Source organism: Sardina pilchardus, chromosome 1, assembly GCF_963854185.1.
Source record: "Sardina pilchardus chromosome 1, fSarPil1.1, whole genome shotgun sequence".
In the NCBI taxonomy this organism is placed as follows: domain Eukaryota; kingdom Metazoa; phylum Chordata; class Actinopteri; order Clupeiformes; family Clupeidae; genus Sardina; species Sardina pilchardus.
Window position 1 is genome coordinate 21,868,378 of NC_084994.1, and position 52,933 is coordinate 21,921,310.

The following is a 52,933-nucleotide window of genomic DNA, read 5'->3' on the forward strand; positions in this document are numbered from 1 at the left end:
ACCATACATGCTAGGTCAAATTGTAGATCCTATTCTTCAGTGGTTCCGTGTTGGTGGAATGAGTTGCCCAGTGCTCTCCGTTCCAGCAACAGCTTTGGATCTTTTAAGAGGGGTCTTAAGGCATATTTATTTAATATGCACTTAGTCCTTTGAGTTTGTGATGTGTTATGGTTTGTATAATAGTATTGTTTTGTTATAATTTGTCTATTGATAGAATTTGAAATTTATTTTGCTATTGTCCTTAAATTTGGCCATACCATGCTTTAGTTATTATTATTATATATAATTAACTGAGTGACTTATTTGATTGCTATTCTCATTTCACTGTTTTATTTCTCATTAGGTTAGTGCTTAAAATTATTGTTTTACTGATAATGTTACTATTCTCCCTAGTTTGTAATTGTTCACTGTTAATTTAATTTGTATTGTTATTTATTTGTATGTCGCTTTGGACAAAGGCGTCTGCTAAATAATCATAGCCAAATAGCCAAAAAGCTCTAACTGCACGGGCCTGATTCTACATCATCACCAATCTAACATGATCTACCTGCATCAATGTCATTGGGTAGCATGTTTCTTGGAAAACAATGTTTGCACGGGCACTGCCCTAGTCAATTTAAATTATATGAAATATACAGTGTAGTTCTCCTCGAGCTAAGTGAGGAAGACAAACCTTTATTGGAATCATACAATAGAATAAACAACCCCACAAACACAGTTAATAATAGTAATAATAATAATAATGACTTAAATTTCTACAGCGCCTTTCAGGACACCGAAGGCCGCTTGATAAAAATAAACTTGGCATAGCACTACCATTATTGCCCTTTTGTATTCCAAGAAGGTCTATGTCCATGTGAATGTTCGTATTTTCAAGATGCGAGTTGCCTTTCACAGTAGTGTCCTTTCCAATGCTGAATGTTTTTAACTCTAGTTGGAATACATAAAATCACAGTGAGAGTGGAATACCAGTACATATTTATTCAATACAGATATAACAAGTAAATGCTTAAAACCATAATCAAGGGTCATAGTGTAACTAGCTAAGTTACAGTATATACCTCAAGCAGGATGTCCACAAATCCTGAAATACTGTATGGTATATTGGTATTGAGATTTAAGTTTTTGTGGTCACAAACAGCATGTGAAGCAATTATTATTCCAGTCATGAGCATGAATAACTTCATCATATGAATTAACAATATTATTTTGTACTTGCTCATTTTGTGCTTCACCACTAACTGACTGTACTGCACTGTACGTGTCCTTCAAGTGTACTAGATGTCTAACATCTTAGAACAAAGATATCACTGATAATGGAGCACCTGTTTTGTTGCCAGTGAGGTTGTTGACATGCTCAGTAAATGTGTGTTTGACCAGAGCCGACGCCAAGCTTTCTACTGAAGAGAGCATGTTATTTGCATCAGCCACTGGGTCTGCATTGACCTTGGATACCGCATCCAATGTATCTGCAAGGGCCTCGAACAAGAACAGCACAACCTAGTGGAGAGTCATTCATCAGGAAATTGGTAGACTGACTGACTCGATAACCTGCCTGACTAACTGAAAGATTGGTAGATTGACTATAATGAATTGATTCGTATCGAATCGTCATTGGTGAATTGACTGATTCAGTGATTAGCGATTAATTCACATTGCCGGCTTGCTCGAACATAAGAGTTGAATATTTGGCCTGTATGGTATGGAAATTAACAAGATTTAATTAAAACCTTATTATTTTATCAACAACATAATGTAGGCCTATGTATAATATTATATTATATCATATTATATCATACTATATCACATTATAAATTACATATATTATAAATATTTTTAATATTCAGACAGAAATCCAATTGGTTGAATGTTTGAATCCCCCCCCCCCCCCCCCCCCCGTTTGATACCCCCCATCAACCATCAATCCATCAAGCATCCATCAATTCAAATATGCCATGCATGACACATACATACACTTACAGAAGGCTGCAGGATGATGTCCTCTCCTAGACTCTGGGCCAGTCTGTTTATTTTGTCCATTTGACAGACACTGACCTCTTGGTCCTAAGATACAGAGTCCATTTTTGGTTAAGATGAGAAGGTCTAACAAGGTGTTTTCTTGTAGTTTAGAATGTTTAGAATGTTCTCAAAATACATGATTGGAAAATGATTAACTCACTTTTATTATGCCGTTCACTCACTCACTCACCCATACATACAGTGCATACATACATGTACATACATACATACATACCTTACAGTCTTCTTTAGTTACACCTGGAAATGAAAACAGATATTTAAAGGCAGAAGAGAGTAACTAAAGTTGAACCTTCAGGTGGAAACTAGAAAAGTGGGCTTGCAAAAATGCTAACTATGCTAACAATACTAACTAGGCTAACAATGCTAACCAGGTTGATGAGCAAACTTAGCTGATGATTTCTAGCATTTATGCTAAAAATGCTAACTTTGCTAACCATGCTAACCAGGTTGATTAGCTAACTTAGCTGATGATTTCTAACATTTATGCTAAAAATACTAACTATGCTAACCATGCTAACAATGCCAACCTAGCTAATGACTTCTATTATGTCAACAATGCTTTTAAAAACACAGGCTGCAAAAAAAATACCAAAAAAAATATTTCCCCATTCATTTCAATGGGACCGAAAACCCGGCGAAAAACGGGAATACCGGAAAAACGTCAACCGGAAGCCATCCGACATTAACAAGCACACTACACCGGATCGGGCCTGATTTTTTAGTGTTGGTACTACGTGGATAGCTCAAATGCTCTAGGAGAAGAGGCGTCTTAAAAGAAAGTGGGTGGAATAACTAGAAATGTGCATCTCCCCGGAGGATCTTTCCGGGTCCAACGGCTTTCAAATTTACATGTTATTCTCCATAGACAGTGAAATAAACTATTGTTTTCTGCTATTCTGACTAGACTTTAAGAAAATTGTCATCTTATACGGACTTGTTGCCTCAACCTAATCAAATCTATGTTTTTCGTTGATCACGCAGTACCGAGCTAGCACGGGTAAGAGCTCCAGCCCAAAATAGCAAACAGTGAGTTAGCATAGGGCCTACAGCCATACGCTTTCAAATTCGCATTTTTAAGCCACTAACATTGCTCAAAACAGCGCCAAACCTCGTCAGCAACTTGCTCTAGGTGTCTACACATAAAATATAGCACCAATCAGTCTGTAAACGTTGGAATAGTTTGTATACAGTTAGAATTAGTTCGAGACAGCAACCCTATCTGAAGCACAGAAACGTCACGCAAGATCTCACACGGAAGCACGGGAACTATTGTCGGAAGGGACGGGTAGACAAAATCACATTTTTAAACCACTAACATTGCTCAAAACAGCGTCAAACCTCGTCAGCAACTTGCTCTAGGTGTCTACGCATAAAACGAAGCACCAACAACTTCGTTCACGAATCCAACGTTTAGAAAAGAAGACTGTTATGGACACTTACCCCTTCCAGCTCCTCATGAAGGAAAGTCCGTGATTATCACGCAATGCTCCCGTGTGAGATCTCGCAATGTCTCGAACTAATTCTAACTGTCTAATTATCTTTATTGCCAATCATTTGGCCTTATTTGGGAAACTGCATTAAAAATCCCATCTTCAAACTTACTCCTTGAATCCTTCTGAGTGTGAACACCTTGCTCAACACGCATCACCACATCTACCCTTAACATGCAATAATAAAAAAAAGGAAAAGAATGATCTAGTGAGTGCAGTTCTTTTTGCACATTATAATTGGATACTTTTAACTCACACCCGAAGAAGCAAAGAGATCTTTTGGAGTTTGAGCCGTCTCTCTGCAATATTATGATGATAACTTTAACAAAATATTGTTCTCGTTAATATGAATGACGACGTTCACACATAAACTATAATGATAACGACATTAAGAACGATATTGGATCACTTTCAAAGCAATTTTCAGAACAATATAAACAATGAAACAATAAAAAGCTACCAGCCAATCAGACCCCTAAATAGAAAAGACAATTCTACAGGACAACTGTTTTTTACTTAACCCAGTAAAAATACTTATGTCTTACCAAAACAGATTTCCCAAGGGCCAGGTAAGTATACTTTTCCACACCATGGAATGTTATGGTAATCAATGGTGGTGCATTCCATGTACTCAACATGTTTATACATAAAAGGAAATACACATTCAGCACCTACAGCATTTCTCCAAATGGTAGAGTTGCCTGTAAAAAAAAAACAGATTAAAGTCAAAGTCAATTCAGCTTTATTGCTAATTACTCCATGCAGTATGTAACAGCAAAATGACGTTAATTGGTGGGGTTTTGAGCAAGACTGTTTATTCATTATCACTGAATGGGCTTACCATTATTATTACATATTATATTATATTATATTATACTGTATGTTATATGTGATGTGTGATGTGTTATATGTATGAGACTGTGATATTAACTTGAAATTATATGATATGATTAACTTGATGAATTTGATATATCAAATGCTGCTGTCTTTTATGGAATGGAATGACATGTGTGAAGAAGAATATCCTTTACAGGACAATAAAGACTCTATCCATCTACAATGAATGTTAAGGGGGCAAGGTCTAACTAACAATGTTTGGTGATATCACTAACAATGCTAAATATATAAAACACACTTCTGTGGAAGGTGTGGTGAAAGTTTCTACAGATAAACCAAAGTATTGTAAACTTGTCCAGAGAGATTATAACAAGACCTGTATCTGCAGGGAGAAAATTCCCTGCCTTCCTGGTCCGGTATCGTCCAATCAGCATGTGTGTTCTTGCAGCGCTGAGCAGATCTGGCTAAATGTAAGGCATGTCTGTTTGAAAGATTCAGCCATATCTGCATAACACTGCAAGATCAAACGCACCTGCTGATTTGACGATATATGATTTACAGTCGTTTACCAGTCTGATTGTAGCTAGTATTCAACAGTACACAATAAAAAAGCAATCACACTGTAGCTCATATAGGGGACTTCAGGTAGCCTAATTCTAATATGGAATATAAAATGTACCTAGTTGATGCTTGGATTTTATTTACTTACCAAAGAGGAAAATGGCCAAAAAGCAACTCAAATTCACTATACAAAAAGAAAATACAGTATAGCATCAGTAAGCACCCACATTATGTGGAGTATGATTATTACATTTTGTTTACAAGTATGTTACACTATTGCATTTTAGGGTCCACACTCTCAAATAAAGCATCAAATTCCATTCAGCCAATGCCAGAATGCTCTGTGAATGCCAGCCTTGTAATAAATACAGTGATTAATGTTTCAACAACACATTGTTTTCCCATGTTTAACTATTGCAATTTCCTACTACTCATCTGGGAATGATGGTTTAATCATTCCCAGATCAATCAAATTCAGGCTTATTGGCCATGTATACTTGCGTACACAAGGAATTTGGTCTCTGCATTTATTCCAATTTGTGAATTAGTGAACACACAGTGAAGTGAAGCACACACTAACACCAGAGCAGTGAGCTGCCTGCCCAACAGCGGCGCTCGGGGAGTAGTGAGGGGTTAGGTGCCTTGCTCAAGGGCACTTCAGCCATGGACTGGTTGGGGAACCGGCAACCCTCTGATTACAAGCCCGAAGCCCTAACCAGTAGGCTACAGCTGCCTGTTTAAACAAACCTGTAATGTCCTATAGCCTAGTCAAGTCAAGTCAAGTTTATTTATATAGCGCATTTCATACACAGAGGTCATTCAATGTGCTTTACATAAACAAAAACCAAACAGTAATAGCAGATAAAAGCATAGATGAGCAAAGAGGAATAATAATAATAATAATAGTAATAATGATAAAATAAAAAAATAAAAAGAAAGCAATAAAGAATAATTAACATAAAAGACATAAGGTGGAATAACAAGAAGACAGGTCTGTTTTTAACAGATAGACTTTGCCAGAGTCTAATTTAGCAAACCAGTGATAGTGATCCTTCTCAAACACCCAGAGCTGTTGCCACTCTTTGGAGATTCGTTGACGTAGGCCCATCTGTGTGCGCACACAATATTTCCTTTCTTACTGGGGAGACCTTAATGTCCAGGGCCGATAGCTCAGCCGTCCCTGACGCTGACTACCACCCAACAAAAACTATCCCCAAACGGGGGCCCTACTCACCTGAATCTCCCTTTGCCCAACCAGGGGCAGAACGTAGTACTTAAAAGGAACAAACCAGTACTACTCACCATGAGTGCAATTCTCCGGCATGTTGAGGGATCACACACATCAGGTTTCAATTTCCAAAACAAAATAAAAACTTTTAAGGAAAGCATAACATCATTTAAAAATAAAGATTCATAAAGAAAGCATAAAAGACTCAAGGTGAAATAATTAAGACATTTAGCAGAAAGCATCTGAGAACAATTTTGTCTTAAGTCTAGATTTAAAACTGGCTGCAGTTGGGGCCTTTTTAATGTCATCTGGAAGTTGGTTCCAAAGCTGAGCTGCATAGCAGCTAAAAGCTGCTTCACCATGTTTAGTTCTAACAGCGGGTTTTACTAACAGGTTTTTCTCCTGAGACCTGAGAGGACGAGAAGGTGTGTACTGCTGAAACATGTCTGATAGGTATTTAGGTCCTGCTCCATTTACTGATTTATAAACAAGCAGTAGTGCTTTAAAGTCAATTCTGTGACTTACTGGAAGCCAGTGCAGAGATTTAAGAATTGGAGTAATGTGCTCAGTTCTTTTTGTTTTTGTGAAAACCCTAGCTGCTGCATTTTGAATCACCTGAAGCTGTTTGATAGTCTTTTTAGGAAGGCCTGTGAACAGTCCATTGCAGTAATCAACCCTGCTAGAGATAAATGCAAGAATGAGTTTTTCTAAATCATGTTTTGACATTAGCCCTCTCAGTTTGGCAATATTTTTGAGGTGATAAAAAGCTGATTTAGTTATCATTTTCATGTGGCTGTTGAAATTTAGATCACTGTCGATTAATACACCAAGATTTTTAACAGTATCCTTTGCTTTCAATCCTTTTGTGTCAAGGAGAGTGGCAACCTTAAGTCTTTCCTCCTTTTTACCAAATACAATGACTTCAGTTTTTTCTTTGTTCAGCTGAAGAAAATGTTGAGACATCCAAGTGTTGATTTGTTCTATACACTGACACAGAGAATCAAGGGGACCATAGTCGTTAGGAGACAGAGCTAAGTAGATTTGTGTGTCATCTGCATAGCTATGATATGAAATCAAATTATTTTGGATGATTTGTCCAAGTGGGAGCATATAGAGGTTGAATAATAGTGGCCCCAAGATCGACCCCTGGGGAACACCACAGGTCAAGGACGTTGGTGTTGAGGTACAGTTGCCGATGGCAACAAAGAAGCTCCTCTGTTGTAGATATGATTTGAGCCAGTTGGTAACTATGCCTGTAAATCCAACCCAGTGTTCTAGTCTGTGTAGTAAAATATTGTGGTCAACAGTGTCAAATGCTGCACTAAGGTCCAATAGCACTAGGACTGATGTTTTACCAGAATCTGTGTTGAGACGTATGTCATTGAAAACCTTAATGAGAGCTGTTTCAGTGCTGTGATTTGCCCGAAAACCAGACTGAAAGTAATCAAAATACCCATTTGACGTTAAGAAGGTTGTTAGTTGATTAAAGACTACTTTTTCAATAATTTTGCCAATAAAAGGTAGATTTGATATGGGCCTGTAATTGTTTAGCTTGGAGGCATCTAGGTTATTCTTCTTGAGCAGTGGCTTTACAACAGCTGTTTTTAGGGACTTAGGAAAAGTGCCAGACAGCAGTGATGCATTTACAATGTGAAGGACATCTGCGGCTATAAGGTGAAAAACAGTTTTGAAGAAATTTGTAGGCAGGGTGTCTAAGACACACGTGGAGGAGCTGAGAATCTGTACTGTTTTTTCAAGTGTTTCGTAGTCTATTAAATTGAACTCTGACATCAAGTTAAGTTTCCCTCTATTTGTAGCTGGAAGTTCCGGGTGTTGAATGAGTAATTTAGCAGATATATTGAGTCTGATTTTGTCAATCTTACCTTTAAAAAAAGATGAAAACTCATTGCATTTATTAGTTGAGAGAAGTTCGGGTGCTAATTGTGAGGGAGGATTAGTTAACTTATCTACAGTGGAAAATAAAACACGAGTGTTATTTGAACTTCTACTGATGATGTTAGAAAAGAATGATTGTCTTGCTTTGCATATTTCGGAGTTATATGTGCGGAGCATGTCTTTATGGATTTCATAGTGGATCTGAAGTTTGCATTTACGCCATTTTCTTTCAGTCTTCCTACACTCTCTTTTTAGGAGTTTAACCGCAGGAATCTGCTTCCATGGTGCTTTCTGTTTCTCCTTAACTTTCTTGACTTTTAATGGAGCAATGTCATCCATAATACTTGCCATTTTTGCATTAAAATCCAGTGATCCAGTAAGTCTTCTACAGAGTCTGACAGATTACTTGACGCCTGTGAGAGTGCTTGCTCAAAAAGAACACTTGTCTGTTCATTTATGACTCTCCTTTTTACCAACATAGATCTGTTCTGACTGTGTGGAGACATAGACACATCAAAAAACACGCAGAAATGATCGGATAACGCCAGGTCTTTAACAGCTGTAGAAACATTGAGACCCTTTGTGATAACGAGGTCGAGTGTATGGCCTTGAGAGTGTGTTGGCTCCTGTATATGCTGTGTTAGGGAGAAAGTATCGATTAGTGCAATGAATTCCTTGGCATAATTGTTTTCAGGATTATCCACATGCAGGTTTAGATCCCCTGATATGATAAGACAGTCAAACTCTATGCAAATGACTGATAGCAGTTCACCTAGCTCTTCAAGAAAGACTTTAGCTGAATGTCTTGGAGGCCTGTAAATAGTCAGTAGTAAAATCTGAGGAGAAGACTTAATGCTTGCACATAGATATTCAAATGAAGTAAATTCACCAAATGATGACTGATTGCACTGAAAGGATGCCTTGAAAATTGTCGCTATCCCCCCTCCTCTTTCATTTGCTCTGGTAGCACTCAAAAAACTGAAATTTGGGGGAGCTGATTCAATGAGGGTAGCAGCACTGTTTGCTTGGTCTAACCATGTCTCAGTTAAAAGTAAAAAATCAAGTTTGTGTGTGCAAATAAGATCATTAATTAAGAATGATTTGTTTGAAAGAGATCTGATATTTAGGAGCGCTAGTTTTGCTGTAAGGATTGGGGAGCTGTGATCCACTGGGGAAATCTGAGGCTGTAGTGGTACGGATAGGAGATTTGACTGGTTTACCCTGTAGTCTCGATGTACTTGTCTTCTATTTCTTGTCAAAACAGGAATAGAGAATGACATAGGCTTACTGGGTCCCGGCATCTTCTCAAAAGTACTATCACTACCATCTCTATTGCAGGGACCCTCAGAACATCACACAAAACTCTCATATTCATCATATAATTGTCCAGTGCAGCTGCCATCAGTATTTACCAGCTGAGAATATGAACTACGGTGTGGAGGTGCAGTGCGCTTCAGTGCTAAAGATCTCGGGGTGCTAAAAATCAGCCTGGCTATTGGTAGGAGTCTCTCCATTTTTGCCGGGAACATCATGTGCTTGGATGGGGATGGTGATGGGTATGAAGGGGATCCTGAGGAGTTAGTGGTGGGGTGGTTAATGGGTGTGAGTAGTGATGTGAAATCTGGTCCAGAGTCTCCATCTGCCTGCGGAGGTCCTGGGATGTTGTTGTCCTTCTGAGGTCCTGAGGGGGTTGTTTCTTTGCTTTCAGCAAGTGTTCCAGTGTATTCCATGTTGTTGTGGCTTTGTGGTGGCAAGGAGTCAGAGGTGGGGAGAGGCACTGGTACATGACCCTTCCTTTCTGATAGCCCCCCAGCAGCTTTGATAGGTGCTATCTCCTCCTGCCCATTACATCCATTTGTTTGCTGAGATTGCGCAGAGTTTGACGCCAGTGATTGACTGTGAATCATTTCAGCAGTACCCGCCTTATCAGGTCGAGTCGACATGGCTGGGCATTGCTGTTCTGGTTGTTTATGTTTCTCCAAGGTCTGCATGTTGATGTCCTCAGTGTGTTCCGTCTGTGTGGCTACTGAGCGCTTATCAGAGGCTTGGCTCAAGGTTGGCAGAGAAAATGTTGGGTGCGAGAGAGAGAGGTGATAGTTTTGGGTTAAGATCTTGGCCCCAGTCCAACTCAGCTCTGTGCTCTTTGGTCTGAAATATTCCCTGTGATTCCAGAAAAGGTTGAAATTGTCAATAAAATTCATCCCAATTGAAAAACATGTCTTTGCGAGCCAGGTGTTCAAACTGAATAGTCTGGTAAAAACAAAGCTTCCCTCTGCTGGGAGTGGGCCACTGATGAAAGTTTGTAATCCAAGCCCAAATAGGGCAGTGAAAAGTTCCCTGAAATCTTCTTGGACATACAGTTGTTCTTTGTAAATGTCATTTGCACCAACATGCACAATAATGCGCTTGATAGTTGCATATTTTGACACCAGTTCTGTCAGTTTGTTTTTTGCGTCAGACACTGAAACATTTGGGAAACAACATACAACCATCCTATCCCCATTTAAAAGTCTCACAGCTGAGTCGCCTAGAACGAGGGTTGTGGGATGAACAGGTGCCGATTGTTGCTTCTTGTCTGTGCCCATCTTTCTATTGTTGTGGTTTGATCGCTGCCTGCTTTGAGTTTTTTCCCTGGGAAATTCCTCTCTCTCTCCTCTCTCCTGGAGGCATTCAAATCTGTTCCATAGTTTTAGGGGCTCTGGGTCTCCCCTAGGGCCACAGGCCCTATTGCAGTTTGCTGGCCTGGAGTTAACATCTGAGTTTACTGGTGTAGAGGTACGTACAGTTCTTGTATTACGTTTTTTGCTTTTTGGCCTGTGCCAAGGCTCGGAACTCTCATTTTCCTTTGTGAGGTCGATGCATTCAATGCTATTGGACTGTTGAGTTACATTCACTGCATTTCCAGTTGTCGCTGTACTCACTTCATGAGATGTCTTTCGTAGTTCATCCGTCTTTGATGAAAGGGCATCAATCTTTGATTCCAAAGCAGAAATCCTCTGTTCTAGCTCAGTACATTTTCTACATGATCTCCTGCGTCTCGGGCCGGAGGAGTGCATGTTGTTCAATCCAACATCAAGGTGACTTGCCGTTTAAAGTAAAAATTAACTACTAAAGTTTCACTGTCTTTACTAACCTAGTTTGTAAATGAAATAAAAGAAAGAAAAAGAATAGAAATTGCTAAAGGGATAGGTGAAGCAGGAGCAGCGAGAAATGCGTCCTACTCGCTTGAGTAGGAGGAGGTGTGCAAAAGGTGCACAAAAGGCTCATAGGAGGTGTGCCTAGGTGCACAAAAGGCTCATACTGTACACACATTTATTTCCGGTGGAAATTAAACTGTTGTAACGGCATCTTCTGTTACATTATGCTCGTTAAATCTTCCACTCTGACACTGAATATCTTGTTCAACTAATAATAACAATTTCAACACATACAGTATAAATCTTTCTTTGTCGTAACGTGCTGATTCCCAGGTGCAGCATCCAACCGGGTCCGTGTAGACACTAAGGGCCAGATGTACTAACACAGCGCTAACAGCGAGCTTTAGTATACGCAGAATGCGACCGCTGTGCTTTGCTATATTGCGTGGAATTTACTAAGCTGTCACTTCATTACGTTAACTGCGGTCATCCCCGCCCGTTCCCGCCCCCTCTACAACGCTAGTTGCATGTGCAGAGCTCAAAACACAAGCGCAGTTGAATATTGCAATATTAAAAAGAATCAAAGTTTAGCAATCATAAATGATACAAAGAGATGTCAATGAGCAGCGACAGACAGAGTGGGCCTAGAAGTTCTACTTATCCACTTAAAAAAATACTTGTGAACTATTTATTGCAGATAGACTTACAGTAGCCTACTGCCTGTCTAACAGATTGGGAAGTGTAGGCTATGTCATGAAAGAGAAAATACGATTTTAGAGAGGCAAACAAATGTTAAGGTTGCTTTTGACATAGTATAATGAAGAAAACTGATGCTCTGAATATTGATTCAGCTGACTCTAAACGTTTTTCTAATAGACGCATTTAACCGCAATTGGATTACACCTGCTTTCAGAAGGCGGAAGTTTTTCAACGCAAAATAGAGGTGCGCTGTTTTCATACATATGGCGGAATACTTAATCAATCGCTATTAGCACCTCTCCTCCCCTGTACTTGCGCGTTACACCCATTTTCAGCTGATCCGCCCAGGAATTAATATGCATGACACGGAAAAGCGCAAATAGCCATTCTAAGCTCCCACGGCAGGCAGTCTGTGCGTTTCCCTCATTGCGGCTTGTTTGTACATATCCTCCCCATGTTTATACACGCACGTTACGCCTGAAATGGGCGCAAAACGTTAGTACATCTGGCCCTTAATTGCATTACCAATAGCGGTATGCGCAAACACACCTGGCTCCATCAGAAACACACGAGCGTACAGAGAGCCTTTCCTGCATGTAGCCTATTGTTAATATTATTAATTATTAATCTTTCCTGTGTGTGTGTCATCATACACCTTCTGTGTGCGCATGTGGGGAATCCTGTGCCAGTTGACATTGGCCGGGTTTCCCAGATTCGTTAAGAAGCTCTTAAGTATTAAAAACGTAAGAGCGCTCCTAAGAAGTGCTTAGCACTTTAGAGCTTCTTAACGGATCTGGGAAACCCGGCCATTTGTGTGTCAGTGTCTCAGGGTGAGACACTAAAGGTCAAAGAGCCAAACAGGACTTCAGTCAAGGGGCATTTCATTTTTGTCTCCCTGAAATTGTTCAATTGCTTTTGAAGACATTGTGTAAAATCATTGATTTTCCTGTTGTCAGCAACAACCCAGCACAGCTCTGTGTTCTTGAGAGTGCCTGAGAACTTAAAGCCCCATGAACAAAGAATAAACACTTTACATTACAGATCGGTAATAAGTGGGTAATGTTATGGTAATATGTATGCAATTTAATGGTAATAATGTTTTTAAACCACATATTACAAATAATTAATGTGTGATTTCTAGACAATTACTGTGCAATTACCATACAACAACAATGCAAATAACTTGGATTTAAGGGTAAAATAAAATGGTGATAACTGCAGTAAATATGTACTTACTGAAGCAACACATGTTTAGGATTTACTTATTGTGACATAATATGTGACCTGTTATTTGTTGTAATGATGAAATAAATGAGGTAATTTCACAATAACTACATGGTATCAGGGCTGTAAAATACTGTTTTGTCTTTTCGAAAGGTTTTCTGTAAGGTGGGGAGTTGTTGAAATCCTTTCGAAAAAACAAAACATTATTTTACATAACAGCTAAAATGTCACATTTTACCATCAAACTAACTACTACATAAACTTTGACCACTGTGTAATTGTGCCATGCACTTACTATATGTAATTTAGTCCTTCATAGAACCATCATGTTGGTATTATTACAGAAATATATGTCACAATAAGTAAATCCTAAATATGTATTGCTTCAGTAAGTACATATTTACAGCAGGTACGCATTATGATCTGAGGGGGCAAGATTTTTTTGGAATGTTTTTCCTGCTTAGAAATAGTCACTTTGACATAATTAGTGAAAATTTGTAAAAATATTTTTAAAATGTTGCCTTTTTATACAAAAAAAATAAGGAATATTTGTTAAGAACATATTTTTATATAGCCAGAGACATAGAACGCAGAATTATGTAAGTTTTTAACACCATAATGTTATCTATTTTTTGCAAAAAAGTATCATATAATTTTCACCCGTTGCCCTCAGGCAACATTGTACCACGGTGGAACACTATCATAATCAAACCAAAATATGTTCAAATCATCATGAATATTATTTTAAATGACTATTTATTGAAAATAAAAGTGGAAAAAAGTGTTACAATGAGTAAAAAACACCCTCCAACCCCTCAATTATATAAAGTATGGCCTACTGTGATTCCATTACGGTACAATGTTGCCTGAGAGTCCCTGAGCCACACCCTAGGCTACTGAGTCTGTCTCTCAGTAAAGGTATCAATTCTACAGGTAGTTGCCAAATTTCAAGAGTTTTAGAGCATGCCAAGTTGGTGAAAAAGGGACCAACATTTCCAGTATGAGGATTCCACTATAATGGTAATCTGAGCAAAAACAATATGGCCTTGCACCTACAGTGCAGCCACTTCAGTGGCCGCACCTCGGTGCTCGGGCCCTAATAATGATAATAATCTGAGCAAAAACAATAGGGCCTTGCACCTACGGTGCAGCCGCTGCTTCAGCGGCCGCACCTCGGTGCTCGGGCCCTAATAATAGTAAAAATAATAATAATAGATACTTACAAAGACGGTGGCACATCATCACCCTCATTGTAGTGCGACACAAGTTGTCTGCAGGTACTTGTTGGTACACAATGACAGTATCACCCTCAGGGAAGAGCAGTGACAGAGGTCTTATCAGACCATCTGATGTAAAGCATGGAGTGATCTGGAGCACCCAACACACACACACACACACACACACACACGTCTTTGTTTTATGCTCCATCAGATACCCTTAGATACAGTGGACCACAACAAACACAGCACAGGAAATGCAGATCTGTATCTTTGCTTGAACAGATCATATGCAAACTACTCACGCTCCAGGCTTGTCCCCTGAGCACCAGCCTTTCAGTGACTTCCTTTTCCTTTTTTATTTTTTTATTTATCTACTTTTTATTCAATCATGAACTGGACATTCCACGGATGAGGGCATCACATATGACATTCAGAGATAATCAGTCCCTTATCTACTACATCCTGGTTTTCTCATTACATATTTTCTCTGTAATTATAATTGAAGCTAAATAATACATCATTATAAAAAGATAAAATACAATTAAATATTGTTAGCGGACAATACTGGTATTTATTTGTTACAGTTCTTGCCTGTGTGTTTAGCAGATGTTATGGAGTGGCAAACACAACTGTTGATATCATCGAAATTCCTGGTTGACTGAGTAACTGTATCCATTACAGACAGCAGTGTCAATTGTATATTTTTTATTTTGATTCATATAAATACATCAGAATGTGACTGAACTGAACTGCAAATGAAAGGAAAGACACACACACACACACACACACACACACACACACACACACACACACAGGATAATGGACTCGGACAAGGAGAGGGTGTGGCTGTGATCTACAGTTGACCCGCAGCATCAATTCCGGGCTTGGCCTCCTAACTCCTCCTCAGGTTCTCATACATGTCCTCAGCACTGTCCCAGGCTTCCTCATCCGTGACCTTTACAGCCTAGGGGAAGACAGACTGGCATGGTTCTGACACTAGCACACACACATACACACACACACACACACACACACACACACACACAGGAATACATACAGCACACACACACACACACACACACACACACACACACACACACACACACACACACACACACACACACACACACACACACACACACACACACACACACACATGCCCACTTGACAGCGGGAGTGATGGAACTAATGACTGGCCTTTGGCCATACAGTATAGCAACCATCCATTTAGAGCTAGTAATGGCAGCTTGTCCTTCAAGTTGGGAAATGAGTTGATATGTGGCCAGGAACACGTAGTTCTTCAAACAGGACAGTTTCAGCGACTAACTACAGTATAACAGCAAACTATAACAGCAAATGAACACAATGCAGGTGGCAACAGTGGTATGAGTGGGATAATGGACTCCACGGTTTTCGGTTCACAGAAAGAACTGCACTTACGAGGTGTGATGGCTCTCCCCGCTTGTGCGTCGGTACCATTTTACCATCTTAAACGTCCCATTTCTTTCTGTGAACCAAACACTGTCCATGGTTTACACACACAGACACACACACACACACACACACACACACACACACTAGAGATGCACGGATGGACTATTATTCTATCCGCAACCGCATCATACAACTCATCATCCGTCCGCCATCCATCCGCACTTACGTTTTTTATGTTTTTTTAGAACCGCAACCGCCCTCCATCCGCTATTTGTTTAAAGCAAAGATCTCTGTTTAAAGGTCTATGGGTGATCCAAGACGCGAGAAAGCTCTTGTTCTAGAAAGATGCAGCTATTTAGTCTAATTAATGGCAATTACACTTTATTCTTTATACAAAAAGAAAGTCCGAATAGAATAACAACAAGCCATTCGCATTACAGGCCAATTAACTCTATGCAGCTTGTCAGGGTGACGACTAGGACAAGCCTGTTCTGAAGACTCCCGTTAATTTTGATTGCACGAGTGCACGTCTTTTCCAGGCAGACAGTGCAATCCATATCAGCAGGCCTTACATACAAGTTATAAACTTCTTCTTTCTTATTGCACATTGCAGACGAAAACATAGGCTACATAGGCAACTTAATTTAAACTTGTTGTTACCTTTGAGTTTGTCACGCACATTCACTGGCGGCGTTGCCATCTCTGATAGTAAACAAAGCAGCATGCACTGCATAGACACAACTAGATCAAATTACTGCCTGATGAGAAAAGTGTGCATGTTTTTATCGGATGTTAGTAACAGTATTTAACAATGTAGCTTATATATATTTTTTCCATTTGATCGGTTCAACCGCCACCCGCCCGAATCTAATTAAAATATTATTTTTTGTAAGGTCATCCGCCCGATCCGTGGTTTAACCGCGGAGTCCGCGGCTGTAACCGCCATCCGCGCATCTCTAACACACACACACACACACACACACACACACACACACAGACACATACCTGTGTGACCCGCATTTCCGTTGAGTCTGACAAGGCATCTGTACCTACCCTGATGTAAAGACAATAGAGAAACACAATCAAATGGACTCAGAATGAAGCTTTGTTGGTAACAATAGAAAAGTTGGAGAATTGGAGACAATAGAGAGTGAGTCACAACAGCCTTTCAGCCAATCAACTCTCAGAATATGTAAGAACATGAAGCTGGGGTGGAGGATGGAGTAAGAAGTTGCTGTCTGAGGTTTCGGAGTGAATTTGCAACACAAATTAGTCTCTATGAAAATGAAGTACCTTAAGTTCCCATACGTTGGTTCACACACATCATCAGTGTATTCGTTGTGTTTGGCTCTGGGCAATGTCTGTGGTGGAAGAGCAGGAGAGGATTTTTTCAGCAGGAACATGCAGGCACGTAGTCCACATACACACACACACACACACACACACACACACACACACACACACACACACACACACACACACACACACACACACACACACACATACAGTATTCTTACACTCAGACATACCACACTCACAGTTTCACCCACATTTTGTTTTTCTTTTTCATGTACACACACACACACACACACACAAATACACAATAATGATAAAGACAAATGTAATAATATACGCTGTGGCTACTGACTTCATAATCGGAGCCCATTGATTTCATCTGAAGGGCTACGTAGGTGTCTGTGTTCAGGTCTATCTGATCAACATGTGTCTTACACAGAACAAAGAAGAATAGATTAATCAAATAATACATTTCTTAAATCACAATGAATCACATAGAATGCATTTGTATTGTTAACTGTGACTAATCACACATTTTAATCACAATTTTCTATTATTGTTTTGCCTTTCATCGTCAGAAATATAGCTGAATACACTGAAATAAATGCCACAGCAGAAGTATGCAAAAAATGTACACACCTTATAAAGGGCATATAAAACCAAACAAATATTAATGCATTCATTAATCTTTGAGTTCAGTTGAAAATAAGGAACTTTTCATATTGAGAAATATGCACAAGTGCATACAGTATGTGCAAAATGTAGCTTAGGCCTACAGCACATTTCAATGAAGTTCATGACAAACATAAATAGTCTATTAATCTCCATTATTCAGAACAAGAATCAGAATCAGATTTATTGGCCAGGTTTGCATAAACAAACAAGGAATTTGACTCACGTTAATCTTTACACTCAAGCACAACACTCAACAATAACATGAAAAAAAAACCCAGTTACAGTAGATTCCGGTGATATTTTCCTCATTTCTCAAGGTTGGTACAAACATTCTCTTTTTCTCTCACACATGCACGCGCACAAACACACACTTACACACACTCTCTCACATTCTCTCTCTCCCCCACTCTTTCTTTTTCTGGATAGGCACAGGCTTATTCAGTGACCCAAAGTCAACGTTGTCATCATTTGATTACCTGTTGATTGTTCTGACTGGCTGTACTTCTCCTGCAGAGACAGAGAAAGGAAGAATATAATAGGTTAATTAAGTAAAATGTATGTAGGCCTACAACATAGCCTGGCTAATGTTGTGGTTATGAATTATGAAGTTACGCAAAATAGGCCAGCACATATTGTAAATGACCAGAGAGGCATAATACTGTAGGTTAATTGTGCAAACTCTGCGTAGAATTGATATCATGCTTTACTATTAATGTTACACTCGCAGAACAGAATTTTCAGAAATCCGATCAGAAATGCTCTGTGCATTTGACCTACCTTTTAATAGTGCAAACCAAAGCAATTGCAATGCACAGAGAGAATATACCGGCAATGGCCAAAGCCAACGTCACCCAAAAACTGAACTTCCCTAAAAATAGACAAAAGTTTCGGCACTGCATTAGAGTACTGTCATAGCAACATAGGTACAGTAGTGTATTAGAAACAATGAGCCTTGACTTTGAACCCAGATTTTATGCAAAACAGTTTACTGAACATATTTATTTATTGAAAACAAGAGAATAACTAAGCAATAACAAAGAAATAAATGAAAAACCGCCCACATAAACACTCACTTCTTCCAGCAATGTACAGAGAAACACTGTTCTGCGTTCCTAATTTATTCCAGGCCACGCAGTAGAACCATCCACTCTCCCCTGCGCTGTAGTTCTGTCCTGATCCTACAGGGGGCTCTGCATTCGCCTTGAACCACGTGTAGTTCTCCACCTTGGGGTTGCCATCGCTGCTGCACTGCACAGACACAAATCCTACCTCCAGGTCTTCAGCGGCAGGATGGACAAATATTGAGGTGTGTCGAGGTGGATCTACAAAAACAAACAAACAAATAAACAAACAAAAAAAAACAGAAGACAATATATATAGAAAAAAAAAACAGAGAAAAAAAGTAAAAGTATAATTAGATTAAATAATTTAAGACACTGGAGTTATGATGTTGATTTTGCATGAAAACTTAACAATGTTTTTTAAAGGTACACTATGCAAGATTTTCACCTTAATTTAACCTTTTCAAAGCCAATTTGATGTCCAAACAAACTTGTAAACGGCAAATTATTCACCTAGCATAGCTATATAGCATAGATGTAGCAAGTCGCTACCGAGAAAATCAACCATGCAACTCCAAGAACGGTGGACACAAACTATCTTGCGCAACGCGACAGTCGCGCAGTCGCTTACAATTAGGACACGATGTTAGGTTGTAAGAAGTTTGCTATTTACAGCAGAGTAAAATATGTGACTTGAGGGAGCTGTACAGTCGGTAAAAATACTTAAACCTGCATAGTGTACCTTTAAGGGTATTATTCATGTGAAGGACGAAATGAGTGTTTTTTGTTTGCTTGTTTTATTCATAATGATTGTGAAAATGTTCTGTTACAAATATAGAATGTTAAATTAAATTCATCTTGGATGATGGACACTTACAGCGAATGTCTAAATATCCAGATGTTGAATTCTGTCCCCCATGTTTATTGGTTGACATACACAAATACTGTCCACTCTCGTTTTTGCTGACATTCTTGAAGGTGTAGTTTTGTCCTTGTCCTATCTGAGACACGTTCGGTCCGGTCTTCTTGTACCAGGTGTAGGTCTCCACAGAGGGCCGACCATCACTGCTGCAGGTAAGAGTCACTGGAACTCCCTCAACAATATCACCGGATGGGGTTACAGAGATGGTTGTTTTCTTAGGGGGATCTTATGTGGGATTAAACAAGCACATACAATGGGCAGTGATGATGATGATGATGATGATGATGATGATGATGATGACGACGACAAAGACAATATTAATAATGGGAAATGTAGTGATAAAATTGATGATGATACATGAGCTATATTATGACTCCCATAAACAGACCGATTAATCTGAACTTTAAATTATGCTCAACTCATATTACTCACAATGGATGTCCAGAGAGCTAGTTGTTGAATTTTGTCCCCCATGCTTGTTGGTTGACAAACAGAAATATTGCCCACTGTCGCTTGTACTGATGTTCTTGAAGGTGTAGATTTGTGCTTGTCCTATCTGAGACACGTTCGGTCCAGTCTTCTTGTACCAGGTGTAGGTTTTCACAGAGGGCCGACCATCACTGCTGCAGGTAAGAGTCACTGGAACTCCCTCAACAATATCACCAGATGGGGTTACAGAGATGGACGTTTTCTTTGGCGGATCTTAATGTGGAATTAACAAATACAATGGATATTGTTGGTGATGGTGGTGACGAAGACAATGTCAATAATCGGAAATGTGGTGAAAAAAGTGATGGTGAGAAAAAAGGAGTTATAAAACACACAGATTTGACTGAACTTTAAATTATGCTCAATTCAAATGACTCACAATGGATGAAAAGAGATCTAGTCGTTGAATTTTGTCCCCCATGCTTGTTGGTTGACAAACAGAAATATTGCCCACTGTCGCTTGTACTGATGTTCTTGAAGGTGTAGTTTTGTCCTCGTCCTATCTGAGACACGTTCGGTCCGGTCTTCTTGTACCAGGTGTAGGTGTTCACAGAGGGCCGACCATCACTGCTGCAGGTAAGAGTCACTGGAACTCCCTCCACAATCTCACCGGATGGGGTTACAGAGATAGACGTTTTCTTTGGAGGATCTAAATGTGGAATGAAAGACATGAATGGCTGAATGAATGGATAGATGAACGGATGGATGAAATAATGAATGAATGAATGAATCATTCACAACATGGAAAAAACGGATAATCGTAGAGGTGACAAAAATGGTAAAAGGGATGAAGTGACACAGTAGCCACATAGAGAGATGTCTTCTGATCAACACTCACATTCTACAGAGAGCATCATGGCGGGTGAAGAGATGACCTTGTCGCCCAGAGCACAAGCGTATTCGCCTTCGTCACTTACGGCAATCTGACTCAGGTTTAGTTTGTCTTTGTCAGGGGAGGTGGTCAACAATAGCTTATTATTCTTCATCCACCTGTATGGCATCTTGGCTTGTGGCTGGCAGGTGGTGGAGCACTCAAGCACAACTCCTTCCCCAACGAGTGCCGTTTTAGGGCCCGAAACTCGGAGACCTGTGTGATCATAAAAGTGGTGGTGAAAACTGCTCAACACAACACCGGTTCAACACCGGACGCATTGCACTTAAAACCTTTATTTCCTATGTATTGAAATATATTTCATGTCAAAATATCACAACTTACCTGTCGCAGATAACTGAACCCCTGGCTGTCCTGTCCAACTCTCGTATGTGACATTTGTTGTCATTCTGAACCAATAGACCCCAGTGTCGGCTGTGGACAAGGCGGACAATTCCAAGGTGCAGTTGCGGACCTTGTCCCCCAAATATTGCACTCGATTGCGGTAGCGCTTCTCCTTAGAAATATCAGAACCAGTTCTATCATTGTTGATCCAGAAGGTTTGTTTGACCTGGAGGCCTTTTGGGTGGGAGAACTCACACGGCAGGACGACTGAAGCCCCATGAAATACGCAAACGTTCCGCAGTCCGTATCGGACACTCCACGTCTGGCCCAAGGATCCTAAGAATGATACCATATGCAGTATGTAGAGTGAGCAAACATGCAAAGACATATGTATCAGTGCAATTTCTCATCGGTATAGGGAGGCTTGTCATGCATGTTTCTGTATTTGTTGATATGACTATCTCTGTTACTGTCTCAGTTTTTGGGTCATTCCGTGTCAAATCAGGACACTTTCGGACCTCATCGAAACGGATTTTAACGAAACTTGGTATGCTGATTCAGTTATATGAGAGACCCTCAGAAATGAATTTGCACGTTTCTTGCATCAATATTAAGGGAGATTCAGACTAAGAAAGTTTGCATAAATTGGGGCGGGGACTATACCTTTGACTTATTGTATTCTTGAGTCCTCTATCTATCATTTCACTGTCTTTCTCTCTCTCTTTCTCTTTCTCTCTCTCGCTCTTTCTCTTTCTCTTGCCATCTGTATAATTGCCCTCACATTCACGACTGCTCTCTTTCTGCAAACCATCTGAGCTAAACTTTGACTCGTGTAGAAGGTTAATACCACTTCCTCTACCATTGTGTTTGCATTTATATTCTATGAGGGTGCATTTGCCTGGATTGGACGCAATTAGCCACATGTGTAAATTTTTTAAGTCATGTTTTGGTTTCTGAAACATGCAAAGACATACAGTATGTAGCAATGTCATTTATTGTTGGTAGGGAGGTCTGTTATTCAATCAATTGCCATGATGTATCTGTATTTGGTGATATGACATCTCTCGATCTCACGCTTTGTGTCTCGTTTTTTCTCGAGTTATCTACTCCTCAGTATCTCTCTCTCTCTCGTCATCTATAACTGCTCTCACATTCACCTCTGTTCTCTTTTTGCATCTGAGCTAAACTTAGATTTGTGCACTGGTGGTTTACCAGTAAATGCCGCTACCTCTACCAATGTGGTTGCACATCCTTTCTGTGACAATTGCACTTGCATGGACGTACACAGTTGTGAGTGTTGTAGCGTTATAACTGGGTGTGTGCTGCAGGTGTGAAACGTTAGGTGATGTTGGCTGAAGATATTAAAGGGGACATATTATGCAAAACTCATTTTTTTGCGGGCCTTTGTGTTCATATTTAGGCCTCTACTGTTCTTTTAAACACTCCAAGCGTGAAAAAAAAACCATCCATCCATTTTCTGTAGATCAGTAGAAAGACTTTGGTGTCAAGAATAGTATGCTGCTGTGAGCCATTTGGATTGCTCCCTTATTCTGATGTAATACTAAGGGAATTTTGCATAGACCAACCCTGGCACCAGGGTCTAACATATGTTGTTGGATGCCGGCTCTGTTTGTAGTCATTTTCACCTGTGAAACAAGCAGTGCAATCAATACACGCAGCCAGAGGTGTGGCCAGCCCAGAAACGGCTCAATTTGGGAGAGACCAATTCTAACCTCGTTTAAAAAGAGGTATAATATGTCCCCTTTAATATTTTGCCTTGCTGTGGCCTCTTGAAGTGAGCTATGCTGCTTGACTGGTGTGGATTCCTCCTTTTGTAGAGTTTACTGAACTTGTGCAAGTGAGTGCACAGCATAGGATAGAGCTGAACACGTTAGAAACAGTGGCTAAACTATATTGTAGTCCGTAGCTTGGGCACAGAACAGTGTATTGACACTGATATGATGACCTGTAAGCCATCTATCAATTGAAACTTTACCCACTGAGCAAAAACTGGTCCAAAATATGTCCAGAAGACGTGGTCGCCGAACTCCCGAAGACGTCTTCAGACTAGCCAGAATGAAAGTTTTTAAGACGTATTTCCTGGACGTTGAATAGATGTGTTGTTCTGGGTGTGATATAGGCGTCGCTTGAAGACGTCTGAAAGACTTAATTAGACATCCAGAAGACGTCCTCAGAGTAGCCAGAATGGCAGAACGTCTATTTGCAACTACTTTTGGCGGTCTATAGACGTCCCGAATGGGGTCAGGCTGGACTATTGTCCCAATGTCCCAATGTCATTTAACTGATTGGCTGTCAAATAGACGTCCAGATAATGACCTCACAGAACGATTATTTGCAACTAATGTTGGTTGTCTATAGACGTCCTGAACCGGGTCAGGCTGGACTATTGTCCCAGTGTCATTTATCAACTCATTTTGACTGTAAAATAGACGTCCAGATCACAGCCTGCATGGACAGACCACTGTTTTTTGGACGTCCATAGACGTTGCTTGCTCAGTGGGTACAATGTCCCTATGTGCATGACTGTCTCATGTTCGTGTGTGCTGTGTCCAATCAGCCTGGTACATTAAACATAAGCAACACATTTCGAAGAGAGAGGGCAAGAGGGCAAACGTATGTGAACTGTCTTATAATGTATAGCGCAGTTAATAGACATTGGTAGGTCTACTTCAAAGTGTCTCTCTAACACACACCTACTCTCCCGTATTCACTTCTCATAGGCCAGGGCTCTTCAATTAGCGGCCCGCGGGCCGGATCCGGCCCCCGAGATACTTTGTAGTGGCCCTTGAAGTGTTGGCTGATGTTATATATTAGCAAATCCTTATGATCGGTAGAGACGTAAATAGCTGGTGGAAAACACGATAATGAAGGTGCAGTGATAGGCTACACTGCGAGTAGCGCCTATAAATAATGTTCTGTGTGGTGCGTTGCCGTTGTAGGCTACTTTGTTACTGGATATTATACAAAGAGGTGCCTTGCTTCTGCTTCGTTTTTATGCAGCGTCACCAACATGTTGACGTGCGCCAAATCCAAGCTGTTTTCCTCAAAGCACAAAGCATTTTTGGTGCTTGAAATCTCACCGGTAGTGTGCCTCTCCACTCCAAGCAGATCCTCGCGAAAACATTCGCCACTCGTAATGTAGCTATTGGAGCAAATAGGAGTCGGTTTAAAAGTTTTACTTTGGTGGCATCAGTTCTGTTGCATGCTCTCACTCGCTCTGAAGTCCTACAGCCACTGCACCTCAGCCAATTGCGCGTAACGTTTTGACCGAGTTGAACATAGTTCCATCTTAGCTTAGTTTCATCGTAAATTGCCACTATGTTGGAGTATTATAAGCTACTAACATTTTAACGGGTTGCACCACGCAAATGGTTTCAGTGTGAAACTTATACACATCCATCGCCTTGATGTCAAGTCCACTGTAAGTAACATTGATTTGTGAACACGTTCATCCAATTTAAATGGTGGGAATGTTAAATGTACGTTGAGAAGAGTTACATATGTTTGAAACCTGTTTGTGCCCATTGGAAATTGTATGGACCTAGCAGTTACTGAGCAAAGCTCAGATTCCATTGCTGTTAATGTTATCACAGATTTCATAATAGCCATAGCAATGCAGATCCAGTCACCTTCCCAATACTTTGCATGATACAGCAACCACGTCACAGCACTTTACTTCCTGTTTCGTCATCAAAGTGCGCTGTGCCATGCCGCCATCTAGTGGTTAAGGAATATTTCACACCCATTATTATGATATTAAAAGCTGCGCCGTTGAAAATTGACACAAAGTCGTTTGGGTGATCCATGTGATGAATTGTGTTTTTCTTTTCACACTTCGTTACTTTATGAATGGTGTTGTATTATTAAGGTACCATTTTGAATGTCATTACTCTGACATTCAAGAAATAACGGCTGCCATTTTTCGCGACCGAGGGTCAATGGGGAATTGCATTGAACATGGGTCGCGGATGTAATGTTTTTGTTCTCCCTTAAGTTTCTCCACGTTGCGTCGATAAAATTTCGCAATTCTTGCTGTATTATGTCGGACAAATATGTAGGTTATTATCAAAGTGAAATGGTTACTATCATATGTCAGCGGCGTTTGTTTCAGCACATAATTGACGTTTCCTTCGAAATGGTCAGTCAGAATCAATGGGAGTCAATGGGGAACCGTAATACCTATGACAGCAGTGTACCAAGGAAGCTTGTGCCGGATGACATGACGGCGGTCTGATAGGAGGCTGCTATTCCATCTGTGCTGTGGATTACCAGTGTGCTAGTGTTTATGATTTCTGGGGAATTACTACTTTAGTTTATAGTTTGTTTGTTTGTTTGTTTGTTTGTATGTTGCACTGGCAGGAGGCCATTTGTCCAGCTGCGGAGAGCCCGTGTCTTAACTATTGTGACTATTATTTGTGTTTGGTTAAATGTGGCTCCCACTAATTGTCCTCCCCCTGTCCTGTGTCTTTTCTAGGAGCTGAGGCCTACAGTGGAGGGGCTACTGTCTTCCTGGTGGTGTCCCCTTTTTGGTGTGCTACTATTATACCTCACGGGTGTTGCTGATTTGACCTTTGCTGTGTGTGTGTGTGTGGGTGCGAATACGTGGACACTCTTGCAGTGGTGTGACCTCTCCTGGGACGCCTCTCTCCTTAGTTAGCCAGTCCCCTCGCTGGTAAGCCTCAGTTCCTGCTGTCTGTCTCCCCTTGGTGTGTCTGATGTGCTTGAGACAATGTGAGTGTAATTTTAGATTTTGTTAATAAATTATTGTCATTGTACTGGAATGAAACCACGTCTCTCTCAGTTAATGAACCTGGGTGCCTTTTTGAGCAAACTTAGTACATGCATTTCCCTGGGTGAAACTCCCAGGGTGGCGTAGTCGGATAACCTACAAGTTAGTATCTAACACTTTACTACCACTTGCCACACTATCACAAGTCACTTCTCACATGCATCATCTCGTGTTGTGACTTCCTTCCTGTGATGGACGGTATAAGTTCCACCACTCTACCACTCTCTTTCTTGTTTGAGTGTTGTAGTGTGTGTTGCAGTTTACTACATAAGTGTAAGGTTTCACCTCTACAGCTATGTGTATGTGCTGCAGGTTTGAGAATGTGGCTGTTTTTTTTTATTTTATTTTTTTTTAAAGGCCAGATGTGGTCAGTTGCCATGACGATCATGAGATATCGATCTCTCTCTCTCTAATCTGTACATTCATCAATATGCTTGTATGTTAGTTTCTTACTTGCACATATTGTATACATATTCAAAGATAGATTCAAAGTAAGTTTAGACAAGCTCTACGAATGAGAGTGTTGCTTTAAGAAACATTAGCAACAACAAATGGTGTGCCACTTCACTTGAGGACAAGGCGATTGTGGCTTGAGTCAGTGGTTAATGTTGCTGTGGTTACCAACTCTCTCTCTCTCTCTCTCTCTCTCTCTCTCTCTCTCTCTCTCTGTGAAACTGTGGTTAGGTGTTGTTGGTAAAAGTTATTAGAGTGCATGAAAATGTTATCCCAGTTCGTATTCAACATAAGCAACACATTTTGAAAGGAGAGGGAGAGAGGCAATTGTATGTGAATTGTCTTAAAATATAGCGTAGCTAGATATTGGTACTTCAAAGTGTCTCTTGAAGGCCCAATTCTCACCGAAGATTCCCGACGCGATGAGACTGAGTTGCAGCGGTGTGAATTAGATGTTGCATGTAGTTGCTAGCCGTTGCAAAGCATTCAACGTGTTCAGTCGCAGTTGCAAGATTTTAGAACGTCGCGGCTCGTCTCGTAGGGAATCTTTGGTCTGAACCCTACTAAACACACTCTCTCTCTCACACACACACACACACACACACACACACTCCTACTCTCCTGTATTCAATGATCATAGGCTATAGTGTGTTACATAGTAGTATCCATATGATCATTTGTTTGCTATTTTTTTTTATTTGAGACATTCGAGACAAATTTTACATTCGAGTCGGATGAAAATTGGTTTTATGTCTAGCACATACCACACACCTTAAAATGCAACATCTGGCCCCAGCAGTGGCTTGACTGGCTGGGGCACCTCCTCCGCACGTTTGACTCCCGCCCCGTGGTCCTTTCCGGATCCCACCCCAACGCTCTCTCCCATTCACTTCCTGTCTCTCTTCACTATGCTATCATTAAAGGCATAAAAGCCCCCCCCCCCCCCCCCCAAAAAAAAGAAAAATGCAACATCTATATTACCAGATAACCCTGATGGAATGAAAAGAGTGCTTTCATGAATATACAGCCCCAGTGAACAATAGGTGCCTCTCATGCAGCGTTTATACGTCCTCCCTCGCTCCTCGGGCCTCAATCCTCACTGATCTACATAAAGAATGATGGGGGGGACCAATGGGATAGGCTATCCAGTGTTAGTTATAGATCAGTGGGAACGCCCCTCGAGGATCGAGCATTGAGGATCGAGGAGGCATGTTGAGAGGCACCCAATGACTAGCATTCTGATTTAACTCATCAGATGTTACGATGACCCTAAGACCCTAGACAATGACCCTAAGATGACCCTATATAAACTCACGGGCCATATTGTCCAGCTTGTAGTTTAGTCTAACATCACAAGTCACTTCTTACATGCATCATCTCACGTTAGGTTGGGAAAAAAAGAAAAATGCCTTTACCTTGCTGCGATATTAGGAGTGCCATGCAACACAGACTCCACATCTGTAATAGGAAGCTGGGCATCTTCAACATTATCACACTGGTGGAGCTCGGGATCCTACTCAAGACTGATGTAGCGTTAATTGTAGAGCCACGGCGAGCTAAGACCACAGTAGAGAGCTGTAGGACTTCCTTCCTGTGATGGACGGTAGGTAAGTCCCACCACACTCTCTCTCTCTCTCTCTCTCTCTCTCTCTCTCTCTCTCTCTCTCTCTCTTTCTTTCTTTCTTTCTTTCTTTCTCTCTCTCTCTCTCTCTCTTGTTTGAGTGTTGTAGTGTGTGTTGTAGTTTAGTACATGAAGTGTAAGGTGTAATGTTTCCCCTCTACAGCTGTGTGTACTGCAGGTTTGACAATGTGTTTTATTTTGATTTTTTTTTTATGGCCAGATGTGGTCAGTTGTCATGCGATCATAAGATCTCTATCTTTCTTTCTCTCTCTCTCTCTTGCTGTGAAACTGTGGTTAGGTGTTTTTGGTATGTTTCCAAGAAACCTGTTGCCCAATTACGTTGATGCAGGTAGATCATGTTAGATTGGCGATGATGTAGAATCAGGCCCGTGCAGTTAGTAGAGCTTTTTACTCACTTTGCAAAGTAAAAAAGTGAAGGGAAAGGCATATGAGTTGCAGCTAATGGCAATATTAGACACATTACATACCTGTGTGCATTTTTGCTGTTGTTGGGAAATGATAAAGCTAACCGCATGACCATGGCCATGCCAGTGCTATGAACTCGGAAGTGACGTTTGAATGAATGTTATGCCCATAGCTGATGTCCAGATAGAGTCAAGAGAGGCTGTTTTAAATTTTAAAAGAATGCTACCGACGTGTGTGTGTCGGCATATTGTTGCAAGATCAGCAACCTGAGCTGGCAACAGAACCGCAAGGACGGTAGGCAACCGCGGTTGTTGATGTAGAGTAGATGCAACATTACGTTAACAGCCTGCTTACCAACATGGGTGCATGTGTGTCGGACTCAGCACATTTATCCAAGATCAAAGATCTTGAAACGGTCCATTGTTTAAGTGGGACATCGTAAATTCCATGAATGGCAACATATGAATTTATCAGCGAAATGGGCATTTTTTTCCCTATGCTGGAGTGAGAGTGAGAAGGGGAGTGGTTAGAGTTAGAGTGGCTAGAGAGAGGTAGAATTGTATTTTGCTTAATTTAACGATATATTGGTCATTTTTTGTCCAAAAACGACCAACCTTTGCACTGCACTCACGCATGCCATTAGCAAGACTTGTGGCACATTTTAAGTCAGTCGGATGAGTGGTTCAAGAGTTAGGCGTGGAAAACACAGACAGACAGACAGACAGAGTGACACACAGACAGACGTTCCTTGCATTAATAGATAGATAGATAGATAGATACAGTAGATAGATAGATAGATAGATATGGTGTGGGGAGATTTAGGACGGGCACCTCTTCAGCAGTGCAGATAGGACATATTTTTTTAACTCAGGCCTATTAAAGCAACACTAAAGCACAAAAAACGATGTCCACGGACAAGGTAGAGCAGGTTGCATGATTTTATGAAAGTATACTGTATGATGTATTGCAACATCGAAGCAAGTCAGATTTGTAGTTTCTTATGTCTCATTCCTTCGAACTACAGATCCGCTACCCGATCTGGTAAACGTACACAGTGCGATTCTAGCCGAGAGAGGGCCGTGAAGCGAATGCAGAAGTGCCAATCAAGTTGTTACAAGTTGATGAAGCACTGACATGATTTTGGAAACATTATTTTAAGGTACAAAAAACTCGAGGCATCACTGTTGCCCATTGGTGGGGTGGGGTGCGGTATTTAGATAGATAGATAGATAGATAGATAGATATTTTATTGATCCAAAGGGGAAATTCAAGGTCCCAGCAGCTAAAGACACCACACAAAACATACACTACAATGTAAACAGGATAATACAAAATTTAATTCTATGGGGGATGTCTCACTCACAAATCAAATTTTTTGCCTGCACAGGATAATGAAAAATCGAAAAAGTATTTAAGATGAAGAGAGATGAGTAAACTATGTGGAGTATGACGAAAAATCCTAGGGGTGGGGTGGTGCATTTGTGGATATATTTACTATGAGGGGTATGAGGACATATCCTGTGGGTGGGGTGGTGTATTTGTGGATGTATTGATAAATGTTTCTCTCGCATGACATCATAGGCCTACATAACATACAAAATCCATACATAAACTCTGACCTAGCCAAGAACAGATCTATGAACGAGGCACTGTAGCCTTTTTGAGAAAGACGTGAGTTTCCATTAAAGGTGTGAAAACACTGAAGTCAGTGTAGGCTTGTCAGAAGGGAAGAGGCCACACTGGGGTGGTGTCAAGATCTCTCTCTCTCTCTCTCTCTCTCTCTCTCTCTCTCTCTCTCTCTCTCTCTCTCTCTCTCTCACACACACTCATATACTGTACTGTAGGCATGCATGCGTGTGTGCACACTCAAACGCAACCCTTCACATTTCTTTCCTCAGCTCTCTGCAGTGAACTTGTGCAAAGTTGTCCAAAATCTCTTTTTAGTACATAACAAGGATCTCAATGCTCGAGGTTCATGTATAAAGACATTGCGTCAAGCATTGTTAATGTTTTAAAAATAGTATAAATTTTAATGTGATCATACTACTATAGTATGTACTAGTACTATAAAAATAGTAGTGCCCCAAGGCACTCTCATTCAAAAGCCCATTTGACTTAAAACGACAACACATTAAATATTAGTAGCGAGAGTTACACTTTAAGTATTTGTATAGCAAGGTAATTGTTGTGTCCATACTCCTGAGTTTTAAGATGTGTGACTTCTGTTAAGGGTGAGAAGGCTGTAACTTCGGTCAGAGGTGTCCATGGTTACCCAGCAATTGGGTCAGAGGTTTCCATGGTTACCCAGCAATTGGGTCAGAGGTTTCCATGGTTACAAGCCATGGCAATTTCTCACTCTGCCCAGTGTGGCCTCCTGCCTTCTGTAACGTCTGGATACACACTTCCTCTTTTTACCATGGCTTACTCATTCTACTTGTATTCCTCTTTTCTCTTTCTTTCTCTCTATCTCTCTCTCTCTCTCAAAACGGGAAGGAAGTGCATCTCAAACAAGTTCACAAGTGGCTTCAAACTGCCTGTTGACCTTTTCTGTGAAATTGTGTTTATTCTTTACCAACATATGGCATCATCCCTTCGCCTGTGTTTGGTTGATAACTTTCTCTTTGGTTGATAACTTTCTCCCCCCCCCCTCTCTCTTTCATTTTTTAAAGCCCACATTGATCATTTGGAACAATGTGAATCAACTAACCTCATATCTAACCACAGATCAGAGCAGCATGATAGGACTGCCACATGACAATGTGAAAGAGAGGGCAGACTGAAACACACACACACACACACACACACACACACACACACACACACACACACACACACAGGCTTCTTTAATCTGACCATCTTGAATTTCCCCTTGGGGATCAATAAAGTATCTATCTATCTATCTATCTATCTATCTATCATCAAGAGCTCATCCGGTGTGGTTGACATCTGTGATGAGCATACAGTAGAAGCACAAGCATAGAGCTTGAATTCCACACGCGCACACACACACACACATTTTATACAATTTATTTGATTCCACATTACAAGTAAAGTTATATTAGGAATCGAATATTCCGAATGACCCAGTAGATTAAAGCAGTTCAGCAATCTACTGTATCATGAGTTTTTACAGGTTCAAGGGTATAGGAAGCATTGTGTCTTCCAAATTAATGTGCTTCTTGTCTTGTTGATATGGAACAATACTTTACTAGCTGCTTGATACTTTACTAGCTGCTTGGCCTTAGTTTTACAACAATGCAAAGTCCACGGAGCACAGAGGATTTGGTCTTTAACCTGACCATCAAGAACTCTGGTATTGATGACATATGTGAGTACAGACACACACACACACACACACACACACACACACACACACACACACATTCGTCATACAGTCCAAATATATTGTCCAAATATATTTTTAAACAGTTGCAAAATGAGGCACGAGGAACACTGTACTTCACAATCAGTAAAAAAAAAAGGAAGCCACCACTAAAAAACACCCCTGAAAAGCTGAAAACCACTGCCGGGTTTCTTGTCACAGCCAGACAGATACTGTAGCGATCAGAGAGTTGGTGTGCACAAGGCGGACATCATTCACTCAAGCACTCCTACTGCACTCACTTAACTGCTGTATCATCAATGTAATGTGAAGACAACACCGTTTCAGAAAAATGGAATTGTACTGACTTTGATCACCGGAGAATGAAGATCCTGGTTATTGTGATCCTCCACCTCCTTAAAGGTACTGTAGCCCTCTATTTTTCTTTGCTCAAATTGTGTGGATGTCACAGTCCAGTCCACTTACAGCTCAGTGTTAGTTTATGTTCCTCTCTCTCTTTCTTTACATCGAGGGATATATATATCTTTCTATCAAATGATACACTTGATCAACAACTCATCTCTAGGCCTATCTGTCCTATGTGCCTTCTCCTGGTCCACATTTTCTGGGGTCTGGGGGCTTGTGGCTGCTCCTCATCTTATACAGTAACGTAGCCTATGGAAAATTGTCATTCCAAGGCTAAAATATGAGTCTGATTAATAAATCAATTCGCCTACACAGTGTCATCTTTATGTCATCTTTATCACAGTGCATAGTCTCTGTCTCACCTGCTGGTTGGCTTTTTCGTAGCCAACCCTGCATTGATGTGCTGCCCTTTGCTGCCTACTTGAGTTGTCTCTCCCTCTCCTGAATTTTTTCAGTGGTCAATTTTACTTCAATAGCCTACCCCAAATAGTGATAGGATTTAGGCATTTAACCATTTTGAATGAAATAATGAATGTGATGCATTAGGCTATTTCCATCATTCATTCTTCTCGCTAAAAAGAAATGTGAGAAACAAACTATTATGCCTACCAAAAAAATAGTAACCTGCTATGGGACAACGGGCTGCTTGTCTGCTTGCAAGCTATCTGTCTGATTATTTAGGCTAAACTTAGCAAATTCAGCCTGGATTTATGGAGATTGTAATTAATATCATACAACTTCATGATGATTGTTCGTTTGTTATACATCACAAACTAACCTTTTCCGACAACTTTGAGGAGGCAGAGGGTCTCACCAGACAACCACAACAATATCTTTCGTCTAGGGCCGCGATAGACTGTCATGCAGGCCCAACTCAGGTGCCGGTTGCGTGCAGCGCTGCAGCTACAGTACGTAAACAGAATTTGCCCTCCTTCTGACTTTCGCTCTCGGTGCCCCAATGGAAGTGAATGAGGCTACTTTTACTTTGCATTTTTTAAAAAAATCTAGGCCCACGAGAAATTCTGCATCCATTGTAGCCTACGATTTTTTTTTTTTCTACCCTCGGAAGGGCAACATGAGTCGAGAAGGGCATATGGGCAGTTGCCCGAGCAACCCCCCTGTGCACGTCCCTGCTTCTAGATCTACCTGACTTTACATTCAATCTGACTCTCTTCCCCCCAACTCTCTTCTTCTATCGACATACACTTGATCTCTCACCCTACCCCCTTCTAAGCATCTTAAAAGTGTTTCTTAATTACCTCCGCCAAGGAGGTTATGTTTTCATCGGGGTTTGTTTGTTTGTTTGTTTGTCTGTTGGTTTATCTGTCTGTCTGTTAGCAAGATAAAGTAATGGATGGATTTAGCTGAAAATGTGCGTATCACTGTCGGGATTCCGGAGCTGTTTATGTGTTTCACTTAGCTGTGTAATGGCATGGTATGGCCATGTGGTGGCGATCTGAATAGTTTAGGTTCAATTGTATGACAACTTAGGAAGAACAATGCAGGCGGAGGGAGGTCTGCGCTCTCTGAGTGCTTTTCTAGTTCAATATGAATATATTGCTATATGCTATGTCGTCAACTTTCAGTATCTGTCTTAATAAGAGACAGACTACAGCTCTCAATAGTATGAGGCAGGTAATCATTCAAACCGTCACACATGCACAATGGACATGGCAAACGTATGAGAGGGTAAAAAAAAACATGTTCTGTGCTTTCCCTTGGCAGGTGGGATTTGGGGATTAAATGTGACCGGATATGCAGGCCGATCCATCGTTATCAAATGTAACTACACTGCACATGTGAGTAAAGCAAAATATTTCTGCAAAGAAGGACGGAACTCATCCTGTGATGAACAAATTAGGAGGAATGTCACATCAAAATGGTGGCAAAGCAAAGGACGATTCTCTCTGTATGACAACACTACCAAAGCCTTCTTTAAAGTGTCCATGAGAAACTTGACTAAGAGTGACAGCGGCCTCTACTGGTGTGGAGCTAGTGGCAGTGGAGTGGGAGACGGACAGATTAAAGGCACTGAGGTGTATTTGGACGTTAAAGAGGGTGAGTAAAGGGATTGATGTTTTACTTTGTGTGATTGTTGTTGTGTTGAGTCTTATATTTCCTTCCCCTGATAACCAGATGGTAATATTGCTATCAGGTTTGTCTTTCTGTCCATCTCTTTCTTTCTTTCTTTCTTTCTTTCTTTCTTTCTTTCTCTCTCTCTCTCTGTGTCTAATCTACTGGTTTGACTTATTTCAAATTTGCATAAATGTGTGTATTGTTTCACTGTCTTCAGCATTTCATCGGCTTTTGTTTGATTGATGTTTATGTTATGTTTGTTTATGATTATGTTTAACACTGCTCGAGAGTTATCATTGCTTGTGTTATTTTATTGTTGTTTTGAGTTTAATGGAGTTTCAGTTTCATATTTAACAGAGGAACTGTCAATTTTTTTTTATTAATGTCTAGTAAGCAACTCATTGCATTTGGTAAAACTTTAATTTGGATCAAAATAACCTTATTCAAATCATTTGCCATTTGTCTACCAATTAAACATAGAAAATAACTCTCCCACAAATAGGCCTAACCCTTTTTTCCTGAATTGATTTGATAAGAAATTAATTTGATACTTAGTTTGGCCTTTTGCTTAATTTACAGTTAAAACAGAATCCAGGAAACCTCCTGTATATGAGGGATATACAGGAAAAAATATCTCTATTAAGTGCCATTATGACCTGAGGAAGTACAGAAATGACACAAAGTACATGTGTAAAAATGAAGCAGTTGCATGTACGGATAGAATACGAAGAGGGATAAAAGACACATGGGTCAATGCTGATAATTCCAAAGGTAAAGATAGGTTCTCTCTCTATGACAACACAACTGGAGGATTCTTCATGGTCAACATCACCAACCTCACCACAGAGGATGCTGGGACATACTGGTGTGGTGTCCACGTCTCTTTTCAGCTGAACTCTCCTCTCTCAGTGGACAACCTCACTGAACTAATCCTCAACGTGAATAATGGTATTTTTTAGAGTTTGGAATTCATATTGAAAAATGTGTACAGTGTTTGCAACAGTATTCCATTATCGTAAGTGATGTTCAATTAATTGCCAGTGAAGTAAGCAATTTATTAAATAATTTATTAAAAATATTTCTGCAACTTGAAGATGGATATAATGAATTATAATAATTTGATGATTTTTAGGTCCCCACAAAGACGATTCAAAAGTTCCTTCACTTGGTAAGTTTGGTGTTTGTATCTGTGCATGTTAATGTGTGTGTTTCCCATAGTCTCTACGGTAAATGTCACAATGCTTTGAACTGTGGGTAATTCCCTTTGGTGAATGCAGGCTCACAGAAACGGGCTTGGTAAGTGCATACTCCAACCCTCACGCTCTTTGAAATGTGAGAAGCCCTTGCAATTTTCACAAGAATGCGCAGCAAAGTCCACGAGTCTATGAGTCCGGACATTGGGATTGGGCCACTCATCCATGATTAAACTATCTGTCTATCAACATCCATTAAACGGATAGATAGATAGATATTTTATTGATCCCCAAGGGGAAATTCAAGACTGTCTACCTATACCAGGGATGGGCAACTTTCATGACTAAGAGGGCCACATTTTTTAATCATCACCATCAGAGGGCCAAATGTGGCCGCGCACTTCCGCACATCTGATGCTGCAAAATAATTCTGAATAAGAACGAAATGTGTCAATTTTCATGCTCAAATGCATTTTTCACATAGACTCCCTAACAACAAATAAAAATATTTTACAGCCAGTGATAAGTATTATTTTCAGTGCAAAGGGCTCACATAAATCACCGTTCAATGATGGCACAGAACTGAAAAACAATGGCCCATCATGAAGTGCAACACGCCTCATATTCAATGCATTTATGCTCCCCCTTATTTTTAAGAATTTATAGACATTTCCTAACGTCCATAATGAGAGTACAGATGTAACATGTAACATCCATCACATCTGTACTCATCCAACGCCAAAAAGTAAGCTACAGTAGGCCTACTTGCAGTCATGCATGATTTGTCTCAGCTCCCCCCCTCGACATTATCAGAATGTCAACAATTATGCGCGTCACCGTGCGTCGGGACAAATATACCGTTTCGAAGTTTTTACCTCCACTACGCACCCAAACAATTTCGCCATCTGATATAGCTTCTTTGCTTTGGCAAGCTCAAGCGAAACAGCAAAAGACGGATTCCTGTGTAGCCTAGTTATGGCAATTAGTCGCTATTGTTAGTGTAGGCTACCCTACATTTGATTTGAGGTCGTCTACGACAGCGGCCGAGAAGCTCCGTGTGTGTAGGGCAGGCTACTTCTGATAACTTTTCGCAAGGTGTTGTAGTGTAGTGGCGACTTAAATTTAAATCTTTCATGGCTGATATAGTTTCTAGCAAAACTTGACATGGGTTTGCCTTACCATTCCATGAACAGACACTGCTTCCGATTTTGACTGAAAGGTTGCCTACGGTTTTCTAAATGAGTTTTCTACTTTTCTTCCATGTGTGCACTGTTTTTCCTCAGCGATGGGAAAGGTCCGAGGGCCCGACATGGATTGCATAGGAGGCGCTATCTATCGGCGAACAGTATAATTACAATGACGGTGCGGTAAAAAAAAAAAAAAAAAAAAACACGCATTTTTAATCACAGTAAAAATGATCATCCGCGGGCCGCACTGAGTGAGGAGGCGGGCCGCATGCGGCCCGCGGGCCGCCAGTTGCCCATCCCTGACCTATACACATCCTTTAAAGTATTTGTATATCAACATTCTTTAAACTATCTGTCTATCAACATTTGTTAAACCGTGTCAACCTAGCAACCACCATGACAACCAAAATTATCACAAACATAGCAACCACCATATGAGTCTTAGCAACGCCTTAGGAACAATCTCAATTTTCCTAGGAACAACCTAGCGACCACCACTATGTCAACCTAGGAACCATTATTACCCTGTCTCCATCCATCACACTTTCTCTCCATCCATTTACTTCAAACTAGCAACATCCATTAAACATCCATCTTTATCTGTGTCTAATTCAATTACTACTTCCAACCTTCAGCATGTAACTCCAACATGTTTTTTTTTTTTTTTTTGCATTAACTTTTTAAACTATAAATAATATTTAGCATTTAATTTCATTTTAATATACTGGTATTTCCTTGGAACTGCATTTCTAGTTCCTTCTGTCATTCCAGTCTTTGCATTTCTGGGCGTGGTGGTGTTGATATTCGGAGTCACACTCTTAATTTGTTGGCAATGCAGAAGGGACAACAGAAAAGGTAGGTGTCAATAGGCATGTTACTTATACATTTGTATTGGATGAAGTAGAATTAATTATTATTAATCCTTAATACTTTTGTCGACAAAAAAATATGAGATTTGAGAAAGTATAGTCAGTATGTTGTGAAAGAGTCACTTACAAACTCTAGTCAATGTAAATATAAAATTGAACTTGTATGTGCTTAATCTCTCTCTCTCTCTCTCTCTCTCTCTCTCTCTGTGTGCTTGTGTTTTTCCACAGGTCTTGCAACTGATTCTAACCTTGAAGATCACAAGGCAACATAAATACATTGCGAGGTCTATACTTGGCAAAAAATGCCTGGACCTGCATAGTAAACCTTAAAGGGATATTCCGCCATTTTTGGAAATACGCTCATTTTCCACCTCCCCTCGAGCAAAACAATCGATATTTACCTTGTTCCCGTTCATCCAGCCATTCTGTGAGTCTGGCGATACAACTTTTAGCTTCAGCCTAGCATAGATCACTGAATCGGATTAGACCATTAGCTTCTCGCCTGCTAGCTTCATGTTTAAAAGTGACTAAGATTTCTGATAATTTTCCCATTTAAAACGTGTCTCCTCTCAAGTTAGAAAGTGCAATAAGACCAACTGAAAATGAAACCTGGCGTTTTTCTAGGCTGATTTGACATGGAACTACACTCTCATCTGGCGTAATAATCAAGGCAACTTGCAAACATACCATAGGCGCAGTGATATCGTACGCAGCATCTGAAAATAGTCCCCATAGACATCAAGCAGTAGTAGTGCCAGTAGCTGCAAGTTGCCTTGATTATTACGCCAGATGAGAATGTAGTTCCATGTCAAATCAGCCTAGAAAAACGGCAGGGTTCATTTTCAGTTGGTCTTATTGCACTTTCTAACTTGAGAGGACACACGTTTTAAATGGGAAAATTACCAGAAATATTAGTCACTTTTAAACATGAAGCTAGCAGGCGAGAAGCTAATGGTCTAATCCGATTCAATGATCTATGCTAGGCTGAAGCTAAAAGTTGTATCGCCAGACTCACAGAATGGCTGGATGAACGGGAACAAGGTAAATATCGATTGTTTTGCTCGAGGGAAGGTGGAAAATGAGCGTAATTCCACAAATGGCGGAATATCCCTTTAAACAGTCTACTTGCTTGTTTGTTTGTTCATCTTTCTCTCTCCGTCTCTCTTTCTCTCTCTCTCTCAGCCCGGCCGCATATATTGTGAGTATGAGGAGATACAGGAACCAACCCACCCTCTCAACAGAGCTACAACTGAAGACAACACTGTTTATGTCAACGCTCACTTACCCACAAACCTTTCTGACAACCTCACATACTCTACTATTGACTTGCCCACGATGCAGTCTGATGATGTAACATACTCTACTGCTCAATTACCCAAGATGCGGTCATGTGAACCCACATACTCAACTCTTCAATTACCCAACAACCCTGGTGGTGACTCCACTGTTACCTTACCCAGAGACCCTTCAAACAGCGTCACATATAGCACTGTCCGATAACTCATAATGCATTATTTCTGACATTATCCATAAATACATTATACTGAGCTGGATGTACCGATTCTAGGGACACATGACAGACAGTGATTTCAATTTTGGTTTTCAAAAAAAGAGAATGTCAAGAAAACATTTTATCTCTGTAATAGTAACTATAATTGTTCAAAAGAATCAACTTTGTACATGTTAATGCCATCTTACGGAGACAAAAACGGTGGAGTTCCATCTTTGCACATGTTTGTGATTATTGGCTATATGTTGTCTAAATGTCGAACCTCTGATAAACATTTCTCTCGATGGATATTAGACAGTCCCCTCTGAATATTTGAATTGCTTTGCCACATTTTTTTTATCTGTTGCTAACTTTATTTGTAATTATTTGTGTTGTTCCGGAGCCCTGTGTATTATACTTTGTGTATCATATTTTCTGTATAACATTTTGTGTAGATATTTTAGACACATTCATAAACATATTTCTAATCAGTCAAGCCATTCTGCTCATTTTTTCAAGCCAATCATAGCCAATTTTTGGTTACCCCACGAATGAGGACAAAGTACTTTTATCTTAGTCACCAGCAGAGGGCACACTCAAGGAGGAAAGGCAAAGTAGGAAGGCTTGCAAGCCAAGGAAAGAGGAGTGAATGGTGAAAACCGCTGGGGACAGAAGTCAAACTAAAATCAAAGATACTCTGATATTGTGTACAAGTTATGTTTTTGGCAGGGGCAGACTACACACCCATCATCTCGATCTCTCACAGAAACAGACAGTGTAGATGGGAGGAGGGAGAAAAAGAGGGGGGGTATCTGTTATTTATTCTACTTCATTATCTACTCGACAGAAAGGTCAACTTGGTGAATTTACAAGTCACAGTGCCTTCTCTTTTCCATCAAGAACTCGTAGCTGACTGGAGTCAGGCCATGTAGTTCCCTTTGCTGCCAGTAGAGGTCAGTGTAAAGCAGTTAATACCAGACAAGCCATGACAACTATGACATCCCTATAGGCTTATTCAAGCTGCAGCTGACTTAGGCTGGCTTCATATGTCAACGTGAGCTTGAGAGTCTTACCAGGAGGGGCGAAAGTTAGACGCAGCTGCAGTTTGCCTGACGCGACTCGTGGGAGATATCGCATAATTTTTAAGTGTGGATGTCACAGTCCAGTCCAGTCCTCTCTCTCCTTCTAGATCTACCTGTTTTCTATTCTACACTCTAAGAAAAGAAAGTACAGGATTGTACTGTACTTTTAGAGGTACAACGGCTTGTCGCTGGGGCAGTACCCTCAAGGGTACACAAATTGTACCTTTTAACTGGATACATGTGTGGTGACAGTTTTATTGTATGACAATCCTGCTCAAGGATATAATGGCACTGGCCCATGCTTGTAGTTTTCTTCCATGCTGATCTTGTCATGTGAACACCATGTCCCTTCTCCACTCTCTATCTTCCCATTTAATCTGCTCACCTGCTCCTCTGCCTCCCTTGCACTGAGATGCAGTGTACAAACAGATGCTATCACCTTGTATGACCACCAGAGGCCACTATTTCACAGTCTCATTTCAATATGGATTTAGTGCACAATGTGAGTCATCACCCATTTAAGTGTCGGTTCTGGGTACATCCAACACCTGGGGCCTGTACTACGAAGGGAGCTCAACCTACCCAGATGTAACCCAGGGTTACTTTGCTAAACCGGGGTTGACAAAACCTGGTTATCTTCATTGGTGTTAATCGGTACTACGATGCTGAGTAAGAAGTTGATTTGTTGAACTGGGGTTAACCTCATCGGAGTTGGTGCGCGTTCACGTAAAATGGGAGGGTTGCAGCGCAAATCATCACTTTTAATGATGACGCGATCACGTTATTTTACGGATAAGCAATGCGCGATGATTATAAAAAGTTGCGAGGAATTAAAACCCACTTTACGAGACATCAAATACGTCGGCAGCAAACAAAGCAAGACAAGGCTGTTGGCAACGTAGGCTATTGCAGATCGGATATGAAAGTAAAGTTTTATTTCATGTTCATAGCCTATGTGTTACGGAAGATTAATAGCTTGCGGAATGTCTGAAATGTGTTGAAATTAATACATTTTGAGTTCATAAGAGTCCTACAGATGCAACACAATTCATGCCATGTATACTAATAAATATTAATAAAGGATAATTGAATGTTTAGCCCCATTGACTGATTTAGTGTATGCCTATCCTGTGAACATTTTAGATGCAACGGCAGTGCCGCTGGCAGCAGGTGAAAATGAAACTCAAAAACATTCAGAAGGTTTATAGGCCTATAGCTTGCATTAATATTTCTTAATTATGAAAATATGTTATATTGCCAATGCTTATAGCCTCCACTTTGCCTCGATCAGCTGACAAATGCAACGAATTCCCTCGGCTGAGAATGTATGGCTATCTTTCATAGAGAATATTATATGGAGAAAGACTCTGGCGGTCTTTAAAAACCCTCGCCTTGTGAAGAGAGGCGCTTACAATTTGCGCTCCAATAATGTATCTTCCAAGTAGCCTACGTCGACATTGTGGGGTGTGGTTAACCGCAAACCTCGGGTTAACCAAGATCATAACCTGCTAGGAGTAGGTTTGAGATGCAGCGTAAATTGCCATGGCAGCATACCTCGGTTAAAACCTATCCACCTTTAGTAGTACGGGTTAACCGGGAAGTTACGCCACACGTGATCAACTTACTCTCGAAGTTACCCAGCTAAGCCAGTAACCCCGCTTCGTAGTACAGGCCCCAGGATGACCAACACTGTTGATATCACAGTAACGGGATGACAACATGAGGACACCAGGTGTTAAGGATTTAAATCCTTAAGCAGAAAGGCATTTTTAGCATAATACAGTACACTGTAGATGAAATCCCTTAAGCATTACTTATCATGTAGTCTTACCATTATATCAGAATACACTACCCAATAATCATTTTTTTTCCAATAATTTGTTAAGCATTTGTGTGTCACTGCCTGATGTGAGCTGGGCGTAAACATGAGTCAGGCACGTTCAAACATAAGCGGTTACGGTAAACGTCATGCTGTTATCTTTCAGAAACCAGAGAACAGTCTTTATAGTGGGCACATTTCATTGTAAGGCCACTCATCTTTATTTTTTTGTTGTTCATTGGAAAAATGAAACTGCTAGTATAAGTGCTGGGCTGGTGCAATGATGCATCTGTGACTCATACTGTATCTTTGTTCGACTCATGCAGCGACAGCACAGACTTGGAACAGCCGGGAGGAGTGTTGAAGCTGTCTGTTTTTACCCTCCTATCTTCAACCATCTCTGTTTATGTTCCATATTTGGCACTTTTTATTTCCACACTTTGCTCTCAGTGACTGGTGACTCATGAGAGCAGAGGGAAGTTGTGGTTTTGGTGAATTTTCTTCAGTATTTTGAGTCATGACAAAATGGACATGAAAAGAAGGAACCATCTTAGGAGTTGATCTCTAAAATGTATTTAGGGTGCATGTATGACTTTGATCTGACATGAATATTTTAGGGAAAATGGATTTGACTTGTACAGAGGACAGGAGGTTAAAAGTCCTGTGCTACTGGTTAGAGAGACGTCCAGAGTGCTTTAATCGGACATGGGTTGACTTGGAACAGGGGAGGAGTGTTGAAGTTGTCTGTTTTTACCTTCCTTCTATCTTCAACCATCTCTGTTTATGCTTGCAGAGATGCGTGAGAGAAGAGGGAAGCTGTGGTTTTGGGAGTTTTCTTCAGTATGACAAAATGACGCTGAAAATAAAACAATCTTACGAATTAACCTCTAAAACTATAGCTTTTTTATCTTCTCATTTTTTTCAAAATAAAGAATAAGAGATGGTACCATGTTCCGAATAAACTTTTAAAACCTGTCCAGGAACATTTGACTCTTGACCTGACATAAATATTTTTGGGGGAAATTGATTTCACAAATGCTGAGGACAGGATGTTGAAAGTCGTGCTTATTGGTTAGAGAGACTTTCATAAATCCCGTCTCCAAATGCCTGAAATAACACAATTAAACTAGAATAGATTAAGTACAGTAATTTCCCGCATATAAGCCGCATTGTGTATAAGCCGCAGGACAGTGTTTTATGCAAGTTAAAAGAAACAAAAACATATGTAACACCATATTAAATGCCCCCTGTATTAACCTCATAGCTGAAGAAATTTAGCAAAATCAATGTATAGGCCGCGGCTAATAGTCAGGAAATTAAGGGTATGTTGCCATTTTGCCTATGCAATTCTATTTCATCTTTTAGCTGAAGTTATTCCAATACCACTCTACTGCATTTGCACATCCCTGCCTGCTGCATGTCTGGAGTTGTTTCTCACATCACGCTCACAGAGGAAACGAAAGACATTGATCATGACTCACACACCAGTAGCAGCCCATTAGATCATTGGCAGCGCTGCCATGTTTGTCAGTGTTTGACGTCTCTCTGCCTGGTGGACTATAGTGTCTTTACGCGGCGGACGGAATGACGGTTGTTTTTGTTCTCCTCATCTGCCTACTCTCAGGTATTGTATCTAATGCTGTGTTTCACTTCATGTCTGAAATTGTGTTGTCCTGAAATAGAAACTCCATTTAGAGTTCAACATGAATGTTCTGTCAGTGTTAGCAACTGATGACTAGAGCATGTTTATCAATATGCACATAATATATATATATATATATATATATATATATATATATACACACGGAGGTTAACACATTCTTGAGTGTATTAAATTCCCGCATAAAATATCAAATGACAGTGTTTGCCACTTATGCTGTATAGGAGTGCACGGAGACAGCGATGGAGACAATGACACTTTTGTCATCTCATCATACAGTGGTGGGACTATCATCATCAAATATCACAGAGATGTTCAGAAGTGTGAATTCTGTGGCAGCGAAAAGTTATCAGGCCGATGCATGAAGACAAAGAATGGAATGGATATGACAATACACACTCTAAAAATAGAGGATGAAGGGGAGTATGAGTGTGGAGAGCAAGAGGTGAATTTAAAAGTGCTTCCAGGTCCGTAGTCATCTATTTGGTGGAACCTGTACACATTTGTTTAAAGGGTAAAACATACACTGTGTTTGGGCGTTTATTCTTCTTGCAATGGTCTTCTTTGTTTTAACTCTTAGTGCCCTCTTCTGGCCAAATTCACAAATATTTTTATGGTGATAGTGTTGACTTACGATGCGACTTCCCTGAGGATCCGGCTGGCAGCAGCAAGTTTCTCTGTAAGGGAGCATACAGTTCAAACTGCAGTCAGCTGTACCCAAGTGATGTCAGTGATAAGTACTCTGTTACTGATGGAAAAGAGAGAAATGACTTCAAGGTCACCATAAAAAACCTTGAGGAAACTGATGCTGAAGTCTACTGGTGTGGATTACACGTCGAACTGACATCCTTGACCTACACCAGCCTTTACCGGATAATGCAGCTTGATGTTACAGGTATGAGGAACATTTGATTATTCAAAAACTGTATTTGAAAGTGCATAATGTAAATGTCAGTGATAGCTCCTTACCTAAGCATCATTTTACAGATTCAAATCAGAGATTGAGTGAATATACTGTATATACAGTGTGTATACATGTGTGTGTATATATATATATACACATATCATCACCATCATGTTCGCTGTGTTTCACAGTGAAATACAAGAGCACCAACTGCTCACTCTGCTCCATGCTATGCTTAAAACTATTCAGTCAAAATAGACAGAATATTGTTTTAATTTGCTGTATGTGTTCTTTGGAGTTATTTGATCTTGTTTGTTTCTGATCTGTTGTTTTGAAGTTCACCTTATTTTTACACTTCTATATATTAATGGTCAATACCTAAATGTAAATAAATATACTTTTGTAGCTCCCCCATCTTCAACCAGTTCATCATCTAGGACAACATTCAGCTCAGTCTCTAAGGAAGCAACTGCCCCATCTACAGCAACATCTAACAATCATGGTAGGACATTACCTAGCTACATAGTAACAATACTAAAGTAGCTTGGGATATATTTAAATTGAATTAAATGTAAGCTTATTCCTGAAATGGATGTTCATTTGAACATATTTGATGTGGTTGTTGGTAACAGTACACCAAAGTCTTATAATGGAGTTGTGGTGTAAAGCGCTAAGTTTACTGCATAACCATGCATGCATAATTGCCCAAACGCCTTTACATAAATGATTAATAAATTAAGGAATTTTACCATACTCTTTGAGTATAGTCTCTGAATTGTGAATACATGTTTGGTTGGGCCACAGAAAATTTGTAGAAATGAAATTGAGCCAGGGTTAGGGAACCTACAGTACTAGTGGTTCTATTTTTTTTGTTTCCCTGCTGTTCACTTTAGATTCCAATTAATGAGGAGTTCTTAGATCGTCAGACTGTGTGTTTAGGATGTACTTGGTACCTTCTGCGCTCACTGTGATGTGTTTTTTAAGGTTCTTCTGTGGTGCTCCCTGTCTTCCTGGCCCTGGTGGTAGCGGTGCTGTTTGGAATCACTCTCTTCATTGGTGTAAAGTACAGAAAGAACAGGGGCAGAGGTAAGAAAATATCCCTCCCTCTCTCTCTCTCTCTCTCTCTCTCTCTCTCTCTCTCTCTCTCTCTCTCTCTCTCTCTCTGTCTACAGTACATGTTTAATAATGAGTACGACCACATTGATATTACATACAGTAGAATGCATAGCACAATATAGCACAAGAGTATTTTTTTGTAAAAGCAACATTTGAATATATTTGATCTCTCTCTCTGTCTCTGCCTCTCTCTCTCTCTCTCTTTCTCCCTCTGTGTGTCTGTGTGCAATGTCTGCACGTGTGTGTGTGTGTGTGTGTGTGTGTGTGTGTGTGTGTGTGTGTGTGTGTGTGTGTGTGTGTGTGTTCATGAGATCAGACCTGTCCTCAAACAACAAGGACACAGCTCAAGGCAACAAGATAGCAGTAAGTAAAATTAGGGGTCACTGATTACATTGATCGACAACAACCCATCATAGTAATTTATGACCTACAGTACAGTAATCAACACAGACGTGTGAGTCATAGTAATCCTATGTCACAAATATAAACGTGTATTGATGTGTATATGTGTGTTAAACATATCAAATCATTTTCAACAACAAGTGTCATTCAAACAATACACATGAACATGAAAGCATCTTTGACATTGAGGATAATTTCTCTGTATAGCTTGAAGTAATATTTTTGCAAAACACAAAGATGTTTGTGAACACCAACTCTTAAATCATATAATACTTAGTTGCCGTACTCCGTTGATCAGACAGCTCATGTGTATGAAGAGATTCAGAACACCACCATCTCAGCACCTGGACCCAACACTGTCTACGCCCTGGCTCAACTTCCCACAAACCCCTGCAGTGACCCAACATACTCGACTGTCCAATTACCCATAATCCCTGGAGGTGACCCCACATACTCAACAGTGCAGTTACCCGCAGATACCTCTGAAGGCCCTGGCTATGCCTTTGGTCACATTCCAGAAGAATCCATCCCAGAGTGACGGCTCTGGTACACGACATATTGACAAACTCTCCTCTGATTATGCAACGGTGAGCTGTGTTTCATACGTAAATAAATTATATATTTCTGTTAAATGTCCCAGCCGATTCCAACTATTTTCTTCTAACAAACCCCTCTGAAACTGCAGTCACTCACAGGACAGTAAAACAGCCAATCGTAGTAATGAGTGGAGGATGCCACTGTCAACAGAACATGTTGGGGGACCGTTCCAAAACTGCTGGAAACATGATGTGCTCTTATTGGTACACTTGCAGTGCAGTGCAGTGCACGTTCATTTCGACCTGTCACAGCAGCTGGTCACGCATGCATGTCGTGGAAAGGAACTTTGAAAGGAACGACAGGTTTTCGGAAAGTAGTGGAGTAAAAAGTAAGGTTCTCCACTTCCAAATGTAGTTGAGTCAAAGTATAAATGACCACAAAACAATGATACTCAAGTAAAGTACAGATAAGCTAAAAAAGTTACTTAAGTTCAGTAACAACTTAGTTATTGTCCACCACTGGACAACATGTTGTGGGATGGCACAGTTACTGCACTGCAATTTGGGACTGGGATTCTACTGTGATCTGTGAGGCTTAATGTCTGGCTAAAGTTGCTGTGTTGTATTACATGAATGTGTTAAGTAGCTGTTTTTCACAAGTAGAAATAGGCCTTTAAATGTATTGTGTTAGATGTGCTGTGTTAATGTTTTTTAATAAGTAATCAATTGTGTTTATTTTTCAAAAGTGAATGTTATTCAAACAAACAGCAGAAGACATTCAGTAGATCATGTAAATAGTTCATACAATGTAGTTCTCTCACTCACTGGTAGAGGTCGCTTTTATCAAGGGAGCGCAGAAAGGCAAGTCTAAAAAGGAGACAAAAAGGTTGTCATGACAACCATAAACAGTCCTCTGGACATAATTAGCCCATAGGCTACCACAACATCCTGTTTTCTAATGACACCAAGTAGCAGCCAGCAGGATTGATAAGTGATATGTGTTAACTGTCTTAGAATTATACCTTTTCCCTCTGTTTTTAAGAAAACATGTTGATTGGCTGGACATGTTTATGGTTCAGTCCAAGCCCAACAGATCAAGGACTATGTACAAACACCAGGATTTTTAGCATTTGTGTGTGTCACTGCCTGATGTGAGACTGGCATGCTCAAAAATAAATGATTATGGTAAATGTAATCAGCTTAATGTAACCAGCACATGCTGTCCATATTGGGCACATTATGTTGGGCATGTTTTTTTTGTGTTATTTATTTGAAAATGAAAACGTAGTACTGTATGTGCTGGGCTTGCGCAACTCATATGATGCATCTGTGACTCACATCTACATTTGACCTGTGCAGCTACAGAGTGCTTTAACAGGATGTGGGTTGACTTGGAACAGCTGAGAGGAGTGAAGCTGGCTGTTTTTACCTCCTTCTCTATTTATCTCTACAGTATATCTCTGTTTTTGTTCCATAGTGGGCACTTTTTATTTCCACACGAGCAGAGGGAAGCTGTGGTTTTGGTGAATTTTCTTCAGTATTTTGAGTCATGGCAAAATGGATATGAATAGAAGGAATCATCTTCTTAGTGGTCAATCTCTAAAATGTATTTAGGGTGCATATGACTTTGACCTGACTTACCCTATTTGGTAACACTTTACGATAAGGGTACATGAATTCTCATGAATTCATGCATGAATTAATGCATGAATCATGCATTAATTCATCCCTGAATATATCATGAATACTTATGACTTAACATAAATTCACTGTTGTCATGAATGAATTCATTCATAAACAACTCATCATCCTAAGCATTAAGTACGGTTGGCACATCATCATGAATCATGATTGATTAAGCATGATCATGATGACTTTTGTCGGACAAAATCGTGGACATCACTGTCACGGAGAAAAAAGAAAAGTAGTAGCACATGAATTAATGTTAACTAAATGTTATGAATTATCATGAGTTAATTCATTAATATTCTCTATTGTTCTAGTTAATTCATTAACTCATGCATTAATTTACCTCCGCCAAGGAGGTATATGTTTTCATCGGGGACCGGCGTCTGTCTGTCTGTTTGTTTGTTTGTTTGTTTGTCAGTCTGTTTGTTAGCAAGATAACTCAAAAAGTAAAGGATGGATTTCGATGAAATTTTCAGGGAAGGTCGGACATGACCAGGAAGAAACGATTACATTTTGGGACTAATACGTGATTCTGTCGGGATTCCAGAGGTGTTTATGTATTTAGCTCAGTGGTGTAATGGCATGGTATGGCCACGTGGTGGCGATCTGAATAGTTTAGGTTCCAATGTATTACAACCTAGGAAGAACAATGCAGGCGGAGGTAGCTGCGCTCTCTGAGTGCTTTTCTAGTTATAGTTATGTTTCCCATTGTAATCATGCAATTTGTAATGTTTTGCATGGATGTGCACTGGTAGCCTGGCTCCGCCTTCCTACATCTGTTCAGTTTTCATTTCACTGCATGCATACGTAGTCTGGATCTGCGGTATATTCGCAGGTTTTCTCAAGACAAAAATGTGCAGGTCCAATCAACGGACAGCGGGAGTAGCGGAGAACGATGACGTTGAGGTCGTGCACTAGTTTGAGCATGTCACATCACGACCACAACATTAGCGATTGGTTATGGCAGATCTGAGTGGCTCTGGGCAGATCCAAACATCAACAGAGCATCTGCATTCAAGGAAGTTCACGCTTGGCAATAGAAAGTGGCCAGACTCTGTACATCATCAATGTAGAAGAGTATGGTAGGACCAGGATAGTGCTCTGGGTCATGTTCCTGTGGATGAGAGAAGCATAACAACTCACCACTGATTTCTGATCAGATATCACTTTGGCAGTATAGCGCAATGCATATGAGGTAGTGCACAATAGCAATTTTAGATAATACGTTAGACCCATCCTTAGCTTGGCAAGGGGTGTGGCACTCTAGCACATGGCATAGAGACGAACTCCTCTGAGCTGTCCCTCCCATACATAAATAAATGATAACATTGTGATAAATAGTCTCTATTTTTCTCTAGTATGTGCTGGACTTGCATATCTCCTACGATGCATCTACGTATGACTCATGCAGCGACAGAATGCTTTAACAAGTTGACTTGGAACAGCGGAGGAGGGTTGAAGCTGTCTGTTTATATTTAACCATATGTGTTAATGCTTTCAGAGGCGCATGCAAGAAGAAGGAAGTTGTGGTTTTGGCAAGTTTTCTTCAGTATTTTGAGTCATGACGAAATGAATATGAAAAGAAGGAACCATCTTTTAAAACTTTAGAGTGCATATATATATGACTCTTGAAAAGACATGGATATTTCAGACAAAATGGATTTGACATGCAGAGGACAGGATGTTATGAGTCAAATGTTACTGAGACACTTCTACAAATACTCAGTGTCCAACCATCTGCACATCACATTATCATTTATGTTGCCATTTTGCTAATACCATTCTATTTATATTCTATTTCATCTTTTAATTGAAGTCATTCCAATACTACTCAACTGCCTTTGCACATTTCTGCCTCCTACATGTCTTCTGATGTTTCTGACGACTGCACACAGAGGAAATGACATAACCACAGAGACTGGGCACTTACGCACACACAAGTAATATTAGATCATTGGCAGGGTAGCTAGTTAACAGTATTTGACGTCTCTTTGCCTAGTGGACCAGTGTCTTTACGCAGCGGTCGGAATGAAGATTGTGTTTGTTCTCCTCATCGGCCTGCTCTCAGGTATTGTTGCTATACCTGATATTGTGTTTGACCTCTGGTCTCGAAATGTGTTTAGAGTTATAAACTTCAGACAGTTAAGAGTTTAGAACATATATACAATATTCTGTATTAGTAACTGAAATCCGCAGGGTGTTTATTAATATAGCATATTTCATAGACATTGCCAATCTTTGATATACTTTATGGATACAGGTGAAATATAGATTGATAAAAACGGACATGCATTTTGAAATATGCACTGTTCAGATGAAAGCACATACTGTAAGTGAGTGTGTTAAAAGTCAACATAAAAAGCCTCACTTATCAGCTTGTAACACTCACACTGTAGGAGTGAAGGGACAAGATGTCATCCCCTCATACATTGGTGGAACTCTCATCATCAAATATCACAGAGATGTTAGGAAGTGTGACTTTTGTGGCAGCAAGGAGTTATCAAAGCGATGCAAGAAGCCACTGACTGGACAGCACGTGACAGTCTCAATACACTCCCTAAAACCAGAGGACCAAGGAAAGTGTGGAAAAATGAATTTAAAAGTGCATCCAGGTCAGTAGTCATCTTTTTGGAGAGAAACTGTAGTTTAAGCACACATTTTTATAAAGGGTAAAAACAAACACTGTGTTTGGATGTTTATTCTTCTAATGGTCTTCAATGTTTTAACTCTTTAGTTCCCTCTTCTGGCCAAAACCACAAACTGCAACATTTTTATGGCGATAGAGTTGACATTAGCTGTGACTTCCCTGAGGATCCTGTTAGCAGCAGCAAGTTTCTCTGTAAGGGAGCAAACAGTTTAAACTGCAGTCAGCTGTACCCAAGTGATACCAGTGATAAGTACACTGTTACTGATGGAAAAGACAGAAATGACTTCAAGGTCACCATCAAAAACCTTGTCAAAACTGATGCTGAAGTCTACTGGTGTGGATTACAAGTCAAACTTACATCCCTGACCTACACCAGCCTTTACCAGATAATGCAGCTTGATGTTACAGGTATGAGGAACATTTGATTATTCAAAAAAAAAAAAAAACTGTATTTGAAAGTGCATATTTAAATGTAAACGTAGCTCATTACCTCTGCATAACTTTACAGTTTCAAATCAAAGATGAGTTCACTACTCAGTAAAAAAGTCAATCATTTTTAGCATCATAAATCACCATTTTGCATGCTGTGTTTCACTGTGAAATACAAGAACATCAACAGGTCACTATGCTGCACTCTTGCTGTGTTTTTGACTTGATGTTCGACATTCACCTTATTTTTTTCACTTCTATATTGACTTCTTAACATTAAATGTCAATACCTAAATAATTAAATATACCTCAATCATTTTAGCGACCCCAACTTCAATCAGTTTGTCATCTAAGACAACAACCAGCCCAGTCTCTAAGGAAGCAACAGCGCCATCTACAGCAACATCTATCAATCACGGTACCTAGCGCAGTCTGTTCCAAAGTTGAAATACCCAAAATGTTAAATGTAAATCAAATAGCTCCAATTCAAAAGTAGCTGCACATATTGAAATTAAATTAAATGTAAACTTATTCTTCACCGGACATTCATTTAATGTTGACCCAGAACATATTTGATGTGGTTGGCATTAACAGATTGTGGGTAACACTACACTAATGTGTCTGATAATGGAGTGGTGGTTGTATGCTTCGTTTACTGCATCGCCATGCATACGTGATGAGGAAATATGTTATCTTGGTCTGAATTGTGAATACTGTATATATTTGGTTGGGCCACAAAATATGTTTAGAAATTAAATTGAGCCTCAGTTAGGGAACCTCTGACCAAAGAACATTTTCAACCGTCTCTGCTCTGACCATATGATAGGAGCTTGTTTGGGGGGTTGATTTGCTAGCATTGGTTCTATTTTTGTTTCCATGCGGTTCACTTTGGATTCCATGAGGAGTTCTTTGATCCCATGACTCTGTGTTTAGGATGTACTTGTCAGCTGTGGTACCCTTTGCTCTTACTGTGATTTTTTCTTATGGTTCTTCTTTGGTTCTCCCTGCTGCTTTCACTGTGATGTTTTTTTTAAGGTTCTTCTGTGGTTCTCCCTGTCTCCCTAACCCTGGTGGTGGTGGTGCTGTTTGGAATCGCTCTCTTCATCTGTGTAAAAAACAGGAAGAGCAGGGGAAGAGGTGAGAAAATATGCCTCCTCTCTCTCTCTCTCTCTCTCTCTCTCTCTCTCTCTCCTCTCCTTCCACTCTAATTTTCTCTATCTCAATTGCTCTATTACATTGTTTCTGATCTATTTTTAACCCTTAGATGCATAGGCTACCAATACCTACACTCTTCCATGAGTGGGGTCAAAAATGACCCCAATTAGAATGCATGCGTTTTTTGCTTTAAACTC

General features: G+C 40.2%; 1 protein-coding gene and 3 long non-coding RNA genes across 4 annotated transcripts in view; 3 read left to right on the forward strand and 1 right to left on the reverse strand.

The window, feature by feature from the left end:
• Window positions 1-4,097: 4,097 nt before the first annotated feature.
• LOC134080322 (uncharacterized) lies at window positions 4,098-14,382 on the reverse strand. The gene is made up of 3 exons (XR_009939193.1): window positions 14,336-14,382; window positions 5,077-5,112; window positions 4,098-4,231 (listed from the first exon to the last, which is right to left on the reverse strand). It is a non-coding gene; the product is annotated as an uncharacterized LOC134080322 (long non-coding RNA).
• A 17,951-nt stretch (window positions 14,383-32,333) lies between these two features.
• LOC134077236 (polymeric immunoglobulin receptor-like) lies at window positions 32,334-38,080 on the forward strand. The gene is made up of 6 exons (XM_062532727.1): window positions 32,334-32,480; window positions 34,209-34,541; window positions 35,139-35,507; window positions 35,692-35,727; window positions 37,711-37,794; window positions 38,037-38,080. The coding sequence occupies exons 1-6, from the start codon at window positions 32,441-32,443 to the stop codon at window positions 38,078-38,080; spliced, it is 906 nt and encodes a 301-aa protein (XP_062388711.1). The 5' UTR covers window positions 32,334-32,440.
• Window positions 38,081-44,666: 6,586 nt separating this feature from the next.
• LOC134069687 (uncharacterized) lies at window positions 44,667-45,848 on the forward strand. Its single transcript, XR_009936848.1, has 3 exons — window positions 44,667-44,753; window positions 45,169-45,264; window positions 45,747-45,848. It is a non-coding gene; the product is annotated as an uncharacterized LOC134069687 (long non-coding RNA).
• A 6,756-nt stretch (window positions 45,849-52,604) lies between these two features.
• Window positions 52,605-52,933, forward strand: part of LOC134069749 (uncharacterized) — a 2,448-nt gene continuing 2,119 nt past the window's right edge. Inside the window, exon 1 of the long non-coding RNA XR_009936850.1 lies at window positions 52,605-52,718. This is a non-coding gene — a long non-coding RNA (uncharacterized LOC134069749). The remainder of the gene's footprint in view (window positions 52,719-52,933) is intronic.

Bases quoted from the DNA above. Each gene is read 5' to 3' on its own strand.
- LOC134077236 (XM_062532727.1), top strand. From the start codon at position 32,441: ATGAAGATCCTGGTTATTGTGATCCTCCACCTCCTTAAAG. The intron at 35,508-35,691 runs GTATTTTTTAGA...GATGATTTTTAG, and splicing joins AATCCTCAACGTGAATAATG to GTCCCCACAAAGACGATTCA. The intron at 35,728-37,710 runs GTAAGTTTGGTG...CTGTCATTCCAG, and splicing joins TTCAAAAGTTCCTTCACTTG to TCTTTGCATTTCTGGGCGTG.